This window comes from Akebia trifoliata, chromosome 6, assembly GCF_017979445.1.
Source record: "Akebia trifoliata isolate Shusen 1 chromosome 6, ASM1797944v1, whole genome shotgun sequence".
Lineage (NCBI taxonomy): Eukaryota > Viridiplantae > Streptophyta > Magnoliopsida > Ranunculales > Lardizabalaceae > Akebia > Akebia trifoliata.
Window position 1 is genome coordinate 3,673,215 of NC_141380.1, and position 70,265 is coordinate 3,743,479.

General features: G+C 34.7%; 4 protein-coding genes across 9 annotated transcripts; 2 read left to right on the plus strand and 2 right to left on the minus strand.

The window, feature by feature from the left end:
• The first annotated feature begins 14,186 nt into the window (after positions 1-14,186).
• On the plus strand, positions 14,187-17,447 carry LOC147399682 (small ribosomal subunit protein eS26x-like). Its single transcript, XM_086445139.1, has 5 exons — positions 14,187-14,345; positions 14,423-14,515; positions 14,748-14,832; positions 14,942-15,072; positions 17,223-17,447. Exons 1-5 carry the CDS (start codon positions 14,343-14,345, stop codon positions 17,286-17,288), a joined length of 378 nt encoding a protein of 125 aa, XP_086301265.1. The 5' UTR covers positions 14,187-14,342; the 3' UTR covers positions 17,289-17,447.
• A 2,132-nt stretch (positions 17,448-19,579) lies between these two features.
• On the minus strand, positions 19,580-27,018 carry LOC147399683 (uncharacterized). Of its 4 annotated transcripts, none has more exons than XM_086445141.1 (5): positions 26,822-26,993; positions 26,645-26,683; positions 24,676-24,814; positions 23,481-23,599; positions 19,580-19,939 (listed from the first exon to the last, which is right to left on the minus strand). In XM_086445141.1, the coding sequence occupies exons 3-5, from the start codon at positions 24,761-24,763 to the stop codon at positions 19,826-19,828; spliced, it is 321 nt and encodes a 106-aa protein (XP_086301267.1). In that variant the 5' UTR covers positions 24,764-24,814; positions 26,645-26,683; positions 26,822-26,993; the 3' UTR covers positions 19,580-19,825. The 4 variants fall into 4 exon arrangements, with proteins under 4 accessions (XP_086301267.1, XP_086301269.1, XP_086301268.1 ...); XM_086445143.1 differs by lacking the exon at positions 19,580-19,939 and adding an exon at positions 19,960-21,117 and having other exon boundaries at positions 26,822-27,016; XM_086445142.1 differs by lacking the exon at positions 19,580-19,939 and adding an exon at positions 21,124-21,325 and having other exon boundaries at positions 26,822-27,018.
• A 4,459-nt stretch (positions 27,019-31,477) lies between these two features.
• On the plus strand, positions 31,478-42,280 carry LOC147399684 (DDT domain-containing protein PTM-like). Of its 2 annotated transcripts, XM_086445145.1 has the most exons (10): positions 31,478-31,630; positions 31,817-32,814; positions 34,036-34,740; positions 34,888-36,166; positions 37,406-37,697; positions 37,791-37,915; positions 39,168-39,631; positions 39,738-39,766; positions 40,504-40,872; positions 40,975-42,280. In XM_086445145.1, exons 2-10 carry the CDS (start codon positions 31,994-31,996, stop codon positions 41,868-41,870), a joined length of 4,980 nt encoding a protein of 1,659 aa, XP_086301271.1. In that variant the 5' UTR covers positions 31,478-31,630; positions 31,817-31,993; the 3' UTR covers positions 41,871-42,280. The 2 variants fall into 2 exon arrangements, with proteins under 2 accessions (XP_086301271.1, XP_086301272.1); XM_086445146.1 differs by having other exon boundaries at positions 31,551-32,814.
• Positions 42,281-43,292: 1,012 nt separating this feature from the next.
• On the minus strand, positions 43,293-58,226 carry LOC147399685 (AP-2 complex subunit alpha-1-like). 2 transcript variants are annotated; one of them, XM_086445147.1, is made up of 27 exons: positions 57,841-58,226; positions 55,091-55,222; positions 54,755-54,880; positions 54,033-54,095; positions 53,854-53,951; positions 53,552-53,759; positions 52,665-52,736; positions 52,498-52,590; positions 51,714-51,815; positions 51,383-51,480; positions 50,585-50,666; positions 50,358-50,446; positions 49,504-49,609; positions 49,330-49,395; positions 48,243-48,349; positions 48,045-48,149; positions 47,795-47,915; positions 47,414-47,596; positions 47,090-47,338; positions 46,307-46,387; positions 45,962-46,126; positions 45,775-45,861; positions 45,562-45,687; positions 44,473-44,553; positions 44,320-44,391; positions 43,980-44,059; positions 43,293-43,890 (listed from the first exon to the last, which is right to left on the minus strand). In XM_086445147.1, exons 1-27 carry the CDS (start codon positions 57,970-57,972, stop codon positions 43,749-43,751), a joined length of 3,066 nt encoding a protein of 1,021 aa, XP_086301273.1. In that variant the 5' UTR covers positions 57,973-58,226; the 3' UTR covers positions 43,293-43,748. The 2 variants fall into 2 exon arrangements, with proteins under 2 accessions (XP_086301273.1, XP_086301274.1); XM_086445148.1 differs by having other exon boundaries at positions 47,090-47,332; positions 57,841-58,225.
• Between the last annotated feature and the right edge of the window lie 12,039 nt (positions 58,227-70,265).

The following is a 70,265-nucleotide window of genomic DNA, read 5'->3' on the forward strand; positions in this document are numbered from 1 at the left end:
AAGAAGGGGTTGCAAATAATAAAAAAAAAACAAAAACACAATTTTCTTCCCTTTTTTTTTTAACTTATTTTGATTGAATGTAATTTATGAGAAAAGGAGGACCTAATTGGAAACATTTCAAGGGTCATTTTGTAAATCCATTTCAAGGGTTTCTTTCATTCTTATTATTTTTTTATTTTTATTTTTTTATTCTTAGTTAAAAGTGGTTTTAGTAAGTCTAAAACCACCATTCCCTATGTGTAAACCGGTCAACTACTGCTGTGCTGTAAAAGCTAAAACGTCACATAAAATACTGTTTATTATATTAAGCAAAAGTTCAAATCCCGAAACCTTCGCTTCTGAAGTGAAGAGAAATCCACAAAAAACATAAATAAAAAGCAGAAAAATAAAAAAAAGAGCTAAAAAATATATCAAGCTTCCCTGCCAAAGCAAACAACGTTTTAAAAGCTGTCGGGAAGACCGTTGACGGCCCGGACCTAATTTTATTCCCAATTCTGCTTATGTCCTAAAGTTGCGTTTGGCAACATGAATCAATGAATTTTGCATTTTTGGTACTTAAAAGTACTTTTAGGTTTAAAATTCGGTACTTTTAGATATGCTCCTCAACATGTTGATCAATATTTGAGTACCCCTTGCGTTTCTTGACCCATGTCTTATGTTAGAGACTAAAAAAATTGACTTAAATGCCTCCACATCTTCAAAAATAAACCCTAATTTTTCTCCTAAAAAATATTTGGATCTTCAATCCATCATCTCCAACATCCTCTTCAACATTCCCAAAAATCCATCTTGTCATTTAGATTTGAAGGTTGAATGAGATAGAATCTTAAGATTGACGACAAGAATGAAAAGATTTAATCTACACTATAAAAAAAAAATGATTGATTTTGAGAAGAAAATCAAGGGTTTGGGATGTTAAAGATTGAAGAGAGGAGTCTTTCATTAAAGATATAGGTCAACGGATATTTCAAATATCGACCAAAACATGGAGGGGCATGTCAAACAGGTCAACAGGTATTTCAAATATTTGATGAAGACTTGAGAAAGTGAAAGGAAAATGGATATCCAACACTTGTAAAACCTAATAAAACCTAAAATGATTAAAGTATTCCTTGAAGAGTACTTGTATCCCGGACCAAAAGGCTTAAATGAGTTAACTTTGCATAACATAGAGCAAACATGTCAACAAGTATCTTGTTGTGATTTGTTAAGCCCAATGATACTAGTCAACAAGGACTATTGTTCATCATTCCAACAATTTTCACTCATGGAACTGGTATTATGCAAAGGTATTTCCATACTTTTACTAGTGTTATGTAAAACCCTAATTATAGGGATATATATGTATATATATCTTTTTTAAGAATGGCAATGGGGCAGATTTGAATAACATGGCCCTTTGATTAATATTTTTCACCCTAAACCTGTCTCGACCGTGACTCGAGTCAAAATATTTTAACCCATTCGTGCCCATAATAGTATTTAAAAAACCTGACCTCACCTGTACTTCAACACATTTTTTTTTTTGTCATTTTTCTTGATTAAATTGGAAAATCTCAATTTTTCTAATCAAAGTAAATCCTAATTAGATTTTAGAAGATGCACATCCACATCCCTAAAGTAAATTCAACTCAATTTTTCATTTTTTATATTGAAATTGTTAAAGGTGTGAAAACTTGGCCCTAAAAGGGTGGGGCAAAATTGCCATCCTGACTTTTTATTCAATGGAAGGGTGTAATTTGTTTGGAAGAGTTTTCTCTTCAGATATCTGTGAAACCTCAATTTTCAAAAAATCACATAAATCTCTAGTGTTTACTGTGTATAATAACATCTTTATTTATTTCTTTAATATTCTTCTTGGGTTCATTTCTATGCATGGTTAGCCCAAATACAGACATTGTTTAGAAGTGCTTGCTTCACGGCCACAAGGAAACAATGAATTTCAAAAGGATCAAATCTCGAGGGATTGGCTTAGTGGTAAGCCGAACCTTGATAAGCTCTTCAGGAAAGGTAGGTCAAGTGTTCAAAACTGCATGAAGCAATGAATTCTTTGAGGCCACCCTCCAGGTCCGATTGACCCTTGACTCAACCAATTGCACATCGGTCTTTCCAAGGAATGGTATGTGTGACCATGGGATTAGTCATAGCAATGAATTCTTTGAGGCCACCCTCCAAGTCCAATTGACCCTTGACTCAACCAATTGCACATAAGACTTTCCAAGTGGTGGTATGTGTGACCATGGGATTAGTCTTACGGTAAGAGTGGAGATACCCACGATAAGGAAAAAAAAATCAAAAGGAACAACTATTCCATTTTTATTGACCAAACAAGGCCTAACTAGTGCTTTTTTTCTTCTCAATTTTAAATAAAATGTAAGAAAGTCAGGAAAAAAAAATGATACAGTCACTCTCGAGGTAAAGTAATCCCAAGGTTCAAACAACTGCACAATATCATCATTATATACATCAGCAGTATCGAGGAAAATCCAATGGTTGTGACCTTGGAACAAAAAGACTGGACAGACTAAAGTATTTACATTGATTATTCAAATAATATGAATGGATAAGAAACCCGACTTAAAAAAAGTGAAGATTCCCTTAGTGATGGTCATGTGAGTTTTAGGGGTTTGATGGGCATTTATTAATATAATACAAAAAATTAAAACTGACAATTGGGTTCGCCAAAATATGTATAATTAAATAGGTAATTAATTAATAAATTAATTGCACACCCATTTATAGGGCCTACAAAGACATCAAGTTGGACCATTCAATTATGTACATAATTTGAAAAAAAAAATAAAAATTGGTCAAATAAGTAGATCCCATTTTAAGTAATCGTCGTCGTCGTACTACCCTTATCCCCAAATATTAAAGAGGACTGTTATTGACATCCCAATTTTTACTTATTACACTCCAATTTCTTAAATTATTTATTACACTATCATTAAAGATTAAAACAAACTCTTCAAATATTACAAAGTTTTGACTCAAATTATACTCTCAACATTACATCATGCACTCAAATTATTTTAATAGTTGTTTACAATTATGAATAGGCATATATAAAATCCTAAATCCAAAAAAAAAATAGAAATCTAAAAGAGAAAGGAGGGAGAGAGAGATGTAGGCAACCCGAACATTTACTTATTCTCAACCATTCACCTCAGCGATTTTGCTTAATTAGAGATCTCACTGGTAATTTATCAATGAATAATGAATTTGTTGATTATAAAAGTGACGAGATCATTAGAAAAGCATGTTTGGGGAATTAAATGAACAATGTTCTGAACCCAGAATTTTTACATACGTTGTGCACATTTGGGGAAAAATTCCTTCACTTATTTTCTTTTTTTTCGATTGGAGTGTAACATGTAAAAGTTGGAGTCCCAATAGCATCTTATTTTAGAATCACCAACTTACCACGTTCATGGAGGAAGCTAACCTATTGATAGAAAGTAGAGAGACTATAAAACAAGACCTCTTCAAAGGTCGATGCTTAGCTTTGTAAATCACGAGTTTAAAAACCCTTTATCCCACTAAAGGTGTACAAATGGGGATAATTATGAAGAAACTATATACATTAGCCTTTTTTTCTATTCTTTTGATTCTTGTAGACAATATGTTTATATTTAAAAACAAAGCAAAGATGCAACTCTAGATTTTATTTTATTTTTATTTTAATTCGCCTACTTTACTTCACCTCTCTTTGATTTTAATATCAGTTAGATGAAGTTAGAAGAAAGAAGGAAATAAATAAATAAATAAATAAAGCTGCAAAGTGATAATTAAAGTGATGGATGCAGAACCAAGACTCATTCCCTTTCACTTTGACTCACCTCCAAATGAGGTGATTGTGTGTTGACTTTCACCCCCACAAGCTTAACTTTGAGAAACTCACTTTGTGTTCGTTTACCCAGACCTCTAAATCTAAATCTAAATCTAACAAAAGGGTTTTTTTTATCCCACTTTTGTACACAGCTTCAGAGCTAATATAGCCAGAATCTTGAATGAGTTCAATGGAGATGGCCTAACCAATTATTTATATTTCAAATAAGGGTAGCGTTCAACAACCAATGTTAGAGAGTCAAAATTTGTCCATTTCAAAGTTTCGGATTGAGCTAATTTTTTGTGAAGATGATCTATATAGCGAGAAGATTATCTTCACAAAAAATCAGTCCAATCTTAAATTTCTAACCTCATCAAAAGTGGTTTTCAAATTAATGGTAATAAATGGATGATCCATAGTTTGAAACTAATTTTGAAGGGGTTAGAAGTTTCAGATTAGGCTGATTTTTTATTTTTTTTTTGTGAAGATGATCTTGACATTCGTTGAGAAATAAAAAGGAATATTGAAAATTTGAATGGCTGAAGCTGAAGCAGCTACTTTCAAAGTAACAAAAAGAAAAACAATGACCGGAGTACGAGAGCCAGAGTCAAAAAGAGGATTCCTCATTTCTTTCTCTCATTCAAAACCGTGTATGAGACTTTTATCTAGCACGGTTCCTAAGTGATAAAAGAACTCATCTTATTTCTTTTTTTATTACCTTCCTCATGTATGTATAAGATCAAATCTCCTCACCACAGAGACATCCTCACAAAAAAATCAGCACAATCCAAAACTTCCAACCCCAATAGGATAAAAGGGTTGACTCCTTAACATTGGCTGCCAACCGCTCTCCTTCAAATAAATGTCATGAATGAGACTTCATTTCTTCTGTAGCTTCCAGAATTCCTGAACTCAAAAGGCCTAAAACAAAGGACAAGAGTTATATTATAGTCAATAACAGAAGGGAACAATACAGCATAAGAGCTGCATAAAGAAGACAACATTAAGGGGAAAAACTAAAACAAAGGACAAAAGTGATATTATAGTCAATAATAGAAGCAAAAATATTGTAAATGATAAGACAAGAACAAAGGCCTAAGAGATCTTTCTTGGCTGGGCCCATAAGATCATGGATTCCAATTCTTCTATGTCGACCCATAAGTGTAAAAAATATATATATATATTGAAGAGGCAGAAAAGGGTAATCGAGATGACCTACAAGAACAAAAACAAGTTTGATACATGAAAAATGCAAACCAAAACCCATGGTTTTCTAGAAAAGAAGTTTAAAGGCTTAAAGACAATGGCGTTTAGGTCTTTCTAAATGCTATTTTATCATTAAGTATATGAAATACTTTTTTATACTAAAACTAATAATTTTATTTTTAATCTATCCTATGTTTTTCTGACTTAATCGATCTTTTGCCGACTTTATCCAAAATTTTCTCTTGCCGAATTATTTCCAAACTGCAACTTTGTCACTGATTAGAAACACAACCACGATTCTGCCTTTCTTCAAAAGAATTAGAACGATAACCCATTGTGAGGCTAGCATTTTCCTATTTTTTTGTACAAACTACAAAGCAATATCTAGGCTCAGCCCACGGGCGAGGCTCTCCATCAAACGGACAATTTTTGAAATGTGGAAAAACACAAGTATCACTAGTCTTCTTGAGATTGGCACATTTTTCCTAGGGATACATTTTTTTGGGAATCCCAAGCATTCCAACATCAGTTGATGGTGAGCCTCAACTTTGAGTTGAGCTATTTACTCATTTCCATGAGTTGACTCTAACGGACCACAAAGATGGGAGGACATTGAGAAGATCCTCATATCCCTAATTAGAATTATAAAAACTTTTTAATGTTACATTGGTTAATTCAATCTTACTTAATTGACTTAATGTTTGCGTTCGACTAGGTAAAGAAAGAAGAAAAAGAAGAAGAAATTCTTAAAACATCATGGTCGACACCTTAACTAAAATTTCAGCCAATTTATTGTCGACATCTTTACTAAAATTTCAGCCAATTTATTTCACGAGAAGTTTCAATATTGAAAAGGATAGTCTAACATTAATCTAAGACACCATTTTCATTGACTTTCACTACCTTAAGTCTAAATCAGATGTACTCATTCAACACTAATTTAAGTCTCTTTAAAGATTGGTGTCTCCCCCATTGCGTTCCATGGAATTAAAAGGGTCCAAAATTGAGGTACATAATTTTAATTGTGTTGAGATAAATTGGCATATATAATTTTCTTGTAATGATTTAGTTATGTTATAAGAAGATATAGGTATCATGGTTTTAAATCTGATCCGACGCTGACTACTCGTCAGATATGTCTCGGTATCGTCCACCAACAAGTCAGATAGACAAGTCAAATGTATCAAACAAGATTTAAAATCGTTGTTCATTTTCTCATTGTTGAACGAGACGACTCAAACATATCGGAAAACTCATAGGAGACAACTCGGTATTTTTCATGGACGACATGAGATGTCAAAAAGAGTTTTACAAACATGATAGGAATAACTTGCATTAATCTTCATCTTATGAATCCCATTAAAAATCACCATCCATTGATTATGGGGATGTTAGTTATGAATTGGTCTTGGAAAATGTGAAGTGACATGAAATTGTCATCTTTCACACATTGCTGGCATGGATGTGTACATAACCATAGATGCTTTTCATCGAGATACATGTTCGAAGCATCTATAATTATGTGTACATCAATGTGTGAAACGATGTCAATTTTAATGTCACTCGTAGGAGACTCAGCACGACTCATTGGTCTTTGTTCCTTTTACATAGGAGTATAAGCTAGTAAATTTATATAAGGTTAGGAATATTGAAAGAATTTTTGGGTGTAGCAAGTAAATAGATAGACTACACAACTAACTATGAGAAATGGGTAAAATACCATGATTTCTATTAGGTGGAAAGATTGTTTTAGTTTGGGTACCAAGGAAAATGGAAATTATATGTCAAGAACATTCATTCAGAATGACATGAACAACATACTTTCTTTATTGTGTTTAATAATCATTTTCATAGTAAGACCAAATGTTGTTTTGCATATAAATAAAAGAGTTTCATCACTGTTATTGAATAAAAAGAAAGTTCTTTTACAACTTCGTTACTAAAAATATACTTTCTTAATTATCATTTTAGGCACATGTAATGGCAAAGGTTTTCAACAATTTAACTTGCGTATGTAACATCAGGATATTGGTGGAAACCAAACCATATTGATAGAACATTCATTCAGAATGACATGAACAACATTCTTTATTGTGTTTAATAGTCATTTGCATACTAAGGACCAAATGTTATTTGTTCATCGCTGTTATTGAACAAAAAGAAAGTGTTTTTACAACTTCGTCACTAAAAAAAATATTTTCTTGGTTATCATTTTAGGCATATATAATGGCAAAGGTTTTCAACAATTTAACTTACTGATGCAACATCGAGATATTGGCGGAAACCAAACCATATTTGATAAGTTTTTATCTTGAATAGCCAGCATACAAGGAGAAGGAATTAATTGACTATGTAAAAAAAGGAGAACATAATAAAAAGAAGAAGAAAGAGGTGTTGCCATATCTTTATCAAGACATTATCTTCGATATCTTTACTAGAATTTCAGCCAAGTTATTTCATGATAAGTTTGATATATTCCTTAAGTCCAAATCAGGTGTATTCATTTCAACACTAATTTAAGTTTCTTTAAAGATTGATGTCTCCCCATTGTATTCCATTGAGTTCAAAGGGTCCAAAGTTGAGGTACATAATTTTAATTGGACTGAGATAAATTGGCAAATATCATTTTCTTGCAATGATTTAGTTATGTTAGAAAAAGGTAGGAATCATGTTTTAAATCTCGTCCAAGACCAAGACGACTCGTCCGAGATGTCTTGGTATTATCCACCAACGAAACAGATAGACAAGTCAAACGTATTGGACAAGATTTAATATCATGATTTATTTTTCTCACTTTTAAAAGTGAGAAAGTGAGAAACTAATAACATAAGTAAATATATGAGGAATCCCTGCAAGATCCACTACCCAGTGAGATTGGTGAATGAGTTTTAAGATAGGTGTTGTGAAACCAAACATAGGAGTAAGTATCAATGTTATCAATAGTGCATGTAATTATATAGGAGTGTTGGCTAGAGTGTTTCGTGCACTTTCCATGCCTAACTACACCAAAACAACCATGATTAAAAAATTAAGAAAAAAATATAAATCCTTGATCTTAAGCTCAACGAATTATATCAAACAATTCACCTAAGCTAATCTAATTCAACAGAAACAACAAACTCACTTGAAAATATTAAAAGTAAAATTCTACTAATCAAGAAAAGTTACAGACCAAGAGCATTTTTAGCCATGTCTTAATTTTTTTTTTACTTAGATTTGAATAAAAGCTTCATTTGATATAGAAAACTCTGATTTGTACTGAAATCTTTTTTTTTTTAAATCCCATATAATCCCAAAAAACATATTTCTTTCATTTTTCACCCAAAAAAAAAAAAAGATTGTCCATCCTATCTTCCTCTACTTCTTTCCCTCCAAAATTGTTTTCTCTTCCCTCTAAAAAGGATAGAATTTAAGTTTACAACAAACATAAAATAAAAAATAATTAAAATTTTAGAAAGAAAGGAAAAGAAAGAGTAAAGTGTATGAAGAATTGGTGTGTAAGGAGTAGATGAGAAATGTACCAAGAATAGTGTGTATGAAGCATGGGTGTATAAGGAGTAGATGAGAAATGTAAGAAGAATACTGTGTAAAGAGTAGATGAGGAGAACTGTGTAAACAGTAAATGAGGAGTTTTATAGAGGCAAAAATTGACTTTTGAAATTTGACTCTTGGAGTCAAAATATGAATCTTGAAAATTTTGAATAAAGGTTTGAGTCTACCTTGATGTGGGTAAAGTTTTGAGTCTCCTTTGATTTGGTATGAGTTTAGTAAATGATTGGAACTTTTTTTTTTTATTTTTTTTTTTATTTTTACTCAAATTTGAAATTGAGTACCAATTTGAGTAAGGGCTAGAAATTCTCCAAAGGATAATATACTAAAAAAATTTAACATTTTTTTTCTCATGTTAGGAAGCTAGAATTATCAGATAAAAAGAGAAAGGAAAAAAATAGTAAAAATTGATCTATTATATAACCAATAGAAACTGCCAAGTTCTAAAGCAAGATTATCACCTAAGTAGAATATTCATGCAAAAGGTCTTTAACTAAATGATTTTTAGAGTTCACTAAGAATGTGTGTTAGCATCCCTTTGCACAAGCTATGGCTTCTGGATCTAGAAAATTTTCATATTTCAACTTACAACTTGTCAACAATAGAGAGAAGAGGCAAAGTTAAACATTATTACAATGAATATTGTAGCACATTAAGTAGAAAGAGCGACAAATCAACTTACCTATTTGAATAGTAGTATTTACGAATAGAAGACCTTAGTAGTTGCTGCCAATGCCACAACGACAACATCCTCCAATGGATTTGTTGTTGCCCTAACCTTTCAAATTTTGAAATGTTACTCAACATTAGTACACTAGATACCAAAGAAAGAATAACAAGTAATACCAATGAACTATCATTACCTAGGAACCGCCTCAGACGCTTTCACTAAGACATGGACGAATAGAGGACCTAATTAGCTGCTACCAAACATCTCGATCACATTTTTTCCATCACTGCATTTCTACATATAACTTCGTCGCTTGGAACACGCAAAGCTACATGAGAGACAAACCTATTCTTGATATTGTTTATTTGAAGAAACCACCAAATTACTTTTTTTTCGAAAATTGGAACAAAGTTTCAAATTTTGGCACAATTTAATAACTACTTAAAATTTTCTGAAATGGGATTTCTCTTCTTATAAATTAAGATAATGCCAATTATTTGTGGTTTTAAGTAAAATTTGAATATCTGAAAAATCACAACATGCATGCTCTTGACTTTACATGATTTCTGTTTGAGACTTGTTATCTGCATTTTGTTTTATAAGTAAGTTATAAGTACTTGAACTCATAACACTTGTTACAAAATCATAGCAATGGGACATCGAGAAATTCATAAAGTAAAACAAATTTTTGTACAATATAAATAAGGAATCAATAATTCCTAATAATCCAACAGAAAGACAAACAATCATAAACTTGCACCATCCATAGTTACTCAATAGATCATGTAATTGTGCCTTTTAAAATGTTAATAATGGAAAACAAGTGTTGCGTCCCTAGAAAACTTGTACCAATGTCTAGGAAAAGACACAACACTACCAAAAAAAAAAGTTAATGTTTTTTCCCATATCTCAGAATTGCTTGCATGGGAGAATACCCCTTAGGATTCTTAAGAAAATGGATCTCTAGAAAATATCTCTCTCTCTCTCTCTCTTTCAAAAGCAAAATATATGAATATATAATAAAATATATTTTTATATAGTACACTTTGCATGCTTATTATTAACATTGAAATCTAATAAAAATTGAAGTTACCAACTTCCTAAGTTGTTTAAAATCTCTGAGTGTTGATACTACAACTTGGTTTTAAAACCCCCTCCACCTACTAATTATTGATTTTTGATCTTCCTTTCCTAGTAACCAAAAGAAAAAAAAGACTCAATAAAAATGAAACTTGACAAGGGTCCTCTCCACAACACTCAGTTTAGAGATGACACACCCAAGCACTTAAATATCTCGTAGGGCAATTAACAAGGATAAAAATTCAAAGTACATTTAAGATACCAAGAAAACAAACAAAACCCTTGTACAATGTTAAGATGATACATGCACACACACACACACACGCATACACACCATATGAAACTTTCTAAATTGATACAACGGGAACTCAATTTCCTATATTTGGTTCCTAACTTTCTAGAAATTTCTTTCCAGCTCATCTCTTGTTCAAGTTCGACAATGCTATTTTCCCAATGCTTTTTCAAATCTTGAACAAAAATATTCTTGATAAGAAAAATTCTAAACATCTTTAATTATTGATATTATGGGAGACCTTTGTTAGACTATACTACCCTCACTCTCTTTGCAAAATTCAAATAACATGTCTCCTCAACATCTTCTACGTTGTGCTCATGTGCACAAGCATTAAAGCCTTTGAAACATCATCTAAGGAAATCAATGTAAGAAATATTAGTTCAAATAATTGAGAAGTAGAATTCGAGAGTGCAATACTCTACAAAGGGAATCTTTGAGATATTGAGTCAGCTCGCTATTTCTATTATCAAAGAAGAAGATACGTTAAAGCATATGATGTTTTGAGATATGATTCAAGTTCTCATACAGGAAATGATAAGTTGTCGAGTTTGATTTTTTTAGAGTTATGTTGAGGTTTTTGCTAAGTTGTTTGTCATGGTTATTTGATCCAAGTTATGTTGAGCTTTGTGTTTTCTACAATTTATAGTGGTTCCTTGGCTCATAGTAAATAAAGTAATGGATATAAAGTGTGATGGCATTTTTTAAACTAAATTGGTCTCACCTAGATGTATGTTGATCATGAAGACAAAGTTTTTTTTTTTTTTTTTTTTTCTGTTCAGTCTTATTTAATAGTTTTTCATGCCAGAAATGTATATATAATAAAGCAGTGCAGCCAAGGAAGTAGACAGTATATTCTTTAGTTAGTTCAAATAAATAAACTTTCAAATCACAATGCTTAGTCCACACACACCACTCTGGAGTACCTCCTCAAATTGGTTTTGTGCCCTTGTCTTAATTGTGTGCATCTGCACATATGAACACTTATACACATTTTGGGCATTGTCATAGTTGACTTAGTTTTTCTTTTAGTTTAAATTTGATCATTATATATGCACCAAACTTATTTCTCCAACCATATAATACCACATGGAAGGAGATGAGGCATATAAAAATTTCTCATTAAAATATTCTTTTCTTATCAAAATATTTCTTCTGGAATTGAACCGTGGAATACGAAAAAAACACTACCATTTGTTGATCCATACATAGTTTCTTTTACTCTAACGGTACACCTTCAATGCCAACAAATGTGTAAACAAACCGAAGATGTGGGCATTTTGGATATCAGGCCGTATCATGCTAGATTTGTCCCATGTTTTGACTGAAGGTATTTAAGTTCATTTATAGCATGGTTATGCTCATCAAATTGTTTCAAAAGTGACATGTTCTGTGATTGGGCAATAAACAAATGCCTTTCTTATTGTTAGTTACTCAGAGAAGCAGGAACTGGGAGTAAGAGCAACAATGCCAAACATAAATGGTTACTTTATGACTCAAAACAATTTATATTGCGAAATTGGAAAGCTAAACATAACATGACTGCATAATTCCTCTTAAGAACCTTCCTTTTAGAATCACCATCTGACTTGAAATTCTAGTAAGTTAAAAATTATATTGGAACCAGTCTACATTGCACTTATCAATGTTCAGCCAAAGAAGTAGCCTTCTTCAAGCTTGACATGGGGCCAGCAAAGTATGTAAGGAGCTGCCCCTACCCCACACACACACACAAATGAAGATGAAATCTTTGTTTCCATAAGATATGATGGTACATATTCTTTAATATATTTTAATTTGATATGAGAAGTGAATTGACTATCAAACCGAAGGTCTAACAGATAAAAGAATTTCAAGTACCCAGTATACATGGAACACAAAGTATCCAGATGCCTTTATCATTATATCAATAACATCATTGATTTTGTACATAAAAGACCAAACGAACAAAATGAGAAGTTTTAATATTAAACTAAATCAATCAAAGTGGAACTAAATTATGAATAAAAAAACAATTAATATTGCCCTTAAAATGCAAAAAATATAAAACAAACTATTAAACATAAATATATATATATATAATATATATATATATATAGAAAAAAGAAAAGGATAAGTATAGAGCACAGAAAGAGAAGTAGATATAGAAAGAAATGGAAATTAGATCAATAGAGGTTGAACAAACTACAACACATTAAAAGTAAGAAAGAAAGAAGGAAAACGAAGAAGTTGATTAAACAGCAGATTACATTCAAGTCCCTCGATTAGGTTTCAGAGGAATGAAAGGGCATGACCAAAGGAGGTCACCCTAGTCTTCTTCCATTTCACTGCACTCATCTGCTTTCTACTAACAGCTACCAAGGTGCAACAGAGGGCAGAGATTCTTTAAAATCAAAAGAAATGCAAAACATGGTATAAAAGAAAGATTACCAGTAACATTCTATGGTCCAAAAGCTACTGCACCATATATGTTTACTTGAGAAAAAGATTATTAATTGAAAAACAGGGCATAAAATAAATATTATACTTAACATTCAGAAATTGTTTTAATAAAATAAAATAAAAAATAAAAAATACTAACTTTCTGCAAGTGCTCAAGGTTGAACAAGAAAAAAAATGGTAGGAAATCAAAATTTTATAGGGAAAAATAATAGAAAATCGCTCATGAGAATTGAAAATTTGAAAGAAACACGAGAAAATCAAGAATAACTGAAATTCTTAAATGTAGAACAAAATGAGAGATATCAAGTGAAACAACTCGAAATCCTAATTAATTCAACAAAATCATTAAAGAAAAAAAAAACATAAAAGAGGAAAATCTTACCTGACATTAAAATATGAACATTATCATAATGGATTTGAGAGACTTCGGCCCTAGAACCTGAAGTGTCAAATAATAAAGTCAATTTTATTATCTGAAAGCGATTAAGAAAAGTCAAACTTGACGACTGGATAACCACTTATCTCCCTCTATAAATACATGACTCCTTTTCTTCTGAGATTATCGTAGTCTTGTGTTAGAATCCCATCCTAACTAAGAGATAGGAAATAAAGTTTAGAGAGAAAAAATTATGAGGTTTCTCTTAATCTTCATAATCTTTCCTTTGTTAGAGAGAGAGTGTGTATTTTTCTCATATGATAAGAGAGAGGGTATTGTCAATTGTGTTTTCCTTATTTATATAGAGAAAGAGTTGTATTTCTTTTGCAATAGTGAAATCCTTGTATAGTTTGCCCGTGATTTTTACTCCAATTTTTGGAGGTTTTTCACGTTAAATTTTGGTGTTCATCATTTTCATTTTATTTTTTCTTCTATACTTCAGTTGTAATTGTGTACCCCGTACCACACCTTCCTAACATGAAGAAACCAGCATTGTGTGCTGTGAAAAGGAAAATTTGAGAATTTTACATGTAGACGAAGGATCGATTTCTCAAGGTACAAATAATAGATAGATGATATATTGTTTTAAACACAATTTACAGGGAGACTGTAGAGACGAAAGACGTTGATCTTTTTTATGATAGAAAAGAAATTTACATAATGGTGTTATGGTCAAGTGAAAAAGTCGTACCAAATATGGGTAATATAATAGATAATAGATAGAAAAAAACATCTTTCAGCTTTGCCACTCGTGCAGATGAAAACCCAAGAAGTAGAATAGCCGACGGAGCGGAAAGCTTCACATCTAGGGTTTTGAGGGTTTCAGAAACCAGTGAAGATGGTGAGCTTGAAATCAAACCCTTATCTCACTCTATTTGTTCTGATCTATCAATTTTGTTTCTATGTGGCTTTTTGTAGACATTCAAGCGCAGGAATGGGGGCCGCAACAAGCATGGCCGTGGTCACGTTCACTTCATTCGATGTTCCAACTGTGGGAAGTGCTGCCCTAAGGTACATTTTCTATTTCCCTTCCTTTCAATCCTGTTTTTCTTTCGCGCTTTTAAATTTAAAGGGATTTATGGTGTCTGGAGGCAATTGGTGTTTTAATCCATTAGATATCAAATGTAAATCAAGATCCTATTTTTAATTGTTCTCTTTATTTTCAGAAATCAGTGATTGAAAACCCTAAGTTTGTTTGTTTGTTTGTTTTTTTTTTTTTTTGGGTTTAATTTGTTTTTAAAAGGATAAAGCTATCAAGAGGTTTCTTGTGAGGAACATCGTCGAGCAAGCTGCGGTTAGGGATGTTCAAGAAGCCTGCGTTTATGACGGTAACCATACCTCGATGTCCCCATCTTCTATTTTTTGCGCCCTTTTTAGTAGGGGCTTTTTTTTCCATTATTTATGATCCAGAATGAACTAAGTAATGGTTTTCTTAAGGTTATACTCTCCCCAAGCTGTACGCGAAGATGGAGTACTGTGTTTCGTGTGCAATTCACTCTCATGTGGTTAGGGTTCGCTCTCGCACTAATCGAAGGAACCGTGAGCCTCCTCAGCGCTTTAGGCGCAGGGTATGTATCAAATGCATAATTTATTCATAGAACGATCCAAAAGTTGTTTTTGTTTCCTGCCGCATTATATATCTTTAACTTCTTTCAAAAATTTAAGATGGTATGGTTAAATTTTTTATATAGATATTCATGCATATATCCGTAGTTGAGTGAATAAGTGTATCTAAGAATATGTATGAGCTTCAATTCTTCCGTGTGGGATTAGGTGTGAAATAAAAAAACTTCAGATTGAGAAAACTTGGCTTATACAAGTTGTTACCTACTTAGCCTAGCTGATGTTTGATAAAGTTTCTTTTGTGTTGGTCTTCTCAAACAAATTAACTCATTAGTGCCCTTTATTTCTAGGTGACTTGAGGTGCTTAATAGCTTAATGTTCTTTTGAAGTCCATAATATATTTTGCCTATTTATTGTTTTTGCACGTTTGTTGACTTATACATTGGAAGAGAGAACATGAGATTCATTGCGGTGTAATTCATAATATTTAAGAAAAGATTTTGTGAATTATTACCAGAGTGACTGGTAAGTGGCATCCTTTGGAAACTAAGATTTAATGCATGTGTGGCCAAATCAAAACATGAGTAGTGCAAAATTTAACTTGGACATTTTTAGAGATGAAGCACTTGTTAGGATTGATTGGTACTTGTATATCTCAAAGAAAACGTTTATTATTTAGGTCAAATCATACATAAAAACGAAAAAGTTTGTGGATGATGTGATTCATATAATAAATGTTGGGTGGATAAGGTGGAGTGCTTATGGACGTTAAGTGATCTTAACTGAAGGGAAATTTTTTACAAGAAAATAATAAAATCATTTTTTATGAATGTTGGGCAATTAAGAAACATGTTTATAGAATGGACATCACAGAGATGAGGATTTTGAGATATGTACGAGTGGATTAGGAATAAGAACACAAGAAACGTGTATATTTGTGGAAGTTTAGGCATTTTCCAGTAGGAGATAAAATAAGGGCATGTTTGATTGCACATGGAAAATAGGGTGGAAAATCAATTTTCATGAAACATGACATTTTTCAAGTGTTTGATTGCACATGGAAATGGAAATTCATTTTCCACCCCAATCAAAAAGTCCACCAAAACATGGATTTCACTTTCCCACCCATATTTTCCATCCCCAATTCTTTCCCCACTCATATCTTCTTCTTTCCTACCACTACCATGACCATTACACTAACCTCGTCGTCATCGTCATAACCGTCGCCGTCGTCACCGTTGCCGTCTCCGTCTCTATTATCACCATCTCCGGCCACCTTCTTTATCTTTCTCTCTTCTTCTCCTTCTTCTTCATCCCTCACCTCCTCCACCACCACGTTTTCCACCCATCTTCCTCACTTACCTCCGCCGTCGTCACCATCACCATCACATTCTCCCTTCTTCTTCCTCACTTACTTCCACCACCACCATCGCCACAGGCGCTGCCACCATCTCCGTCGTTGTCGTCGCTGCCACATCCTCCTCCCTCCCTCTTCCTCCTCAACTTCTCTTCTTCTTTTTTCTCATATTTTTTCCATGATTTTATCCAAATAAAATCAAACAATGAAATTTGATTTTCCAACCCCACCTATTTTCCACCACTATTTTTCCATGGATTTCAAATTCCATGGAAAGTCACTTTCCATGCAATCAAACATACCCTAAGTGTAAATCATTTTAAATGGTCTGGATTTCGGACACATGACAAAGAACGCCAATAAGAGCAACGATGAGGTCTAAGTAGCAATTTGGTGCAAATTGAGAGCTTTAAGAAAAGATGAAGGTTGAGAATGGCATGGAGGTAGTAAGAAATGATATTAAGGAACATGCTTTGATTGAAAATACATGGTTGAGTTAATGCAAAATAGAATTTCTTGTTGCCTAGCCCTGTAACTAGGATAAGGTGTAGATTGATGATGGTGGTAATGTTGAAAATATTTGTTTGCATTCTTGTTCTTTTTTTGAATTTCAGATTTGAATGGTTAAATAGGATTCTTGTTTGGCTATCCAATATTTGTATCAAGGCAAAAAACAATGACGATACTATAATATCTTTATCCGTGTGCTACACTGTTTGCCTATATGGTACTGTGATATGAAATGCTAGACCAACTGTGCAACAAGAATTTGATTACTGTGTATATTTGATTGTGCAGGATGATGCAGCGAAGCCCGGACAAGCACCACGCCCAGCTGGGGCTGCAAATCCTGTTCGGCCTTGAGATTTCATTGAGCCCAATGTGCTTAAAATATTTTGCGTCATTTTGAAACGTGGGTGGTGCCTAGGTTTTGACTACTTTGTTTTGAAGTTTATTTTTATCTAAAACCAGTGAAATTATGAAGATTTCTTTTGTTTTTAGATGGCATGAAGTTTTTTTTTTTTATAAATAATATAGTTCTCTCCATATATATCATCCGAGAATATTACATGGGAAAGCATTTATTTGTGGGTTGAACTGCTTACTGGTCCATGCCATTTGAATTCATGGTATTGGAGATGATTTGTTAGCTTACAAATTCTCCCTCTCCCTCGTGGTTACTTGTCATTGATGTACAGATTTGTATGGTCAGCAAAGTTTGCACCCATAATTCTCGAAGTAGATAAAGTTTTTATTGGAGTGTAAATGATTGGTATGAATTTATATTCGCTCCTTCCACACGGAATGAAGTAATGTACAAAACTGGTTTGAAGAAAAATAATGCGGTACCATATCTCCTCCTTCTCCCTCTCTTTTACTTACATTTATACTCTACTCAACCCTTTTACTTATAGTCTACTCAACTGACAATAAACTCAATTTTTTTTTATATTTTTTGTGTTAGGCATCTTCCATCTATACAAATAAAATAGATAATAAAAAAAAATACGAAACTTAATTTTTGTATATTACAAATATATCTTGGCAGTAAAAATAGATATTTATAATTAAAAAGAATTAAAACAATACGATTTGAAGTTTAATTTCTAAAATACCCTTCCATATTCTAAAATTACCCTATTTAATTTTTATTAATTAGAACCAATAAAATGATAAAAACTAGAGCTTATTTTTTTTATATTTAACTTTAAGTAAGAAATGGAAATATTGTTTGAATCAAATCAACCGAATGTATAAAATATATAAAATTATATTATAATTATTTTTTATGTGAGAATTCAACTCTACCAACCATGCACAGATTGCATGTGAATCTCAGAATACGTGGTATCGATAAACATGGATAAATCCACACTATCTCTACTAAAGGGAAAATCTTACAAGATTTCATATCCAAATACAATGAATTGGAAGAAAAAAATAAATGGCATCTAAATGCATCATATTTTTCAGATTTTCATATTTGAATTTTGGTGAAATATATATATATATATATGGTCCCATCGGCTGTCAATGTTAAGGAATCGACAAAGAATCAACGATTTTGTCCCATATGGGTTAAAAGCATTGGATTGGGTTGATTTTTTATGAGGATGATTTCTATGATGAGAAGATCATCCTCACAAAAAATTCGGCCCAATTCACATAGGACAAATTTTAGCTCTCAACGTTGGCTGTCAAACACTACCTATATATATTAATTTTTTTTTCTAGTTAAAAAATTTTTAGGGAGTCAAAAATATTTTATTAAGAAGGACTTAAATGGTCCATATTCTTTTCTAGAGGACTAATTGATACATATCCTCAATAAAGAATCCTTCAGAGTCATTCTCCCAAAAATAAACACCTCACATAAAAAGGGATTTTGTTAAAAACAGAAAAACACTTTCCTTACTGATTAAGATTTGAAATGTTACTGAGAGTCGTTGAACCCAAATAGAAGCAATTGGAAATCCAACCCAACAGCCCACTATCTTTCATGCAAACTCAGATCCAAAATGTATAATTCAAAAAAATAATGTTTTTTATTCTTGATCCAAGATTTTCAAATTGGACGGCTACAAAACTCCCACAGAACTTCCAAATTTTTAAATGCTAAAAGATTGCCTTTTAAAGGTTCATAGAATTTTGTCCTCTACATCCCTATGTCATCTGACCTTTTTTTTTTTTTTTTTTTTTATGCCACAAATGAACTCAACTGCCCAAATCTTACTAAGTTCGTAAGGATAGCCTTACTCTTTCTATTACTGAAATGCAATAAAAAACGACGTTGGACAGTCCAGCTATTCCAACGCTTTACAGTTGGACGTGTTAAATTATTTTTGGTAATTTTTTAACAATTTTTTAATAATTAATTAATAATCTAATCCTCTTTTAATGATTCCCCTATTTGAAAAACAAGTGAATGACTGAGAATAAGAAAAAGTTGAGCCGCCAATAAAAACTGTATCTCTTTTCTATTCTTTTGATTTTTCTACAGAAATGCTTATATTTAAAAATAAAACAAAAGCAAAGACGCAACTCTGACTTTTTTTCTTTTTTTTTTTTTTATATATTTTTTTAACTTTTTAATTTTAATTTGTTAACTTTGATTTTCTAATAAAGCTGCAAAGTGATAATTAAAGTGATGGATGAAAAAAAAACCACAAGACCCCCTTTCACTTTAACTGACCTCCAATGGGGTGATTGTGTCGACAAGACTCACTTTGTGTTAGTTTTACCCTTTACCCAAACACCTAAATCTAACAAAGGGTTATCTTGTAGCCCCATTTTTGTGTATAACTTTGGAGCCAATATTGCCAGAATCTTGAATGAGTTCAATGGAGATGGACAAACCAATCATCCACATTTCAAAGAGAACAGGAAAGCTGAGACGGCATTCATTCCATGTCATTTACATGACCAAATAGCTCTTCCCAATGAGCTGAAGCTTCTTCAGACGTCCGAAAAGACCAGATATGAGGCTTCATTTTCTCTCTAGCTTCTAGAATTTCCTGCATTAGAAGACCTAAAATTGTTACTACTTAAGACAATGTCAAGAAAACACATCAAACTTGAAGGGAACAACCTAGCATAGGAGCTGCATAAAGAAAACAAAATGAATGGGAAAAATAAAATAACGGATAAATGTGATATTATAGTCGATAACAGAAGCAGAAATGCCCAAGAGATCATCTTGACTGTGGGCCCATAAGATGATGGATTCCCATTCTTCTATGTCAGTGTAAGTGGCAGATATGGCAAGTGATTCCCATCCTGATGAGAGTATTGTTCAAGAGAGTACATTCTTGCAGATCCCTTTGCCTTTTACATCTTTTAGAATCTTTTAGTGAAGTTTTTCATTACCAACCAAAACTATTTGAGTATCAGTAATAATATCTTCCAATTATCATTTAAGTGAAAGATGTAGCTTTGCTAGGTCCAACTAGAGAGAGGGGCAAGAGAAAGGAAAATACTTATTTCTTTATCTAAGGCATGTCTTTATTGAAAAAATAAACGTTCAGGTCGTGTAAGTTTTTATTTAACATCTAGTAAGAAATTGCAACAAAAGAATGGGATGACAATAGTCAGTATCTGAGACACTCATTGATGCTAAAAACAAATGACAGCTCTAATAAACAGAAATGTTAATTTGTCCATGCAATTGTACTTTTATTCTTTTAACAAGTGTTAAAAGGGACAACCAAAGCCAAGTCGAGATGACCTACAAGAACGAAAACAAGTTGATACAAGGAAAATACAAACCAAAGCCCATGGGAGATATTACCCACCTCGATCACAATAAAGTCCCACCAAAAGAGAAAATCTTCAAAGAAAAAGACATCTAAATTCCCTGAAGATCGATGAGCACTTGTGCAACAATCTTTGCAAAGAAAGAACAATGTCCTGAAGCCCTCTTCATTGCCATCAAACGACTCAATTACATCGATCCTCATATTACATTGACCCTTTCTGTTGGAATAGTTTCAAGTCTGATTCTTTGGGGATTTTCTTTTTTCTTAAGATTCATAGAGTTGGAACTTTGCCGTGTAAGTTGCGAGTGGACCAGTGTAAAGCTTTTGCTGAGTTTTTTCTACCGCTCAGCTGACCCCTTCTTGCTTGATTCAGTTTTGTCCCTATTGGAGATAGATTCATCAATGTTTGATCCCTGGTTCCTCCTGTTCCTTTCTTTCTATGTGCACCAAAGAATGGGAAAATAAGAAGAAGAATGCAAAGGAAAAGCCATCTAGGAGAAAAGGTTGAGGTGGTTCAACTGCCCAACACATTCCTCGTTAAGGTCAGCATAGCCCAGCAAATGCCAAACTGAGAAAAGAGGAGTCCCCATACATGTCTGGCAAGGTTGCAATGCAACAACAAATGATACATGTATATGCCTCTTGCTATACACATAGATTAGAAATCAGCAATGATTAACTTCCAGATAATTAACTGATCACAACAAGACTTATATCCAAAGATACAATCCAAACAAAAAAGGCTATCTAGGATGAAGCACGAAACTATGATATGTTAGTTGACTCTCAGTTCATTTCTTGATTTGTGAGTTTTTATGGTCATATGGTCATTTTCCGCCATGAGCAGAACTAAGAGGCAACTATTGACCAAGAGCCGCTGTGCCGCCACCAACCCTCCTCCAAGAAGAATTGTGCTCTGCTATCAAAGGAACTTTTGAGTCCCAAATGACATAGGGCAGGAAACACAATCTAGAGGAAACAAGCAAGGTGGAACAAAAGGATCTCACTGAAAGTTGACCACCCTTGCTCTAGATCCATGATTTTTCCTCCTCGTTAAGAGGGAAAGAAAGCAAACTATCAATGCGTGAGATTAGGTTCGAGATTGCACCAATATCCCAATCATTTAAATTTCTCCTAAAGCCAAAGCTCCAGGATAATCTCTCCATCCTAGATCATAAAGTCCTTAATTATGCCTTCCTTGAAGAAACACAGAAATTTATCTTAATGTCCTTTTTTAAGAATAAAATCCTTGCACTAAATTTTCTCCCATAAATATGTTCCTATCATCTTGTCCAACACTAAAATAAATGACGTTTTTGAGAATTCTACGTGAACCAACATACGCCTTTCCACATGCTACACCCATAAGATAGAGAGGGATACTAGCATATTTCGATTAGATGACCTCTCTCCCATATTTTTGAGTCTCTTGCCTCTACCTGCATAACCATTTTCACAGAATGATCATATTCATATCCTTAAGATTCCTAATACCCAACCTTTTCCATTTCTTGGGATTGCTACTATTTTCCAGTCAACAAAAAAAAAATTAAGAGAATCATACTAAGCATGACAAAAGCAAACTTTAATTTATTTTTTGATCAATAGGCCTTCATTAAATTTCAAAAGCAAACGGGTGGTCGAGCAGAGCACCCAAACGGAAGAGGAACAAACACGAAGTTGCCTAAAACACTGAGAGAAGGACCTTGATCCCACATCCAAGAATGTCAACAAAACGATCAAAGATTAGACTCCAATCCCTAGAACCTTATTTTTCCAAATTAATTTTGAGACCCGAAGTAGCCTAAAGCAACATAAGGTGCGCCTCAAGTATTTTAACTGGTAATGGGAATCCCCCAAAAGCACGTCATCGACAAACTGGAGAAAGGAAAACCTCACCCCTACTAGTTGCAAGACACAACAAGATGAGCAATTCAAGGATAAACAAAACCTGAGAGTTTTGGGGGGGCAAGGAGGGGGAAAGGAACAAGGTCAACAAAATCCCTCAATCAGAAACACTGTCAGAAGGAAAAAAATACTATACAAATGAAGAACAATTTTACATTCATAAGGAAACTATAAAACTTACTAAGAAGGGCTCAATTTTCTAAACCAACATTGCCTTTGTTGTATATAAGAGGGAATGTTTTCCTAGATATAATGACTTCAACCTTCATAACTAGTATTATTTTTTTTATATGTAAGCAGGGGAAGAGAGAGAGAGAGAGAGGGAGGGGGGGGGGGGGGGGGGGGGGCGGTGATGATCCCAAGTCCATGTATTACCACATACAAGCTTTACCACCTAATCAAGCTAAGTTGTATGTATGCATCAATCATATATTAACTTTTGTTACTATTATGGTAAGCGAGACCAAACCTTTTTCCTAAGGGTGCATTAGTTTGCAATAAAACGTTCCCTTGTCAAATTCTATTTCTTGAGAAAAACAATTCCCAAGAAAATAAAATGCATTGGAAAACATGATATTGGTGTTTAATTGCATGTCTGGATATGATTTTTGTAGGGTTTCCACAAATAGAAGAGCTCTCTCTATCTTTTTCTTTCTCTTTTTTTTGGGCGGGGGAGTATGTGGAAAGTGAATCTCTGAAAATTTTTAAACAAAAACACAGAAATTTGATATTTTCCCAGCGACATTCCACACAAGCAAACTGGACCATACAATAAATATCCTCACTCCTTGAAAGTTGTCTAAAGATGGCGTTTGTTATAGTATGACGCCATATTACCAGTGTAAGAGTATAGGTTGTGATTGCAAAAGTAAAATCAGATAAGAAGATTGACCTGCACATCTGAAGATCGTTTTGTTTTCAGATTGAAACAATCAAAAAGAGCATTCCACTTATTAGAGCAGTTGTCAAGAACTCCAAGCCTGTAATATTGCTGCAACTGATGAACTGGAGCTGCCAAAGTATATTTGCCCATTAGTTTGACAACATGATATTAAATTATATATACATGTAAACAAGCCTCATTCCAACTATATGGGGTCGGCCGCATGAATCCTACTCCTCCATTCAATCCTATCCAAATCCATCTTCTGGTTTGGGTGAGACTCCTCAAAGAACCCATGTGTCATATTGCAAGCATTGCAAATGTTTGTTTAAGAACCCGTAAAAACAGGAACATATACTGTCAAGAAATTTAAGTGAATGTGATGCCAAATTACAAATTGAAAGCTTTAAGGGATATGTTAAATTTGCTACCAAACAACCAGTGAAGACGAAATAATTCAATTCAACTCAACTCGACATTTAGTAACTTTAGCCTATAAAGTGTACTTATATGGGTGCTTTTAGTTTGCAACTTTAAAGATTAAGAAAAAGAATGTTTAGTAATGAAGATTGGATTTAATGCTCAATGCAAACAGTGAGATGCTCTGCATATATGCATAGTAAGTTAGTAACCAAGTTTGGATTCAGCGATTATTCGTCGGGTAATCAGTCTGGTTAATTTGGATAAATTAACTAAATTTTCATAAGAAAATATGGAAATTTCTGGGGACTATAACTATACAAATTATATTTTTGGGTTTCTTCCCAGAACCCATCATCTTCAACCTCCCTAAAAATCCTATCTTGTTCTTGAGATTTGAAGCTTGAAGTAGATAAAAATTTGAGGTCGAAGGATAAAAATGTTGTCCTAATCGGCGATTAATTCCTCGATTTAAACGTTTGGTCACTTATTCGGGAAATTTTCCCTAAAAAAGATTAATATTTTTCAATTAAAAATCTCTTGATCGTGATGAAAGGAGTTGAAGAATCAAAGTTTCTCTAACATTGATCAACAATTACCAGTAACAATAACAGGTCACGTAACCATTAATTATCAACTACAACTGAATAACAAGAAACCTATCTCGACTAATATTAAAGCGTAAAATTTAACAAAGAAATTGAAATTTTCCGTAAAATTGAAGATAAATTGGGAATCGAGAAGCAATTTTAAATAAGGACAACAAAGGATGGATGGTGCGTACAGTAGCAAAACCAAAGAGCGTCGAAGCACTTGGTGCAGGATAACTGCTTGCGAAGATTGTTGGAGGGTTCTTCTTCCTTTGAAGCCATGGATCTTTCAGCTACGCTTGGATTGAGAGAAGAGAAAGAACCAAGTTTCTCCTGTTTGATTAGCATTCATAAGAGAAGAGAAGATAAATTATTTTTATCAAATGACTATTATACCCTTCATAGTCTAAAGAACAAAGTTCTACTTGTACAATGATACAAAATATAAACACTTAAACTCATTTATAAAGAACATGATAAATATTCATCTTCCAACCAAATATCATACCAAATTTTTTTTTTTATATAGTCAAATGACCATTATACCCTTCATAATATACAAATAACTATTGCACTCTACTAAAGAGTTGATAAATGAGTTGAGCTATAAGAAATTATTTTTAATCAAATGACTATTATTCCCCTCACCTAACACAGTCGTGTCAAAATCCATGTCAACATATGGCTCAAAATAATCAACAACCAAGTCCTATTCGGATCGATGGAAGTATAACAACACCCTTCATAAAGATTTCCTAAAATAACAGATTGTTCAAGGCAGTTGAAAACAAGCTTTTATATCAATTTCACAACCTTGTACTGTGGCTTGTGGCTGCTATGACACAGAAATCATGGATTCACCATCTCGACATTCTCCCAATGTCATAAAAAAAACATTAACATTAATATACAAAATAAACGAAAACTAACACATATATTAACTTCCAACTAATTCAAAAAGTAGTCTATATGTCCAAAAAAGTATCCCCAAAGTATTAATCAAGTCACATCACAAAAAATATTAACAAACTGAATCAAGAATCTCCAGCACCATTCAACATCTCCATCAAGTATCGCACACACCTCTCAACTGGGTTATTTGCATCATAAGGTTGTAATAAGAAAATCATGCATTTGCGATATCAGAGGTGATATGCAAAGTTAGGGGGTTTCACCACAACTACAATGTACAAAATAAAAAATCCAAAAATATCTACAGAAACATCCACATACTCACATGAGCACACTCACACAAAGGAATTACCTTACATTGAAGCTATTCCAATTTCATATTTTCTCATGACAGGGGTTGAAACATTTAAAAGAAGGTTTTGTAAGCATTTGAGAGGAAGTTGAGTCTAACCCACTCTATGTCCATGTCATCGATGCGTGTAGATCAATGCAAGGAGTCCACACAACTAAATGTTGAAATGGGTTGATGGGTGGCGCTGGAATCTCCACACCTCCTTCACCACAAGACTCATCCATGGGTCTGGCCCCTTGTCAATACTGAACACACCCAGCTTGGGAACCACTCTGAGAGCTTAATAAAAAGGTTCTTCACTCTCCCAATCATCTCAAACAAAAGTATCCCAAAGCTATAAATATTGTATCAAATCAAAAACTGGTTCTAGTTCTCTTTGGTATAAATACCTAAAGGTTTTTAATTCAGCTTTCCAACACTTCGATACAATACAAGTATACAAACACAAAATCAAAACATTTTTTATTTCGGAGATCATGCCATTGGCTTTGAGTTTTGGGTTTTGGTTTGACATGAGAGATTAAAGTTGAAACACATCATAGATATAAATATGGAAGATCCCATCCTCATGTTGTTAAGGACTTCTCTATTCGATTACCCGCAATTTATCAGGAATTAGCTGAACCAGATATAATTTTTTTTTTTTTTTTGGGACTGAACCCACAACCTCAAAGTTGGTTTGTAATCTGTCAAACCAACTTAGTTGTGGGTCTAAGCCTGAATTAGCCAAATAATTTCACAGTGCCAATGCATGTTGAATCCATCTTCATGAATCCAAATCCATGAACAATTCACACTCTAGCTGTTCTAATGGAGGATCCAATTGCAGAAAAAGATAGCAATCCAGAAAAGTATAAGACCAAACTTCCTTGATTAATCTGGGTTTTCAAAAGAAATACCTTCTTGATGACCTTGAGATCGAAGATGATGACTTCCCACTGTTACAAAAAAAAAAAGTGTGTGAAGGTTTTTGAAAAAACGAAGAAGAAGAGAAAAGTGTGTGCGGTTGTAGAGGGTTTCCTGAAAAAAAAAACAGAAGAATGAGGGAGAGGGAGAGAGAGAGAGAGAGAGGATACCTCAGGTCTCCTAATCGAGCTCGCCTCCTTCGTTCCACATCTCCAGTTTCTGAAATAAGATTAAACTTGTTTGATTACTTGGGGTGTAAGTAGCAATAATGAGGGACAAACTTGAAAGGTGAACTTCTTTCGCTTCTCTTCTCTCTTCGTCTCTCCACTTTTGGAGAGAATCAAATTTCACATTTTTTTCCTCCTCTTCTCTCCATTTCTCTTCTCTTCTCTCTCCATTTAACAATCCAAACAAGAGAAATGGAGAGAAAATAATTTTCTCTTCTCTTCTCTCAATCCAGTCATGGCCTTCGAGTCGAGAATAATAATAAATAAAATAATCGATCAGAAACAACAAACACTTCGTCTTAAGGCTGCAACTTGGGTGGGTAAAACTCGAATCCGTTGGGTTAAACTTGACCTTGGGTCAGGTCTCGATATAGTTAGCATGGATTTGGCCTCGGGTTTAGTTAATAAAAAAAATGTCTGACTCAAATCGGGTTGGACATGGGCATAGGTATTGGCCGATTCGATTTACCCGAATCCAAACTTAATATGATTATTGTAGAGGTGGAATCTGGTGATGCCTCGATCGACTCTCCTCTACTGAACTGAAGTAGCTACCCTGTCTCTCCTATAAGTACCGGTGTGCTACCTACCAATAATCCTTCAACACTCAAGTTAGAGTTGCAGAGAAAATAATATTCTAGAAGCAGAAAGTTCAAACCATTTTTTTTTCATTAATTCCTTTATTTATAGATTCTTCCTTCGAATTAGGATTTCCCCCTTAATTAAAATTTGATTTTAGGGAATCCCCTAATTCTAAGGATCCTAAACGGAATATGAATCTCTAAAATTGAGTCCAAGATCTTTAGGAGATATCTTTCGAGATCTTAGGCCTCAATATGGTGCATTATGAAATTATGCAAATCTTCGAATCATGCCTACCCTCCCAAGCAGACCAGGTTTTCATCTGCGTTGTCCTGCCTTACCAGTCAGGTTAGACACCACTACCATGATCTAACCTGTTGATGGACAGAATGGGATTTACTAGCTCACTCAAGATACCACTTAATTGGCTTGGACACATGTACAGTCTATATAACATACCATTATTATCCTCTACAATTGTAATTTTAAAATATTTGTTATCATGGTTTCTTTCACACTCAAATTTTATATTTTAATATGTAGATTTTTGTTTATCTATATATCAAAATTAATGTGTAATTATTTTCATTAGATAATTGCTCTGTTGTAAGTGCATTGTTTTAAGTGTAATTTTATGTCAGCATATAATAATTGTATTACAAACTTTAAATATTTTTCTTTTCTTAAAATTTACTATTACTGATAAAAACTAATTATTTTAGTTAATCTTATTGTTTTTTGTCTCCCTTTAAATTTTCTTATAATTTTATGTATATAAACTTTTAAAACACATTTTTAAGAAAAATAATTGTAAATTTGTAGTTTTTTTACACGCTACTTATCTTTATATAAACCCTTACTGATACTAAATTGCCTAGTATTAATAAGGAATGAATTAACCTGACTTGGCTGGGTTTTGGGTTGAGAATTTCTTGGTCAGGTTCAGGTTGGACAAGGGCGCAGGTTGGTGGTTTGTCAAGTTTGGGTTGGGCGCAGGCTGATCCCCAACTCGGCCAAGTTGGAACCTTACTTCGTCCCTACAATTTGTCTCTTAAATTTATGGCCAAAATGCCCACTATGATCTTGTGTTTTTACAAAATGACACTAAAAGTGTTGTTGTCATCCTAAGGAGTAGCACATCCACTTTAGGGTCCAAAATCTAAACCATTTTACCATAATTAGGTTTTTTAGATTATGATTATGAAGTATGGTCAAACAAGTTCAACTCGATTTGGACAAGTCAGACCCTCTCAAGCACGTTTTCTGGCATTATGATTGTACCCATGAGAGGGCTTGGATTGAGGTTCAAATGAGGATTTGATTTGATAACTGTGGGGGAAGATGGGGTATAATACATTCAATTAAGTGGACCAATAAGACACCTATGCGTCATTGCGTGGCCTTTAAAACAAAGTAAAGCTGGGTTGGAAGGGGCATGGTTCTTATCCTTGAAATAATTAGGACCAATCGATGGATGAATAGGCTGGCCAAGACATATAGTCGTCGGTGCAAATCAATTCCTTGAGAGGACTCAATCTGAGTGACATGCGTAAGAATTTGAAGCACTTCGAGAACTTGATTCGTTGGGGAAAGATTACAAAATTAGCAAGAAAATAAAAATGAACCTAAATGGAAGATTTCCTATGACCTACATGATCCTAATTAAAGTGAAATTGTTATACCAAATTAGAAATATATTAATATAAGAAATAATTGTGATTCATCACATAATTAACACGATAAAGATAAAAAAGATCCTAATTAAGATAGGATTTTAGGATATGTGCTAGATTTTCAAATAAGGAAATTACCAATGTGACAAGAACCATGGGAATCTATACATATAATTATCAACACACAAGTAAGGGGCTTTTTTATTCGTGTTCTAACTCAATCTTTGTGGTTCTCTTGTTAAATTGATTATTGAAAGGTCTTAATATGGGAAACCCTCCCATATTTAAAAGTTTTTTTAGGGAACATGAGAGAGATCATTCTTGGGATACTAGTATGAGGGGTAAGATAATTTCATTTTACGTACAATAACCTATTGTATTGGTACTAAATCAACCATGCCCCAACTGATAGGACCTTGGTTCGATAGAATGCAGGAATGTACGTAAATGATATTATACTAGAGTTTACTCATACTTACTCCCTTGTCTCAATCTTCATAAAATACTTCCATTACATTTGTATTATGGAGCAAACAATTATAAAAAAGACATAATTACTTCAACCATAATGATTTATAAATAACCCCCAAGAACATTGGATAGGGATTGTTTTGTACAACTAATTTGAAAGCCACAAGATTGAATGGATAGCAACAATGGTGATACTAGTCAAACTATATAGAAAGGGTAGGAAATAATGCAACCAAGTCATGGCATGGGCGTCGAAAGAAACGTATTTGAGTTATAGTCACGCAAAGTTATGGTTATCTCATGCAAGTGTAATTAGTTAAATAAAATCATTGAACTTTCTTGGAAATATTATCTATATAGGGCAAAAAGTGGAATAGATCCTTTTTTTTTTTTTTTTTGAGAGTAATGGGGGTTGAGGCAAACCCCATAATCAGAACACATAAAAAAGAGAAAAAAAAAAAAAAAAAAGAGTTACAATCTCACATAGGGGGTCCTAGAGGCATCCTCCCTTACGATGGACTTCAACTTGAAAGAAAGATCAGAAGCGAAAATGATTATAGTGTATTGAGTAGTTAAGTTAACAATGAAGCAAGTTTGTCCACAAGCATGTTTGTTTCTCTGAATGTGAACTTGAAGTGAAGATTGCCATATGTAGATCATAGGCCCAGGTTTTGTTAGCTAAGAGCTTGACTCTCCATGGGCAATGAATCTAATAAGAGATCAGGGACTAAACAGAACAAGGATTAGATCAGTTACTCTCATGGGATGTCTTGATTAAAGCATCTCACCATTAAAGCTATAGTTTGAGGTGCTAAAAGTTTGCTTGGACAAATATGTTTAGAATCACGAAATTACCATTGAAGCTATAATTTGAGGTGTTAGGAGTATGCCAGGACAAAAACCTCTACAATATCCATATTAACTATAGACATGCGAAGTTGTGGTTATCTCATACAAGGTGTAATTATATAAATAAAATCATTTAACTTTCTTAGAGATATTATTCATTTTAAGTTGTGTGAAGATGATATTTTGTTGGTTTAACAAGAGAGAGTTAATGATATTGGAATAGGCAAAATAACAAAATACAATATCAAGTAAGCTCAAGGGCTCATAAAAAGTGATTGTATGATATGCACATTGAGCCGATATTAATATATAATATTCGAAATATGCTCCACACCCTAGGATATTTTTGAACCCAATGATCGATATCTATTTTATTCTCTGGTCATTAAACTTAATTACCAATGAATCGTTAGGAGTATCCCCACACTCAACATAGACCATTTACCTTGCAAAAAAGCAAAAAATAAAAAATAAAAAAACTAAATTAAAGTATTTAGAAAATAAAAAATAAAAAATAAAATATAAACAAACAAACATGCCCAAAAACCAATAAAAAGAAAAAAGTTAGTTAGGTTCCATTCCCTTTGAACTTGAAACATGGGCGGGTGATGACAAAGATCAAGCCCTTTCCCGCCAATTTCTCATAGTAACATTACATAAATGCATATTAAAAGTAAAACAAAAAAAAACGTTAAATGTGTCGTTACAACAGGGTTTACGACGCAAGGTCGGACCTCGGAGAAGGGTACGAGTTATATCGGTTTTCGACTCATTAATGAATCAACTCAACCCGTGTATCCATAACTCCATATGGCTTTTAATTTTTTTTTTTTTTAAAGAATACTATATATCTAGCCCGTACTGCGACCGTACTTGATCCCAAGTTTCATAATTATAGATTATAATAATTGCTAATTACATATATTACGAGTTAAAAGATTGAGTCTTGGGCGAGTTGAACATGTTAAACAGGGGTTAAAGCGTCCGTTTCGTACCAACCACGTAGTAATTGTACGTGTAGCGGTAACTTCTATTGGGATGGAACAGTGTGGAAACTGGAAAGGTCGCTAGTCTCTCCCCAAATAGGGCAGAGTAGTGAACTCTCCTTCTCTTATCTCACTTTTTGCCCTAGAAGCTCAAAGGGTGTCGTCAATGGCGCTTATCAAACCCTAACAAGGTACAGATATACGCGTGTTTCTAATCGAATTTATCATGTTTATCGGTTTCTCCATCGATTTATGTTCTAGATTCGTGTATCATGTCGAGAAAAACTCATTATAGATCGAGGAATTTTCGTTTGTTTCTTGAAACTTAAATCTGTTTGTTTTTAATTCTTTGACGAAGTTTCGATTTATTTCATCAGGATTTGTTTTTTTGCTGAGTTCGATCTGCCAAAACCTCCATTTTGTCTGGAAAGATTGGAAGAGATTTTATTCTAGGGTTTCTTGGCTTGACTTTAGTATAGATTCCGAAGTACTCGGACATATAGAGAGTTTTTTCACGAAGAGGATTTGTTTGGAAACCTAGTTTTTGGTTGTTTATGGAGGAGGCTCGTAAGAGGAAGAGGAGAAAGAGGAATGTTAAAGAAGAGAGTGTCGATCGACTGGAGGAGTGTGTGGCGGGTAGGGGAAAGGGCGTCGAGACAAGATCAAAGGTTTTCGTGGGAAGATATGTAAGGAAGGAGTTTGAGGGGTACGGTGTTTTCTTGGGGAAGGTTGTTTCGTATACAGATGGATTGTACAGAGTTGGTTATGAGGATGGGGATTCCGAGGATCTGGAATGCAACGAAATCCCTGAAATTCTCGTAAAAGAGGTTGATTTTGATGCAGAGCTTAGTACAAGGAAGAAGAAATTGGATGAGTTGATTTCAAAGTGTAAGTCGAAGACTCCAAGTGGGGTTACGAGTTCTGATTTGGTCGTAATAGAAGCGTCTTCTGCGAGTAAGTCAAGTTCTGATTTAGAAAATGGTGGTGATAAAGAGATTGATCAAGACCAGAAACCTATTCTTGATGGTGATGCCGACTCTTCAAGTGATTCATGTGAGTTTGTCCAAGCTCAAGTTTCCTGTTCGGATAACGTGGTGCCCCTTATTCCATCTCCATCATTGCCTCCGTCATCAGGTAATATAGGCATTCCGGAGGAATCCGTTATCCATCTATTTTCAGTGTATGGTTTCTTGCGGTCTTTTAGTATTCAGCTATTCTTAAGCCCTTTTGGATTGGATGATTTTGTGGGGTCTCTCAATTGTGCTGCCCCCAATACTTTAATGGATGGTATTCATCTCGCTGTCATGCGCGCATTGAGACGTCATCTCGAGATGCTTTCTTCTGATGGTGCTCTGCTTGCATCAAAATGCTTGGGGTATGCCTCTCTCTCTCTCTCTCACACACACACACACCATATCAAGGATAATTATGGTCTATCATGCGCATATAAGCATAAACATAGCTTGAGAGCACTTGTCGTTCACTGTTTTACCACATAGGAGATATCTTAGGCGGAAAAAAAAATATTTACCCATTCTTAGTATCCTGGACACCCAAGAGCATAGTCACCGAATCAAGATTCGGGAATAAGTCGGAAAGGGAAATTTTCGGTAAATTGGGAAAAAATTGAGCTAGGCTTAAGTCTGCAATTTTTCATACTAGGTGGTGTCCTCATATTATATCACCAAATCTCATATTAAACCACAATAATAAATCATCAAACAGCCATATATATATATATCATCTTTGCATCCAAAACATGTAACCTCAAGTCCACAATTCACTCAAGGGTTATATTATTCAAATATAAAAATAAATATTCAATGTCATCCTTATTTGCATCTTCATTATCCAATGCTTCATCAATAAAATGGCCACCATCATCTTCATCAAGGTCATCTTCTCTTATATAATACAATTTAGTCGCAAAGTTTGCTATTTAATCGTGATTTTTGTGATTTAATCGCAAAGTTTGTAAAAGTCATGGCTTATTGAAAAAGTGTGATTAAATTGGAGACGGAAAAAATCTTGATTTAATCGCGAATTTTTCAATAAGTCAGAGAATTTGGTGACCATGCCCAAGAGTTATTAATTTCCTCGAGCAAACTAAATACACGGAGAGGATCGGAGGGAGAATCAAAATGCTAGTGAGCCCATGAGGTTATCATTGATGTTTTGGGGCTTTTAGTCCGTTGGAGTTCAGTTTTTATTGAAGTAAAAGGCATCTTTTTTGAGGATTTCTTGGGGAGGTGGGATTGGGTTTGTAATCATATGGGTAGCTCTTGAGTTTTGCTTCTCTTGTTTTTTCTTTTCTTCTACTCTTTTCCTTGGGTTGGGTCATCTCGATCTTTTCCATTGCTTTTAATAAAGCTTCTTCATTCATAAAAATAAAAATAAAAAAAATTGTTAGTGAGCCCAATTATCTATTTTTGTCAGAGGTGATCTTCTTTACATGAAACCCTTGCATGTAAACCCGAAGTACTACACCCCACAGTTGTCGCTCTGTTATTTTTCACTATACATGTTATTTTATGATGCATTAGTTTCCTTCTTCATCGGATAGTAATTAGAACCAACGTGCTTTTATCATCCTCAGGCGCCTTGATTGGAGCTTACTCGACACATTGACTTGGCCAGTTTACATAGTCGAGTATCTTCTGGTAATGGGGTACACAAAGGGGTCAGACTGGAAAGGATTTTATACCGATGTTTTAGACGTGGAATATTATAGTTTATCTGTGACTAGGAAGCTGTTGATCTTACAAATCTTGTGTGATGATGTCATAGAATCAGCAGAACTAAGAGCAGAAATAGACCTACGGGAAAGTTTGGAAGAGAGGACTGATTCCGATGGGACTGCAACCCTCCCTCTTGAAAATGGGCCAAAAAGGGTACATCCCAGATATTCCAAGACGTCAGCTTGCAAGGATCCAGAATCAATGGAGATAATCACAGAATCTAATGGGTCGAAACCAACTCATTGCATGAATCTGGGTTCAAAAGTTACTGAACTGGTCACAGATGCTACTGATGTTGATCAGGATGAGAATAGTGATGAATGCCGGCTTTGCGGCATGGATGGGACCTTGCTTTGTTGTGACGGATGCCCTTCAGTTTATCATTCGAGATGTATTGGTCTATGTAAAATGCAAATACCAGACGGGCCATGGTTTTGTCCTGAGTGTACCGTTAATAAGATGGAACCAACTCTCAGAATTGGAACGGGGCTTAGAGGAGCAGAAACCTTTGGCATCGATCCATATAAGCAGGTTTTTTTGGGTACTTGCGACCACTTACTTGTGTAAGTCTCTGAACTTAGCTGCTTTTTATTTGTAGGTTTCTCACGAGCAACATACTTACTTTCTTAGGATTGCAGTTTTTCACATTTCAGTTACTCTTAGAGATTTTGTGCAATTTCTTTATGATCCATTGAAATGGATGAGTGCAGGCTCAAGGTATCGATCAGTGCAGGACCATCTTCTAGGTATTACAATCATAATGACATTCCAAAGGTCCTGCAAGTACTTACTTCATCGGGACAACATACGACCTTGTACTCAGGGATATGCAAGCACATTTTACAGTACTGGAAAATTCCCGAGGATTCAATTTTCTCTATTCCTGAAAGAATCGAAGCTATTACAAATCCAGCAGACGAAAAGGAATATCCAATGGTTACTATTCCAGTGCACACCCTTTCTGTTAAGGAAACCCACAAAGTCCTAGATGCAGTTAGGGAGGAGAACTATGCAACTGCTGTAACCGAAAGTAATTTAGAGAATGGAGTGCCGTCATGTCAGGAGAATGATTGCCAAGAAGATGGGTTGAATGGTAACTCCTTGGATACAGTTAATCAAGCCATCCTTCCATGTTTACAAAGAGATGATCAACAAGTCTCTCCACTCACAAATACAAAGTCCCTCAAGCAGTTTGCAACAGAATCTATGGCGTCTACTGGGTCAATAAACCTCTTTCCCGACCATTCTGATCTGACACACCAAGTCCTCTCTGAGAGACCTACTATATCGGAGTTTGCTACCTGTGCCTCGGGAAACAGGTCTGGTGCAGATGGTATGACTTTGCCTATAAAGAATGGTGCTTTGAGCATGTCTTGTGAAAGGGGAGAAGGTATACTAAGTTGTGGTGGGACTAGTAAGGGAGACAAGGATGATGATTGTTTATACACGGGTGCCCATTTCAAGCCCCAGGCTTACACAAATCAGTATATTCTTGGTGACGTTGCTGCATCCGCGGCTGCTAACCTGGCTGTTCTTGCATCAGAAGAAGATCGACTTACTGAGACTCGCACTTCATCAAACCCCAGAAAAGTTGTCTCGGCAAACAACACATTTCAATTAGAAGCATTCAAATCAGCATCTATTCGCTTCTCCTGGCCAATTTCAGAAAAGAAGCTAATGGAGGTCCCAAGGGAAAGATGTGGTTGGTGTCTTTCATGCAAGGCTCCTTCTACAAGCAGAAGGGGATGTTTGTTGAATTTGGCTGCTTCAATTGCCATTAAAAAATCAGCAAGGATCCTTGGTGGCCTTCGTCCCATAAAGAATGGAGAGGGAAATCTTCCTGGTATTGCAACATATATTTTATTCATGGAGGAGAGTTTACATGGTCTTGTAGTTGGACCCTTTCTGTTGTCAAATTATAGAAAACAATGGCGTAAACAACTTGAAAATGCTTCAACCTGCCATGCAATAAAGTCTCTTTTGCTCGAGGTATTATTTATTTATTTTTGTTAAACTATCGTTTTCTCGGTTTTCAGGAGTGCCATCATTGTTTATATCATGTCAACCTATTTGACTTCTAGTAATGACTAATAGAAGCATCTGTTTCGTTGCATAATGTAGACCACCCACAACTGAAAGTATGTACATTTTAGTCGTTATCAACTATAATTTTTTTTTGTCAATATTTAGTTGAGGCATCCTTTTTTTATTTATCATTTTTAAGAGTGTGAACAATAACATGATGCATGTCCCGCATTTCATTTGCTTTTGGGTTTTTGTCATATATGATTTCAGGAGTCAGTGGCTTCCGAGTTTAGCTTGACAACATTGGACACAAAAGATCAATGTTAGTTCAATATCCAAACAAAGTTACGAGTTTGTTTAAAACCAGAGTCCAACCAAAGAAGGCTACACTGTCCTTTTTTTTGTTTTTTTTTTTTTTTTTTTTTTTGGGGGGGGGGGGTTTGTTTGGAGTTTGGACCACTGGGTGTGTGCCTTGAAGCTAAAGCACATTTAGTTTCATTCATGATTTATTATCGTCCATAACGATGTTTTTACTTTGTTTTAAACTAAGCATTGCCTTGGTTTCTCTTAATTTTTCACAACTTTTGAATATGAGAATACTTTTTTAACACAACTTGTGGAGATCGTTTTTTTTTTTTTTCAATAGATATTCAGAGGTGAAGGCAGGTTTTTTTATCCTAGGTATGTCGTATTAACTCGACACCTTTTATTTGTGGAGATATTTTTGTTTTTTACCTTCCAAGTTAGTCATTTTTTCTACTTCTCTTGACTAAAAGTTGCACTCCCCTCTCTAGTTTCATCGAGTAACACTACCTCATTTGCAAATAACATACACCAAGCTACTCTTTATCGTGGCCTATCTCTAATGTGAGCGAATGTTAGTTGGGAACTTATTTGGTTCCTTCCCATTTGTTCTCACTATTTAACATGACGATGATGTTGATGAAGATTGTAGTCCTTGGAGCTGATCTGCTTATTAAAAAAAAAATGAAAAATGTCGAGCAATCCTAATTCCTTATTAGAGGTGGATTGAGAAGTACTTATACACCTTTGCAACTTTGTATACTTCTCTGGAGAATGAAAGGGTTCTCCTTTTTTTCCCCAAATGAGTGACAAGCTGTTCATTCATTTATACTATGCATTCATCATGATGCATACATGTTCAATCTTTGGGTTCTAATTGTTTTTATGTGTTGTTTGCAGCTTGAGGAGCACATTCGTGTAGTTGCTTTCTCTGGTGACTGGCTAAAGCTGGTGGATGATTGGTCGGTTGAGTCTTCTGCAGTCCAGAGAGGTGCATCCTCCGTTGGATCAGCTCCTAGGAGACCAGGTATGAGGCGGAGTAGGAGACAATCTGCAGTATCTGAAATTGCAACGGACCCTTGCGATGATGATTTGAAGAAAGTTAGCTGGTGGCGTGGAGGGAAACTTTCGAAGCTGGTCTTTCAGAAAGGGATTTTGCCACGCTCTATGGTTAAAAAGGCAGCTCGTCAAGGTAATTTGGCAGGTTCACTCATCTTTTTTCCCACTTCAGATTCGTGAGATAAAAAAAAGAAAAAAAAAGGCTAATGTATCGGTAGCACTTCAGGTGGTTCTAGAAAAATCTCTGGTATTAATTATGCTGAAGGTTCTGAGATTCCCAAAAGAAGTAGACGGTTTGCTTGGAGAGCTGCAGTGGAAATGAGTATGAGTGCATCGAATCTTGCACTTCAGGTTTGTTCATATCTTATCTGTACGCTAAAGGCCATACTCCCTTCTTTCGACTTTCATTTTTTTACATCTTTGGTTAAGCAATTGTTGCTTTGCTTGAGAACATATCGATGTAGACAGAGTAGTGAGGAAGTATCTAGGGTCAACAATGTTTCCACCTATGCTCAAGTAGTAGGATTTCTTGATATGGGTTTAGGGTGGGGGAATGAATTAGGGTTGGCATGAACTGGTGGGGTTGGTTTCAGATGGGTTTTGGATGGTTACTGAGCCTGATCTCAAGTAAAGTGTGTTGAATTTCTGGGTAGCAGATCTTCTGTTGGTTTGAACCGGTTGCAAATGGGCATTTAGAGGGGTTTAATGGGCTTATCTAAATGCTTATTGCCTGTATGACAGAAATAACGATGATGAAATTCAGAAATATAAAACAGATAAAGAAGAGAATGATCATTGTAATCATCTATGCCTTGTCCCAATGATTTGGGTTAGAAACATGAATCTATCCTTTTTTCAAGGGCATGGGTTACTGCACTCTGGTTATGATACAACCTGCTTTGTTTCTGGAGAAGACACGAATCTTTGAAAGATACAATCAGTGCTACCCAGCATGCACAGATCACACCTCTCATAGTAGCCATCTTAGCATTTTTAAACATAAAATAAAACTCATTATTCACTTTTTCAATCGGAGATCATGGGTTGGACAACATCCTGTAATTTCTTATTTCTATTGTAATTTTACCTAGAACAGGAAATAGAAATTTTCTTAAACTATTTTAAGACTAGATTCACATTCCTAAAACCAGTCTATATGCTCTTTCTTAATAATGAACCTAATACAGCAGAGAAACAAAGGGGAAAATAGAGCAACTATCCTAGATCTGTTAAAATTTATGGAACTTCTCCATTTGTTTTCTGGAACATATTTCACCTATCCAATTATGGTAAGATATGTTTTGCCAAGAATAGTAACCTCAAATTACTAAAATAGTGTAAACACAAGCTTAGATAGAAAAACATAACCCACAAGTAGTACAAATCCTTAAACCTTTTATAAAGTTTTCTTTTTGATGGCTGAGTTGGACTTGAACCCACAACCCCAAAGTTGTTTTGCAATGTGTCAAACCAACTGAGCTATGGGTCTATGCCCCTTTTATAAGGTTTCACTCTTTTTGGTGCTCTTTTGATGTGCTGTAATGTGTTTGTCTACCTTATTTGGTGAGATTCTAATTTCCAGTCAATTTACAATGTGCCTCAGGTTAGATACCTTGACCTTCATGTAAGGTGGAGTGATCTTGTTCGGCCAGAGCAGAACTTTCATGATGGTAAAGGACCAGAGAATGATATTTCTGCCTTCAGGAATGCATATATTTGTGATAAAAAGATTCAGGATAGCAAGATTACATATGGATTAGATTTCGGTAATCAGAAACACCGCCCTTTCCGTATCTTGAAGAATATTATTGAAGTGGAGCAGAATGAGGATGGGAAGGAAAAGTGTTGGTTTTCTGAAACTCACATCCCTTTGTACTTGATTAAAGAATATGAAGAGAAGATAGAGAAGGTCTCTTTGCCACCTTCTAAGGCCTCTCATGTTTTATCCAAGTTACAAATAAGACAGCTAAAAGCTTCCCGGAAGGATATCTTCTCATATCTTATGTGCAAGGAGGAGAAAGTATATAAGTGCTATTGTGCCTCGTGTCGAGAAGATGTTTTACTTCGGTACATTTTTATTAATTTATTTATACCACTTTCTCAATTTAGTACATATTGTTGTTCACTAATTTCTTGTCAGCTCAGTAATGGAGTTATTTGATTTGGTTTTCAGGGATGCGGTTAAGTGCAATGAATGTGAAGGTATATAAACCACTGACACCTACACCCCTTCTCTCCTGTCTTATAATTTAGACCTATTTTCCTGAACTGTGTTACCGGGTTTGCTAATATAGTACTGTAGCACGAACTGATACAAAATCAAACCACTTCAAGTTTCAGTTCATAGTGGGTTCGTCAACATGAGCGAATCTGACGAACCCCATGTTTTGGTGGATTTTAGAGATGCCCCCACAGTTTTCAAATTGATGACATGCCCCTTGACCTGAATCTTCTAATATGAGATTAACATAAATGACTTCAATATTTTCTATGAACTACCTCTACGAACCGGGTTCATTCAAGAGTAGCAAATCACGAACCCGAATTTGAACTAAGCGTACTAACATACCGGGTAACATGGTTCCTGAATATTATCACCAGTCCATAAACCTGAATGTCAGGATACATTTCTTCCTATACCATTGCCTGAAACTCTTTCTACGACTTATTAAAAAAAATAGAAACTCTTTCCAGTGCTCTGTGCCCTGTGGAGTCTGAAGTGCGGAAGGTTACATGGTCTTCCAGAGCTTGGTTCTTGCTCTACAAGAACCATCCGTGGGTCCCATCTTTATGTTCAAATAATGACCGCCATTAATATTTGGACATTAGGCTTGCCCAGCAGATGATAATTTTGCTATCTAGTTATTTGGTTGTCTACAACTTTTTGTGTTATAGAAGTCCTGTACTGATGAGTTCATTTGGTTCTGTTTTCGGATCAGGTTATTGTCACAAAGAGTGTATCGTACCTCTGACAGTTGATGCAAAAGGTGAGTTGGATTTGGGGGTCACATGTAACCAGTGTTACCATGCCAAAGCTGTATCCGTTGTGAAAATGGAAACCCATTCAGTGATGAAATCACCTATTCCTGGTCCTAATTTGGCAACTAAAGGTAAAAGTGGAACAGTTGCTTCTTATGGTCTTATATGGAAGAAAAAGAATAGTGAGGAAACTGGATCAGATTTCCGGCTCAAGAACATTCTTCCGAGAGGCAATGCTGATTTGGACCCATCAATGAGACCCATTTGCAGCCTTTGCTCTATGCCATACAATTCTGATTTGATGTACATCTGCTGTGAACATTGCAAATGTAAGACCACATAAGAAAAATTCTGTTCTCTATTGTCTCTGGACATTATCCACTACTTTCCTGTTTACATTTTGCTCATGTTTTGTTTGTGTTCGTGTACAGGTTGGTTCCATGCTGATGCAGTCCAACTCAAGGAATCACAGATTTTTGATGTGGTCGGATTCAGGTGCTGCAAGTGCCGCAGGAAAGCTTCGCCTGTGTGCCCTTACACAAGCCGAGAGTATCGGAAACCACGCGCAAGGGCTTCAAGGCAAAGTGGAATAGAACGTGAAGAATGGGGAAATACTCCAACATTACACACGGAGATGGATGAGGTGATCTTAGAAGAGGACGACCCCCTTCTTTTCTCACTTGAAAGAGTCGAGCCAATCACAGATGCCACATCAGATTTCGGATCTATATGGGACATTCCCGAAACATCATTCCAAGGACCACAGAAACTACCTGTCAGAAGACTTGTAAAGTGTGAAACGGATGTAGATGGTTCTTTTGTGAATCCTTCTCAAGTAGAATCCATTCCTCTTGAAGGAAACACACTCCTGAGCTTTGAAAATGCATCACCTCCTCAAGTGGAATGGGACTTTCCTATTGATGGTCCTAAAGATGAGATGTTCGACTATGGTGGTGTGAACTATGAGGATATGGAGTATGAGCCTCAGACCTACTTTTCTTTTACTGAATTGCTGGCAACCGATGATAACAACAACCAATTTGATATATTTGATGCACCCGTGGATATGTCGGGTGATTGGGAAAATTCTCAACCCTACAACCTGCCTGAAGAATGTGAACTCGGTACAACAAGAGATCATCAAAAACTCACCATCACTTCAAATCCTGCTATTAACAAAGTGCCATGTCAGATGTGTTCAAACACAGAGCCAGCCCCAGATCTTTCTTGTGATAAATGTGGGATGTCTATACACAGCCATTGTTCGAGGTGGGTTGAACCATCTTGTGATAGGTGGAGGTGTGATCGTTGCAGGGACTGGCAGTAGCTGTCCTCTCATGCTTTATGGAGGAAAAGATTGCAATTTCACAGGTTAAATTTTGGACCAATAGTCTCATCTGAGCTCCACTATTATTTGATTTCAGATGCATACCATCATTTACTCCCAATACAGTTCTGCCAACACCCCTGCCCTGGTTGTGCATTTCGAGAACACATAGGGTTCCTGCCCCCTCCCAAGAGTCACCATTGTTTACAAAGCCAAGTTTTCATCTTTGGGGACTAAGTTTTTCAACTACTGTCAGTTTGGTATTTCAGGTGAGAAAAAATAGAAACTAGTCTGATTTTCACATTGAAGGATCAATAGATTTTTTTTTTTAAATCCGTTCAGCTGCGTTGTATAAATCAAAATTCAATTGAAGTTTTTGGAAATTACTAAAAGATGAAATTTCCCTTGAAGTGTGCTGACTTGTGCTCTTAATCTAAGCATGGTTTTAAATCTCATCTGAGACCAAGACAACTTGTCCAATACGTCTCGGTATCGTCCACCAACGAGATGGATAGACAAGTCAAACGTATCGGACGAGAATTAAAACCAAGGTCCATTGTTGAATAGGGTTTAAAATGGGGTGGATTCATGCCGGATATGAGTACGCCCATATTCATATCTGGTTTTTTTCAGATTCATATCCGATGTGAATCTTACTAGTTAAAATCATATCTGAATCATTTTACTTTAATTCAGTCAAAGTATACAGATTTGATGAAATTAATTGATTTGGGTCGATAATTTCAAATCAATCCAGGTTATTTCAAATAAAATTATTAAAATATGGTCAAATGAGAACTTGGAACTTAAAACCTTTTCATTTTGAAAAGTGGCTTTAACCACTACATCCAGCCATTGATGAAAAATGATTTGAAAATTTTAAAAATAATACTTGCAAAGTAATATATCATTAAAATCATGACACATAGGGGTGGATTTATATTTGACTTGAGTTGATGTCCAAATCATATTTTAATTCAGATATGCTTGATGGAATCAAATTCACTAAATTCATCAATCGAATTTTGAATAAAATCTGACCCATTTTAAACCCTATTGATGAATGATATGACTACATATCGGACAAGAAGTCTGAGATTACTCGGTCTCACTCGTGGACGAGATGTCAATGAGTTCTAAAACCGTGAATCTAAGAGAAACATTCCTTGTATTAAGGATAAATCATCCGGTGCCTGAACAAATCTCAGATAGCAGATACCTACGATGGAATAGTGGCTCCAAATGCAGCCCTCACAAGAAGTTTTCAGATATGTAGTTTTCTCAGCAAAAATGAGACATTGCACCACTACGCGTCTTTCTCTCTGTTTAAAAACATATATATCTGCCATACACCCACAAAAAAAAAAAAAAAAAGAGAGAACTATAAATTTCCATCCATGCCCTCAAAGGAGATTCTTAGAATAACAAGAACCTATCGTAACTTTTCATTTGTTTTTTCTTCTTATTCAATGTATAAATATGGACCAACCACAAATGCAAATTGCTACAATGACCCTACTTGTATAGCCTTACACATTCTCAAATACCAGAGATACAGAAACTGGTCAAGCGGAAAAAAAAAAAAAAAAGACTCGTCACCTCACAACACACACCACCTCACCAAGGCATTGGTACATGCCCTGAAAGAATCCAAAAGTCCCGAACCAACCCCCGAAAAAAGAAAAATAAATCCACTCAAATTATGCCGAACACAATGATCTCATTCATCCTTAATTCCGCCAGCCCTAGCATTGTACCGCCATCCACTTATCCTTAACCCCCCACCACTGCAATTCAATAAACACTAACAGGGGTAGGATTGTAAATCAGGTGCAACCATAGTAAACAAATCTGCACAGTATAATTTCATCGGAATTTTCAAAGCAAACCAGCAAGCATGGCACCAGGATCCGTCATTCCTGCAGCTGGACTGGTTGGTTGTGCTTGCCATGGTACTGATGGAGGCGCGGGTGAACCCGTTGGAATGCTAATCAATTGTTCCTTGATGAACTCCTTCAACCTGAGAAGCAATTGTCAGAGTGAGTATCTCCATGACTACAAGAATAATAGTTACTTAACTGAATGACCTACAAGTGGAAATAGACTTACTCCAATGTTAGTGTTGGGTCCCCAGAGGCAACTGTCATTCGGAGCTGGGTTCGATCCGATGGATCTGTTTCAATTCTAACCTGAATGCATAAAACAAAGTTGTAAGATGGCAAACTCACACCAACTCCACAGGACAACATTTCCAGAAAACTAATGTTTTCTTGAGACCAAATAAAACTGAATGATAGGATGAATATGAATCAGGTTTCTTAAACATTCCTATCTTGAAATTTATCACCAAAAAATAGCAGATATTTTATATGGAAAAACAGATACAGTTATATAAAATATGGTTTAAGTAACACTAGAAAAAAAAAAAAGGCAGCGATTACTCCCTTACCAAGCAAAGCATAGCTTGAGTACTCTGAGAGTAAAAAGTGGTGCTTGCAACCAAATTATTTGGATTTGGATCCTGAAACAAAACATCAAACTTTGAACTACTTAAATGGAGGATATAGTAAGACGGTAGACTGCAAAGAAAACTGCAACTTACAAGTCCTGGAGAAACAATCAACCGAAAGCTGTTGAATAAGTTTGCCATTTCAGGAAGAGATAATGGTTTCACACCCCTAACCTGCTCATGGTAAACAAGGGAATACAGGCAGAAAGGATATGTGTCAAAATAAATGTAAGAGAAAGTCAAATATAGGGTGGCAATAGGTTGACAATTTTTTACCCTAAATTACATCATGGCGTAAATCAAGGGAATTTTATTTTTGAAATTATCAAGGGCTGACTTTTGTTAAGGATGATCTCAACATTGAGATCCTCTTAACAGAAAAATAGCTCATTCTAACATTTCTAGCCTAGTGGAAGTAGGGGTGTCAATGGATAGTCGAAAATTCAAATCCAATTCGAATTCGAATTTGAAAATTTGGATATTATCCGAAATTTTCGGATATCGGATTTGAATTCAGATAGTTTTATATATTTGAATCCTTATCGGATACGGATTTGGATATTAACATTTCGAATCTGATAATATCCAATTCGAAATAATATATAATATATTTTATTTTATTTCATTTATAATATATAATAGGTTTTTTTAATAATGAAAAATCAATTGGATAAGGAAAAATTATGTTTTTTTTTTAATATGCAAATTATTCGAATTCTAATCGGATTCAAATTCAGATAGAGTTTTAGAACATCTGTTGGATTCGAATTCGAATTCGGATATTGTTATATCCACAACTGATAAGCATCCGTTGACAGCCCTAAGTCAAAGGTGGACTGCATATCTAGTATTTTGGACAGAGTCCCATTTCCCATTAATTTGAAGTCATTCAGCACCATAGAAGTTTCAGAAAAGGGATACATTTAGTGAGGTGTATGCACTTTAGTGCCAACTTGATTGTGTGCCTGTGCATGTGCATGTCTCAAGGTTCACTAGGCCTAGAAAATAAATTTTAATTAGACCTAGAAAAAATATCACTATCAAGCAGGCCAAAGAAAAAAAGAAATGGTGAAACCAAACAATTACATGAAAATTTTACATAAGAAGCTTGTCTTCTAATCTGGCCAAGGAAAATAATGCAAAACATAAAATTTACAACTTGAACTAAAGTGGGGAAATTACCACTTCTTGAAGCTTCAGGGGTGGTCCAGAAAGTGATCTCCATTGGGGGAAAAATTCTTCAGTAGACAACGATATAGGCTGCATAAACTTATTCAAGACAGCCGGAAGTCTAAGCTTCACATTGACCTATACAAAGGGGGAAACAATGATATCTCAAGCCATGGCACTACGCAATTCTTAATAGATCAGCTGTAGAGCACACATGTACAGTACCATTGTAGTTCCAAACTTGTACGAGAAATCAAGAACAGCTACATCCCTGCTCGGACGAAGATTCATAACTTCAAGTGGGCATTGCACCTAGGTAACAGAGGATAAAGAAAACCTCAGATCTGAAGTGATGATAGGATTAGCACGCAATCAAACAATAGTAGCACAAAAAACAAGAAACAGTCCTGACCTGTGCCCTTGGAGGAATTGTTTCAGGTACTAATGAGAGCTCCATCTTTAAATGGGAGGGAGGCAATATCACGGCTTGAACCGAAACAAGAGGGGATGTATTCTTGTTTCCCAAGAAAAGCACCAGACGCCCAAGAGGGACTCGCCACTCTGCTTTTACACCAATCTGGGAAAGTAGATGACAAACAAATCACCAGATGCACCATGAAAGATGACAGAAGTAGAAAATGCTACTTTTTGTAGTTTAAAAATACAATCTACTGTGGTGTCAGATGCCTTTTTCTAAATAAGCACAATGTAGAACATCAGAAATAGTTATAGAACATTGCAATTTAATGAAGCGAACCTGAACATAAGGGTCCTCGTATAGAACTCCGCTATCTTTCAGGCACAAGGCATGAAACCTTTCAGCAATATTTCCTATTGGCTGCAAATACAAGAGGAATAATTGGATGGCCCACCACATATATCAGCAAGAAAGTATGGATCATTGTTTTCCAGCACATGGCGGACCTACTAATTACAGAGGATCTAAAAAACAGATCATAATTGAAAACCAAAAGTATAGAGTAATTTGAACCATACAATAACTTTTCTATAACACTAATTTCAGGTAGCGGTCTAAAAAACCTACATGTACCGCCCTAAAAAAGAAACTTGAACAGGGAAAGGACATATGACAGTAGTCAACGGAAGCATCAAGCAACAGGTGAGTGATAGGGGTTCCCTATATACCGCATGCTTAAGCACCCCACCAAATAAGTGGAAACCATAGACCGATCAGATGTCAGACGAAAGCAGGATTCTAAGAATTTGACGGGACATTGAATGGTCAATAAGTCTATGAACACATCTGTCCAATTCATGGCCTGGTATTATAATCCTCACATGCTTAATGTTGAAACAGAATTAGTGAATTGATTTGCAGATTGCACGTAAATTGAGAAATCCTTGAATATAGGGTATTCTAAACCCTAATTACTTTATCCCAAATTTTCTTTAAGCGTAAATTTGTTTTAACTATCCAAAATGCAAAATCACCACAGTTCTTGCTCAAGTAACCTGGATTTGTTTAAAAGAAAATAAAGCTTCATTATAGACATAGAAATGATGAATACATCTGTAGTACCTGGACTGCATTTGCTTGCTCTCCAAGAGGAGCGAGTGCTAAGGCATCTACCGCATTTGAAATACCTTCCAATCCAGAGATTGAATTTTTCTCACCTAGGACAGGAACACCAGGAGTACCTTCAATGGGCAGTGGACCCAAAAGATCACCAAGCAGATCTGCTGAAGCTGTAGCTGGTTGAGGATCTACTATGCTCAAAGCCCCATTTGTCGGGGTCAACCCTTGGTCTGCCAAGTTAGCTTCCTGTATCTTTTGCCAAGTTCATTAGTCCCTATTTCAACTAGTGACTGCATCATCCGACTACTAGGGGGAATAAGTTCTCACCGCATTACTGCTGATGCTGGGCATCTTGACAAGACTAAGCTGACCAACAGGTAGAGACCCATTAGTAGGGGGCTGGTCTGTTACGGTCAATGCATTTGAAGGCTGCTGCTGGGCCCGCAACTTGATGGCACTTTGTTCTGCAGTATCGACTTCTGTATCTTCTGCTCTTTTGAGCAATGCAGACTGTTTTGAGTCAAAGGGCAATACAGTTAAGTGTCAGTAGTCTTCACATATTACCAAATAACTGTGGTATTTCCCCCTAGTTGGTTGTCCATTAAAAGAGGTGGTCTTTTCCATGTTTAAGTTACTGATGAATCAATCCAACATTACTGTAAGAAAATGAATGTTCTACGTAACAGTTCAATAAATGCAAATAAGTACCTGGCGCTCAGGGAACTTGGGCATTTCAGCCAATATATCCATTAAAGCTGCACCTTTCCTGCTTAATGCAAAATACTCAACAGCTCGCTGTTGAATCTCAACATCAATGCAACTCTCATACCTGAAAGAACATGCAAGAGTGCAGGGTTCAAACGATATCATTGAGAACAAAGACGATAAATACTGACTTACAACAAATAAATGAAATATACTAATAATGTTTTTTATTAGAAAAGGGGGTCAGACTCACTTGTTGAAAATTGCCCATATGTGATCCTGTAACTCTGGATCAGGGGGCTGAGTGTGCATCAAGATCTTAGCATACGTTGAAAGAAGAAGGGGAATGGTAGAAGTCCTGAAAAAGCATGCCATTTTTAGGATATTGGAATGGGTGAGCAACCAGGTTAAATGAGCAAAAGCAAAAGATAGAAAGGTTAAGGCATCTTACGATACAGTAGGAAGCTTCTCATGTATGATGCTAAAGATTTCCTTGGGACTACAGCCAGGCCTTCTTACCAAAAGATGGCTGTACTCTCCAAGAATATAAGCACTGACCTGTTGCAAAAACTCCCAGATGATCAAAGCAACATAGTTGTATTTTTCTTGTTAATTGTTAATTCACTAATAAAGTTCTTAAAATGGATATATTATTATAAACAAAATACTAAACTTGGCCAGTAACAATATATATATATATAGGGTCAGGATCTGTAAACAACGTTTTGTCTTATATGGCAAAACAGTTTCGAATTGGGCTGATTTTTTGTGAGGATGATCTCTAGGGTGAGTAGATCATCCACACAAAAAATCAGCTGATTCTAAAACTTCTAACCCTATGAAAAGTGGTTACAAACTAGTGATTAAAATGAACGGTCCACGATTCTTTAACTTGTAACAATTTCAGAATGGACTGATTTTTTGAAAGGATGATCCCCTCACCATAGAGATCATCCTCACAAAAAATCAGCTCATTCTGAACCTTTTTGCCCATATAAGACAAAACATGTTGTCTAGAATGTTGTCTACAGATCCTGACCCATATATATATATATATATACGAAACTTGACAATTCACAGTCAACTACGAACTGCAGGAGATCATCATTAGCATTCATGGTTTTTTATTTATTAGTGCAAAGGTTTCAAGATGTCTAACAGGATCTTTGAAGATTCCTTGTTTAGATGGGATATGATGACAAGGCCAGAGAGTAGTGCAATCAGTGGTCTTCGTCTCTTTTTTGGGTTTTTTTCCCTTTTCTCTTTTCATTTCTTTCTTCTTTCCGGTTGTTGCATTTTTGGCAGTCGCCTTGACCTCCTCTCTTTCTCAAGTGAAATTTACACTTAAAAAACAAATACATCGATTTCATATGCTATTATTGATGACAAAATTGTATTGCAGGTACATAGATTTGGGGTTATTATGCCATCACATACTTTTCCAATGGTAAAAAATTTGACCAAATGGAGCATTATATACTTTTTAAATCTATCTTATAACCTAAACCGCAGAAGATAAAGGAACCATGTGCACACACCTTGACCATTGTCTCGTGTAAAGCCGGCTTGTCAAGATAATCTCTGACCTTCGCTGCTGCGTAAGGCTGATGAAGATATAAAAGCATCAGGCAAACATATATAGACGTAAATCTACAAAAAGATAACGAAAAAAAAAAAATCACAATGCAGAATGTAATAAGAAAACATAACACCTGTAAATCTTCATTGTTCATAACAAACTGCACAACACGGTACCAAATGTCATCACTGACAAAATCTCCTGCCTTGTCAATCAACTGAAGAATCACATCTACATACCTGCAATGGAAAAAAAAACTTAAGAATGCAGCATGGATTCTTCCAAACAGGTGAAGTACACATTTATAGAAGCCAGATTGCAATATTCCACTACACTCAGTTGTGAGTTGTGACAACGGCGACCTAGCTGAGTTGTATATGAATCTGGTAAACACACGAAAATTCAAAACCTTCCCCTATCTGAATAGATCTAATACAGTAGTCATACACCAACTTTTTGACAAAACATCAATAGGATGGGTTCCAAGTTCCAAAATGTGTGAGATCACAACCAGAGGGGATTAACTCTGGAAGAATATCCACACGAATGAGAATACAATTGGTATAAGAACAACTTTGCTATCAGGACGCTTTTGCCTCAAAACACATAATAACTTGTTAAACGCCAGGTCCTACACATTGGCCGATAAAGGACCCAACTTTATTAGGATTATTTTACTTAGAACTGCAAGCCCAAATCAGCAGCTAAATATTGGCATGCCTACTCTCTGTTAGAGTGAGAACTATTCAAAATAGCAGCTCTAGTTTGAAACAAAGTGTCGTGAAGGTAATTATTGAAAAGAATTCCTGGTTAATCTGCTTTTGCAAGACTGTTGTATCCTTCAACAGAAATGGACAAGTACATTATGGAAATGATAAAAATACATAATATCTGGACGTATCTGAATTGGCAGGTTGCAGGCATCAGTATCACTAGCCATCTCATGCATAAGATTACCATCTCTATGCATAAAGAACCTTCCCTTACCATGAAAGATCAGGAGCAAACTTCTCAGCAAGAATAGCAGCTTTTAGTGCCAACTCCTCACGCATTGCAAAATCTGCTGAGCTGAGATACTGAAAGAAATTAAGAGAATAAGTAACATGTCTGATCCTGGCAACTTCTACAAAATGTAAAGGCCAAGGGTTCAGCCGGGTCCTCTCAAATGCTAGTATCAGAAACAAGTAATGGTATTCCTTGGTACTTGTTTATACCTGCAATAACTCTTCAACAATGTCCTTTGCATTTGTAACATCACACATGCCATAGAGCAAATCAAGAGCACGCCTTCTAATACTGTAGAAAAAACATTATGAATATGTGAGAGAGTGTATTATTTACCATCATGTCTTCAGCATAAAAATTTGAGTGCTCATCTTTAAGCTAAAAATAAATTTAGATAACATATTTACATTGCAAAAGGGCAGCTAATTTTGCTTCCGATAAATGCCAGTTAGATAACATGTTAGGCTTGTTTTTTTCAGTGTAAGGTTTTTAGGGAGTTCAAAGGGATCTTCTTTGAAGGTTTTCTGGTTAAGTGGGATCGGATTTATTGTATTCCTTTGTCTTAGTGAGGTTGTTGGGTCTGTAAAATTTCTTTTGGATGGTAATCTCAACTGCTTTAAAGAATTGATTTATTTACTTATCCTTTTTTTTCACCCCAATATACTTTTGTGTTTTCCCGTTGGCATCAGTCTTTTCTTTCATTGGTAGATTTTTCCTTATCCCCAACAACAAATAATGATAAGGTAACAACCAAAATATCAACAACTCAGACCCCCAATATGTGTTACAGAATCATAATTAAGAATAAAAGGTTTTGTAATGATAAGTAACAAAAGAATGCCCTATATTGACAAGTAATAAAAGATTTTGTTTAATTTAATAAATACATTTTCACCTGTTAAAGAAAAAGAATTTAAGGAAGACAGTTCCCACCATACGAAAAAAGTTTCTATACACAACATTTAAGAATTCAGGATATTGAACAGCATTGATCCCTCAAGCTTTACCTGATATCAGGATCCTTCAATGAGGTGATGATCTGGGCTTGGTGTCTCTTAATAACATCCTGAACATCTGTCACCATCAACATCCTAGTCATATTCTCCTGCACAAGATCAAATTCATGTTAGATTATGATGACTCTTTTGGAGTTCTCCAATCGCAATATTGCATAAGAGAAGCTTGCTATGCTGAAGAGATAAGACCAGCGCTTTCTATTACACTCCAGCTTCAGCTTGTCCACCTAAATCATAGGTTTCCTTGCCTCTTTTAACTAAAGCTAACAAGGATAATAGATTGAAGATTTCCCTATCACTTTTGCAATCCAAATAAACTTACCAGACCAAGATACCGGATATTTGGCTCACGCACAGCAATAAATTTCCCAAGCAAGGCAACACACTGAGACATCATTTCCTTTTCAGCATCAAGATGCATGACCTATGATAGACAATACGAGAGAGTTGGTTAAGTGTAGCCCACTATCTTTTCCCATGTCCCAAGGATGCAAATGATGTAGTGTAAATAGAGCTTTCTGCATATTGGGAATTTCCCTAATCTCACTTTCATACATCATCATAATCTTAACCATACTGTCACTTATCAAAAGAAGAAAGAAAGATGACCTGTGATGGGATAATTAGACCATATATTGCAAAAAACAAATAATCCGCTTCAATGTATCAGTCAAATAAATAAGGACCTAAAATAACCACCAAAAGAGATCACAATAAGCGCATTCACTTGTTCCTTCTTTTTTTAGATGGCTGGGGATGATTCTTTAGGAAACAAATTGCAGGTAGAAATAGTGAAACTGGCAACAATTCATAAGGGTTAAGAGAACATGATACACGTAGAAATATATGAAAAGATATTTGTGAAAAAAGGGAGTAACCACCACAACAATAGATTTGTTTTAATTAGATTTGATTTCATATTTTTTGGGGGGCACGGGGTTGGGGTGGGAGGATGAGGTTGCAGGGAAAATTACAGTACTCTTTTCTATAGGTACCATTACAAATTAATGGTTAACTACAGACATTTTAAATGCTTATATCCATCTCCTACAGATCTCAGATGGCAACTTCTATAAATCAAAGAAGTGGCCAGGCTACAAACTTACCAATGCAAGGGCTTCAAAAAGAACAGCATGGGATGCATTATTTTTGTTCACATTTTTCACAACATCAGTCCCCATTAAAATGCGCTGTAAAACCTGCAATAACCAATGATAAATATGTCAGAACCAACTTGCGTAAGATTCAATACTTCCATGACTAAAAGACCAACCTCAAACAATGATCTTCTAGTATTTGGATCTTCAACAGTAGGAAAATACTGAAGAGCCCTCATTATCTTAACCTGCACAAAGTAAATCTTTTTTAAGACCAATCAAACAGATAGTTACTATTAACTACAGAGCACCTTCCAAAAATTAGCTTGAACCAATACACGTAACAAGAAACCACGAATTAGAGAACAACCACAGTTAATGGGTTCAAAAAGACTTTCGTGAACCAAAAAAGTAAGTCATCTCATTTTATGAAGTTCAGTTTGTACGGCTTAACAATGTGTAATGATACGCAACTTGAACCAAAACAGAAACCAAAAAGATCCACTATACGATTGCCATTATTTCCAAACTAAGTTCAACTAAAAGTAACAAGTCAGAAATAATGATAATAATGCTGCTAATGGTAATAGTTGTAGTAGTCCCAATATCAATGGAATTGGAAGGAAAAAAAAAACTAGGGAAGCAACTTAATCCGGGTATCAAGACTTGATAGTAGAGTCATCAATCGATCTAAATGCAATTAATGAAATAAATTGTACAGCAGTGTCAAGGGGGTTTGCAAGGGTCGGCATCTCCATGTGTCACAATTGACACTAATACATCCAAGTTGAACATGGTGGCTGAGATACATGATGCTATAGACTTTGGCTTTGGACAAAATTGAATTCACAAAAAGGACTTTTTCAGCAGACCCCATATTTTAGGGATAAGCCTTTGATGATGATGATAAACACTCACTCTACCATGTTCTCTAGCAAGGTCGCAAACTCTCCATCGAAAAGACCGGAATATCTTCTCTTAGTGATAAAGGTTTGATTCCCTTCACAGTCCTTTGTAGTCTTTGGAGAGACAAAGATTAAAGTATAGAGGAAAAAAAAAGTACCTGAAGCCAGGGAGATGGGATACCATAGTAGGTGTACTCTTGTGGAACATCTTGGTTCCTAGCAAGCCTCTCCAATATCTTAACACATTTTGGAAGACAATTCCAATATGCATCATAATTATTTGATACCAAAGCAACAAGAAGGCTCATAACAGATGTCAAAACCCCCAGATCACGTTCATCTAGAAGCTGTGTCATGCGATCTGACCTGAAGAAATATTGGGGAAGCAGAATCAACAGGAGCAGATAACTAAAATTGGAACTGGAAACATATATCAGTGACCTTTATAACCCACACTTACCAACCATCTACATTGACAACATCAGGGTTTTTCCTATACAGGCGTAGAAGGCATAGTGCAGCCTTCTTCCTAACAAGTGGCCTACAGCTGCTGGAAATCTGATGCAGAAAATTCAGCTCCCATCATTTATATTTTATTTAAAACCAACTGAACATAGAAAAGTTGTGTTTTTCTCTTACAAGTAACTTCTGCACATCGGGTGCCAATGATTCGGAGAACTCTCTACCACCAATATTACCAACCTGTGAAGACCAAACGAGAGATGAAAAAACCATCAGTAAATAAGAGTGGGGAGAACTAGAGTAAATAGCATATGCATGGTATTCGGAGCATTAGGAGGGGGGAAACCCTACACTGCCATCACTTGCTTCTATAAGCCATTTTGAAATGTTTCTTTGTTTAATGCGCATATCACACAAGAAAATTGAGCTAAAAGTAAAACCAAGGTTACTTAACCATGGAACTTGCTTATTGATTATTCCACACCAAGTACCGCAAGTATGCTCTAACTGTCTAACATCAAGCAATGGGATATAACACTATCGTAAGTTGTGTTAAATCATGGAGAAAAGAACATGAGTAATGTATAGATAAGGAATACTTCATCTTAATCACAAACCAAAAGCAGTGCACGGAAACTAGCAATCCACAATAGTTAGAACCTAAATTTGCTTTAAAAAAATGCATGGGCGATGAAAGTAAAAAATGGCAAGTGTTTGTATACACAGCGCAAACTTAAATTAGCTTTTAACACTATTTTTATTTTATTTTTTGTACAACAAAAAAATATTGCTCTACTTCAACACAATGTGTAGATATAGAATTTCATTTAAAAGAAATGCCGCAATAGAAAGGACTAATACTTAAATATTTCAATTAAATAAAAATAGCCAGTGCATACCATGGTCAATGCCAAGCATTGGAATGTCTCATTGCGCCCAATAATATCATTGCGCACAGTGTTTATGGCCAATCTAAGAAAGTCATGGTTCTCATTGAGCAAACATGACGTAACTATGTACCCAACCTGCAGTCATATTAAAACAATCAGCTACTACATCACTGTCTTCCAGCAAAATGAACAAACAGATAAGATGGCTATGCATAAGCATTAACCAGATGATACCACAATGATTGGTCTTGATCTCATTTCTAAGAAAAGAAAAGGCCGTTGCATTGTCTTAAAAGTGTGAACAAATCAAAGTAAAGTGTAACGCAAGAGGGAATGATATTTTACCTGCTTTTCTGGATACTTTGGTGCAGATATCAATGAAACGGCCTCCATGTGACCAAAATCTACATCATAACCCAGCATATAGATGTAAAGCATTTTCCAAACATACTTCTTTTTCTCATAAGGTGACAGACCCTGTCAAAAAGAACACAAGATCACATTCACTAACAGGCTATAGCTTCTTCACAACCCAATTGAGATCTTGTAAAGCTTTGTACAGTCAACATGAAGAACAATAATAGATCAAATATAGCAAAAACATTTACCTTTAAAAAAAGGTAAAAAGGGACAACAAAAAGATACTTTTGAGTGCAAAGATTGGTGAATAACGAAAGCTAGCTTCTTAGTCTTCTTCAGAATTGAAGTTTAAGCAAGCTAAAACATTAACAGCTACTGCTAAAAATTCACGAATGGTTCCAAAATTCCAAGTATATAGAACCAAAAATATAAACCCCAATTTGAAGTCTTTGAGCACCAGAATAAATAGGTGAAAACAGACCAGGCGGGAGGGACATCTTTCTAAATTAAACGGGAGTTTTGGGATGGTATCTTAACAACCCAGTTAGTTAAAAATCTTTGTTTCTTAATGCCCCCTCGCCCCGATAAAACAGCGAACTCAAATCGTCAAGATCAACAAATCAAATTGTTGATCTCAACTATCTGAATTGTTGATCTCGACAATTCAAGTTTAAATGTTTAGATGAACTATTTTAACGAGGTTGAGCTCGGTAATTTGAATGCTGATCTCGATGATTCATATTCAATCGTTGAGATCAACGATTTACAATTTTTTATCTTGACGACTATAAAATATTGATCTTGACGATTTGGTCAATCTCAATGGTTTGAATTGTCCATCTCGACAATTTGAATCATTGATCACACCCTTTTTTTCTTTTTTGCAATGTTGACTCAAATTTATTATTTTATCCCCATAGATTTATCATTTACAGGAATGGGATGCGATTTGTATTTTAGGTTTTAATTTAACGACTTGATGGTGTTTTTATGATGTATAATCTTAATGGTTGCTAGTTGCTTACATCTTTAGAACCATAATTGTTACTTGAGTATTGGTTGGGGTGGTACCGTTGGGTATGGGTCAGTCGCTGGGACAAAATTTTCTTGGTCAAATCCTTTTACCTCGCCTTACATCTTGTTTCACCTTCAAGTTTCCATTTAATTATTGTCCAGGGTCCAAAGCTTCCGTCTAAGGTTGCTTTCTTCATTTGGTCAATTGTCTTAAGGAGAATTCTTACTTTGGAACATCTCATTGCTATGAACAAATTTCTGTGGAATTTTTTTTTCCTTTAAGTGTAAAGTCAACGACATCGATCAATTTTTATCCTTTGTGCTTTCACTCATTGATTTCATTTCATTCTCCTTTCCAATCTCCATTGGTGCTTCCCTGAATTATCATTGGATTTTTTCAAGCTTTAAGTGTAAAGTCAATGACATCGATAATTTTTTTATCATTTGTGCTTTCACTCATGTTGTTTGATTTGATATCATTCTCCTTTCCAATATCCATTGGTGCTTCCCGGAATCTATCATTGAATTTTTTCATGGCTAGCAGTATGGCATATAGATCTAGCATGATCTTTAGAACTTGACCACATTTGTTTATGCAATATGGAGTTTTGGAAAGAACAGAACGGTCGAGTTTTTTTATGGAAAGGAGCATTCTCTTCAGGAAATCATCGTTTCCATTTTAGGTTTCATATTTTTTTGGAGAAACTTTTTAAGGAGTTCAAGAGTACCTTTTTGAAGATTTCTTGTTTATATGGAAACTCATTTGTAAGCAGCCTGATTGAGTTGTGTTTGGGCTCCTCTTTAGATTTTTTCCCCTTTGTTTTCTTCTTTCTCTTTTTTTAGGTAGGCATATACAAACTCCTCTCCTTGTTCTACCATTTTTCATTTCCAATCAAATTACATGATATATATATATCAAACAAAGAAATCACCATCGTACCTACGCTTTTACTCTACTTTGAACCATGTTTTTCTCAACTTTCCCCTCCATCTTTAGGAATCAAGTGAAAGGATATTTCCAAGAATTTACTCTAGCTACCAACTTGGTGTAATGACTAAATATTAGTATGACAAGAAGATCAGATAAAGGGAATATATTTCCAATTGAAAGTCAAGTGTTGGAAGAAAAAAAACAGGTCAACGAATTAGGACCAAAATCTCTATTGTTAACCAAATTCCCCCAACTCTACCAAATACCAACTTTAGTCGGATAGCCCAATCTTTAGGAGGATAGTTCAAACCCACTTAACAAGGATTCTTATATGTGTTCTAATGGATTTCTAGTGGCTTCTTCTATGGATCTCTTCAAAGTGCTAGTGCGACAATGTATGTACGTGTTGGAGGAGTTCTCTAGCTACCCATCTAAAAAGTTAAAGATTCAAAATTTACTTTACATGTGGCCTACAAGGGGCTTATGACTAAAATGATAAATTAATCCTAGAGAAACAAAGGACATATTAGGTATTTTTCAAATTAGGGTTAAATAATTAAAGGAAACTCTGGAAATGATAGAATTCCAATACAAATCTGAAAGTGATGGGATAAATTGCATTTCCGTAAATAACTTCTATCGTAAATTAACAATGTATAGATTAAAAAATTGGTCTAATCGTGAAAAAATGAACAAAACAAGAGAGATTCCATAATCCAAAGACTCCATAAGGAAAATCAAAGCTTTATACATATGAGATTGAGAGATTAGGGGAATCAAAAACCCTAACCTTCTCGTTTTTGAAGCGAGTCCTGATGTTGCCTAGCTCCTTGTCCACTCTGAGCCTCTCCTGCTCTTTGTTCTGGCAATTTCGAACATCGCTTATGAAGACGGAGAGACCTCTCATACCAGACAAGGCCATCTCCTCCCAGATCCAACGAAGGATCAAACACCAGACTCTTTTGCAGATATAAATCCAAGATTTATCTATCAGTTTTGCGAGTTTCTTCTCAGATCCAAATGAAGGAAACCTAAGTCTTGCGAAGGATCTCCTTGAATTTCAGGCAAGATGCCCTAGAAACAACTACGCACCGGAGAGAGAGAGAGAGAGAGAAAGAGAGAGTTGGACTGAGCCGTCTGTCGCTGGAGGGTGGAAGGGACGACTTATACCGTTTACATCATTCCACCTACGCTCATTTTCTCCTTTGTATAGTTTTTTCTTATGGAAATTTAGAGTTGCCCCTCCAGGTTTTCGTGAATATTTGAGATACCCATGTATTTTCAATCTGATGACATACTCCTTGATCGTGGTCTTCTATGAGAGGCCGAGGTGAAATAGCCAATGTATTGTTGTGTTCAATGGTATTTGTAGACATGACATTTTCATTTTCAAAGATCTCTCCTACTACTCCCTCCATCATTAGTGATAATCTCGGATTTGATCTATTTTAAAAAATGAATAAAAAACGAAAAAATCGATTTTGTGCTCTCAAATACGAAGGACTTTGATTTCAATTTAAACAAAAAATGACTTCCTTATTGAGGAATAGGCTCTTCTACAGTCAATACATTTGAGCAAGTTTGAAAAATGTAGATTTTTTTAATTGAAGGTCTAAGGCCTCAGTCTCAAATTTTTTATGATATGTGCATCAGTGTAGGGATTTTAGAAACGTTTTCTTTTGAATAGATTTTCAATCCTTACCCTTTCGACCGAGCCGGAGCCCAATCTATCGGAGGTTAATGAGGGTTTTTATCTCATCTTAAGATTAAAAATGTAATAATAAAAATAAAAATGGGGAAAAAATATGTCTTTCTCTTTATCCACACTCTACCTTGTTGTTCTTTTTCTTTAAACTTTCTTCTTGACCTTCAAGAGATGAGTCATCTTTGAATTTGATGTGTTGGTTATGTGGAATTTTTGTTGGTTGGTAGGTGTAAATGTAGAGGTTATGAGATAAAGAGAGAGAGTTGTGAGTTGGGAGAGGGTTGAGAGTTGAGAGTTGATAGAGAATGAGACTTTATAGAAAGTTCAAGTCTTGGGGGAGTTCAAGTATTTTTTTTCTTGTGAGGGATTGTGTTAAGAAATATAAGGGTTTTATAGGATTTTGAAGGTAATTTTTAAATGTAAAGTGGGATAAAAAAAGTGAAAAAATGTAGAATGGTATGAGATTTATGAATAAGATGTGTGTAATTTAAAGGTGATGAAAGGGTATTTGTGAAAAGAAGTATAAATGAATTATTTATGATCCAAATGGGTTGGATCTTTCAATTTATTTTGATTGAGTATTAGGTAAGTTGAAACGAGTGAGTTTTAATTATAAAAATGGGGGTATAAAATAGTGATTATAGATTAAGTGTTAGGTGGGTTAAAGTGAGTGAGTTTTGATTAGAACAATAAAAATATAAGGAAATGATTGTAGATTCAGTGTTAGATGAGTTGAATGGAATGAATTTAATTAGAAGAATGAGGGAGTGGTTGTAGATTTTTTGGGAATGTTGAGGATGTGGTGATATGTGTCTCACAATATTTATTAGCTCGTGGGTCAAATAATGAACTTTTGGCATTTCTTTAAAATAAGATCATTATTTTAAAGGTTTTGGGCCCTTAGGCTATTTAGATAAAATACATATTTTTTAGCCTTTTTTAAGTAGAGCCCGTTCAAATTCGGGTGTCTACGATACTTTATGAGGAATATGGTATCTTAATAACTATTAAGTCCAACTAAGGTATTCAATAATGTTTTCAATGTAAGGGCTAAGCCTTTGAGGTCATCAGCCTAACTCACTCATAAAAAAAAGTGTTTTAAAGCTATTGGATGAATTGAGGACAAAAAAAATGTAGTACTCATATATAATACACTATGAAACCACTTATGAGCTACATTATTAAGCCATGGGAAATTGGGAATAAGTGTTGAACAAAGGTGCAAATATATATATATGAGAATGCTAACATCCTAGACCTCGGTAGGCGTTAGCATTCTCCACACAATTTTTTCAATAATACCCCTCTCCATTTTATCTCTAAGTTAAAAAAGACAAGGGTGTATTAATCTTTTACACAATAAATTATTTATTATGCCTATAATTAATGCATTTATAATGGGTTAAATTCCTAAATAATAATTAAAGTTTTCAAATATACTGAAAGTGATACATGTGTTGACATAATTATAACGTAATGTTATCAAAAATATCGAAAGTTTTTGTAATTATTAAGGAATTTACCCTTTATAATGCTCATAATAAATGTATTTATTATGTTGGCATTGATTACAAAATAATTTATTTAAAAAAAAAAAAAACATTTAAATCAAAAGATTAAATTGTCCTTAGTATCTATAGGTAAATAGACATTTATTATGTCGAAGGGGAGGTTAGTATTGTCCACAAAATTCACTTTTCAATAATACCCCTCATCATTTTTATCTTTTACGAAAAAAAGGTAAGGGTATGTATCGTAGAAGGGTAAATTCCCAAATAATTACAAAAGTTCTCGTTGTTTTTGAAGTGTTGGTAATGTCGACAATTTAATTACATTTTGTCAACATTACATGGTAGTTATGTCACCACACGTAACACTTTCAGTATTTTTGAAAACTTCGATAATTATTTGAGAATTTACCCCTCATAGAATCGATTTGATTTTATTCGAGATAGATTGACCATTACAACAATTTTTCTAATTAGATAAATTATAAAGAAATACAAAGGAAAAAAAAATCTTTGTCATTTTTACTTACTAAGATAATACGTATGACAAAGTACTAAGAGATAAACTTTGATGAGTATCAAAGAAGAAAACGAGACATAAATGGATATATTAACATAATCATGAGCATGTATGAGATGATAGTGGCTAATGTGAGAGCAAATATAGAGCTGATGAATGAGTTTCCAATTACAATTGATTTATAATAAGGATTTGAGTATTATATACTTCTTCTTGTTATAGATGAAGCAATTGTTCATATTTAAGAACAAGTACTTCGAGTATAATGACCAGTGAATTTTGGGTCAACCTCGCATGGACCAACATAACGCAAATCAATCTTGTTCATCATATATAGCAATAGGATGCAAGCAATTTTTTATTTTATTTCATGATTAAATTTAGTTGACATAAATTTTTTTTATTTCTTATTTTGTTAATGTACTCATATATCATCGAATATAGTAAATTTTAATACACCATGATTAAAGGGTGGCTCAAATCTTAATAAGTCAATTGTGAAAAGGGTAACATTTCCACAAGGACAAAAAAGAAGAATCCATGTCCAAAATATCTTCACGAGCTAGGGGGTTTCTATACATATGGTAGCTATGAAGGTATGAAATAGAAAACGAGGTGAGACATAAAAACTCGTAGATCATCATCTCTTTTAGAATTAAAGTATTGTAAATCTATAACAAAACTTATAGATCTAAATCCTGTATGTGTATATTTATTTTAACTACAGAACTTGTGGATCTTCAGACTCCATTGATGTTAAAACTGCCTACAAGACTACTGGGTGTTGAAATAAAGTAAATCTTGAAAAGAAACATCACTATACTAAAAGAGTTATATTTTTATCCATATACTTAAACATAACATATGTATATTATTTTATAAAAAGATGTTAAAAGGGCATTTTTGTTATTAAAAAAATGTTCACTTTAAAACTTATTGTTTTGCTAAAATATTTAATTTAAAAAATTACCATTTTTTAAAATGAAAATGAGCAATGTGTTGTTTTGATAATTTTTCAATTTTACTGGGCCTTTTTTACTATTTTCTCTTAATTTTATCTCAAAAGATTAACTTCAATATGATTGACTTTAGAATTCACAGGGTCAAAATATGGACTGTACAAGTTGATTTATATAAGTATATGAAAGTGATGAATGTACCGCAACACTATAACTTATATGTAAATAAAAAAGGCTTGAGCTTAATCCATGGTGGTATATCCAACAAGAATTTTATTTGCCATCATTTTGTCTCATCGTTTTTAAGTGGAACACAGGGAAAGCACATTCAATTAGTGAAATTCAGTACATCATATCTTCATTTAAGGGTGAAACTTTTTTTATTGTATATTTTAACTCGTTTAAATATAAATACAATATTATGTAATAAATCTATACTTCGAGTTCAACAAAAACCTCATAAAATGGAAATATCAAAATTCCTTGTATTCAAGGGATGTCAAGATCCTAATCAAGTTTTGGGGTATAAGGCATATATGTTACTTTAAATTGGTTTTTTTTTTTTTTTTCCCCTTCTGCATTTTATTACATTAGTTAAATTATAATCTAATATCTAGATGAGATCTAAATTTTTCAATATATATATATACTAACTTGGCAACTTTGAGAAAAAATAAATCTACATGATTTTTATAGTTGTACACATAGTTTCAAGAACATGCACAATCCCAAGTATTTGAGACAACCATCGATAGTCTTTTTTTTACATTTAATTGTTTTTGTAGCAAGGAATCTTATTTTAATTGGGGTTAAAGGGGTAAAAGTGAAAAAATAATAAAATTAGAGGGATATTATTGAAAAAAGAAGGAGGAGTAGAAAGATAATAAAGTTGAAGGGGAGAAGAGTAAATATAATAAAGTTAAATGCGGAGAAGAGGAAAAGCAATTGTAGCTAATGAGATATTTATTCCCCACAAGTGGATCTATATAGACTAGAGTTCGCCCGTGTCTATGCATCGACATCCTTGTTGGGGGTTAAGGGGGTAAAAAAGGAAAAGTAATAAAATTAGAGGGGTACTATTAAAAATATTTGAGATTGAATGACGTGAAAGAGGAAAGTTAATAAAATTAAAAGGGTTATTATTGAAAAAAGAAATGGATTGGGGAAGAGGAGAGTAAATACTATAAAATTAAAAGGGTCACTATAGTTCGATAGGACGTTTATCCATCACAAGTGGATCTCACCATTGTGTTTTATTATATAGGCCCTGCTTGTTTGCCGCAAATACAAATGTTTCGGCGGTTTCACGCTTTGTTGTTGCTTGGTTGTAGTAAACACAAGCGGGCCCACCTTTTTTTTCTATGAATCCTGAAAAAATAAAAAACGTTTATCCCACATTTGGCCAAAAAAACTCCACATTCATTGGTGGATCTAAAAAATGCGATCAAGTCATTGTACTCTCTCTCTCTCTCTTTCTCTTTCGCTCTCGGGCTCAAGTATCTTTCTTATTCACTTTTTCTATTTACATAAATCAAAAGGTGCTTTCTTGACTTTGAACTTCAATCTTCTATCTTTTTTTCTCTTGATATAGGTAGGATTTCAATTATTCGTGTTTTTGAGAAGTTATCAATTAGGTTTCGATCAAAGGGTTTAGGGGGAAATACAGATTATTGTTGTTTTACACATATCGATCATGTTTGTTAAGAGTAGAACCCACTTGATCTGCTTGGGGTTTTATCTTTAGTTGAAAATGTGAGTTGAATTTTATTAGATCTGTTTTGAATATTTTTGTTGAATATCATTCGATCCTCATCCATTTCATTGTTTATTTGAATATTTTTGTTGAATCTCATTCAATCCCGATCCATTTGATTGTTCATTCAATCTTTTAATTTAAAATTAAAATTTAATAGTGAAAAACAATCTTTTGTTTATTTATTATTTTTTGAAAAAAAAAGTTCATAGAATTTTGTCTTCTACATCTTTGTGGCAGATCATCTTTTTGATGCCAAGGTGAGCTCAATGACCCCTAGTAAGATTTAAAATCCTACTAAGTTTGTAAGGCTATACTCACTCTTTTTCTTAAAATATTTTTTAAATTAAAAGAAAAAAAAAACGGGATCAATGCTTTCTTCTCTCAAATTTACTGATAGCCAGTGAACAAGGGAATCACACAATCTCTAGAAAGATTACTAAAAGCATATCTGTAGCCCCTACATCCATGATTGCCTTGGTAAGAACGACAGAAAGAGGGAGAGAAAATTAAAGACAGAAAATGACTGGAGAGAGAGAGAGAGAGAGAGAGGGAGAGAAACGTGATTGAGAAGACAATATACTTGGTTCGACAATGAGAGAGACGAAGGGCAATCCACGCTCCCCACAAAGTTTTGTGGAGGATTTTCCTCAATAATAATATACGTCAATTTTACCTTTTTTTTAATTATTTTACGAGAGTTAACGATCTTTTACGGATGGGCCCACATAAGTTTAACCATCCAAACAGCCGCAACTCTGATTATACGGTAAAGGTTTCTGTTTGCAGCTATTTGCGGAGCAAACAAATAGTGCTAAATAAAATATTTTAGAAAATATTCTTTCAATGGGACAAAAGCCTTATAAATAGGATTACCAACCCCTCCTAGCACAATCTTTCAAGCCCCTATCTATTTTGTTGTGCTACAGGGTTTTCAATTAAAAAAATGACAACGGACCAGGCCCATATATGGGCTTTTTACTATACTCGATTGTTTATCTTCATCAAACGGGTATGTGCGATCTAAACCCTAATCATTTAATTGTTGTTTCTTGATTTTATTTTATTTTTTTACTATCCCCACCCTTCTAGTGAGACTAATTCCATAGTCACACACACCGCCCCCTCAGAAAGTTTTACATGCAATTGGTCGAGTCGAAGGTCAACTAGACCCTAGAGGGTGGCCCCAAGGAATTCATAGTTTTGTGGAGTTTCGAACACTTGGCCTACCCTTCTTGGGGAACTTATCAGGGGATCGGCTTGCCGGTAGGCCAAACCTTTAGGGTGGTGGTTTCTTGATTTGATTGAATGTTTGATTCCTAGATCCATATACAATGGATTGTTGAATCCAACATTTATAAGTATTCAATTTGGCTTCTTACAGTGTTAATGGTTGCTAGGAAAATTTGCTTGACTTAGAATCATAAGTATAGTTTGGTCCAACTCAACCCACTAGTTGGCACAAATGCAATCAGACTGGATTTGGATTGTTAGGCTAATACGAGATTGTCCTAATCAAGGTCCGGATCATTCCATTGACACCACTAGCTATCAATAGAAGCCCATCTCTCAATATAGATTTCATTTTATTTTCATAAAAGAGTCATCAATTTTGGTTGTAATTGAAGATTCCATTATACGTGGATTGTTGGATAAATAAAAGTAGAGTCGTTATAATCTGGCTATCCCACGTGGCAAATTCAATCGACTACCTGTCGTGACAAGTTTGAAAATCATAGATCTACACTCCTTGGGATACATGATTCCATCGAGATACACTTTTTTATGGGAAAGCACAGCCGTGTATTCCAAAGAAAGCAGATCTATGATTTCCGAACTTGTCATGTCAGGATAGTCAATTGAGTTTGTCACTTGGAGTAGTCAGATTATCACAATTCATAAAAATATGATATTGAGTAATTAATTTCTATGTGTAACAATAAATGGCACTTTACCTTCTTTTTTGTGACGGGGATTGAAGAGTTCATCAAAGCAGGGTAAGAAGAGGAAAAACCTTTGAAACTCGCACGCTGCTTCAAAATTTTGAAGAAACCCTCTCCATTAGAGTACACGTGGCATTTTAAAGGAGGTATTTCAAAATTTGACAGAAATGTGGGGCTGTGAAATAAATTCAAAAAGTCGAGGGTTCCTTCAAAATTTTGAAGCGGCTTGCCCGCTTCAAAGTCGGACTCGTAAGAAGAAATGACAAATGCCCATTCATCATTAAGATACAAGTCAAAGGTACGATTTCATTGAAGCACAGTGAAATGACAAATACCCATTCACCATTAAGATACAAGTCAAAGATAAGATTTTGTAAAACATCATACTTAACACAGGTCATGGTCATTGAAATATGTATTTTTTGCATGGAACATCGAGGGGTTTTGACATGATTCGTGGTGGAGTGACCTCAGTGGGGGACACCTTGATGTGATTGTGCATGCATGTTCATAGATGCATTTTATTTGTATCTCAGATAAATTAATCTACGGGCATGCACGCGCCACCATGTCAAGATGTCCCTGTGTGTCCCCCACTAAGGTCACTCCAGCATTAATTTGACACATATCACCTAATTGGAAAAGAAAGTGGAAGATTCTCAATGGATAATTGAGCCTAAATAAATATGGACATTATTATCATTTCTGAGTATTTTTATTTTTTTAATGTGTCATCGACTTTATGACCATGAAGATCTTTCAACGTCAATATGTAGGTTATTGACAATTTTTTTTTCCATTACTAAAAGTGGATTTTCGTACAACGAGTTAAGTAGCTCCCATAGTTTTACATCAAGATGCATAGGAACTAATTCATGAAAAACCTTTAAGGCATGCGGGTGCTCATAATCTTATATATAGATCTTGATTTGTGGGTAATTAACAAGAAAAAGTGGGAATAGTGGTAGACAAAAGGGTGCAACTCGGGAAACTCAATTTGCATATCGAACAAGACCTTAAGCTAGCGATGCGAATGGGTCAATTGGTTCATGATGATTGATCAATGAATCAATTGAACTTGACAGTGTATGGGATGCACAAGAGTGAATACAGGGCAATGCAATATGAAACATCATTTGGGGCAGGCAACAATTTGAAATACACTCGATGTCCGAACTGGTCCGATCCAATCCGAAAAGACATGAAAAATTGGATTGAGATTGAAATCTTAGATTCGATATAATTTCAGATCGGGTTCATATATACCCCAATCCTTCCTGAAAAAAATCCAATCCAAACATATTTTTATTTTTTATTTATTCTTAATTTCATATAAATACATATAAATAAAATATTTTAGTTTTTTTGGTTTCCCTCTATATTCGTAGTTAAAAAAATGAGTTTTTAAAATTCTATATTTAATTTTTTTTTGAATGTTGATAATTTGTAAATAATGCATGTGTTCTGATTGAATCTGTTTCGAATTAAAGATGAAATGAAATGGATCGGATTCGGTTCGTATATTCACTAATCTAATCTGATTGGGTTCATATTCAAAACATTTTGGATCGGTATTGGAGTGGTACTGATCGGTTGCCAGCCCTAATTTGGGGAGCATGCTAAAGTAGCCATTTTTAAAAGCAACATCCAACCAATCACTAGCTAATCAATCCAAGTGCAAGGAGCCTAGAAGAGCCTCTATAAGAGCAACTCCAAGACTTGATCTATCTCATTACCCATTCCCTCTCAACTGCCATTTTGGATAGTGAAAGTCAACACATGACCCACCCTACTACTCATTTTGGGTCATAGGATTGTAACGACCCAAAATGGGTAGCTCCACTAAATTTCTCCATTTCAAGGAAATAATTCAGACAGTTGGCTGAAAAATATCACAATTTCAGACCTTTTGAAATCTAAGTCAAAGTTTGAAGGCTTGGCTTTGAGGATGAGTCCAAGACTAGCTGTCTCGGATTGATTGTGGGACCATGGGGCAGTGCCAATGGTACCCAGCTCATACATAGAAGCCCCTGGGCCCTTTTCTGGGACCTTGTGAGATTTTGATTGGGCCCTTTATTTTGGGCCTTGCTCTGCCATGTTCGTCTTTGATTGGGTCCCACATCTGAGTTGGCTAAAGTTCTAAGTCAGGTATGACTGTTTTGATCTTTTTTTTGGAGATGTTGACCAAGGAGCTGCCGCCATGGAAAATATTCTCCTTAAATAATGACCCACAACGTCATGGATTTGCTTCAAATCTTAAATCATAAAGATCGTAAACTACATCATAATAGTTATGATAGCAAAGCATCAACGGTTATGAATTAATTATGCAAAATTATCAAATCTAATATCTTTAAATTGCCATTAAAATTGAATGTTTATATATATATATACACATCAAAACCCCTATAAGTTAGTGGGTCCATTTCGTTCCGATTCAATAATTTCTGGCCTAGATTGATGATTTAGATTTTGATAAGGATTCAATCCGATAAGGTTTGAATCTGATACATTATTGGATCGGATATGGATTGATCATGTCCTGATCCAATAAGGATACGTCCAATGAAATATTATAAATTATATTATATATTTAATATATATACGTCGTTAGATCAGGCTTGGATGAGATCCGATAATAAAGACAATCCTTTAAAAGCCCGATCTAATACTTATTGGATCAGTTTTGGATCTTATCAGATCCTTATCAAATTGGTACCAAATTGACCCTGATCTGATCTAATGACAATCCTAGTATTTGGTGGGTTAAAAAACCGTTGAACTTCTACTAACCACTCGCCTTTCTTGCCTACTCCAAAAATAAATAAAATCTCCCACAACGTGTAAGCCTTCGCAAACTAGGGGTGTTACTTAGAAACATAATCATTTTATTTTTTCAATTTCAATTCTAATATAAATGAAACCAGAAACACCAAGAAACACAGATACCCATCGATTCCGAGTCCAAAGAATTGAATGTGAAAAAATATTTTAAATTATATAAAAAAATTCCCTTAAAAAATAAAGATGCTATCTACAAAATTATCAACTTAATTATAATTTGTTTTACTAAAGATCAGTTAATGATTTTTTTTTTCTTCAAAAATTAAAAGTTATCTTCTTTACAAGTAATAAATTTTTATAAGAGATGGCCTATATTAAACTCCAATACATAATTTATATGGAAAATTGGAGAGCCTTATGTAATAGTTATTAATTTTAAAATGAAAGAAAACCTAAAATCATCTATATAATTAAAAAAATGACAAAATAAATTGGTTTTATGTACTCACGGGTACTCATAACCTAATGATTTTAGTTCTTATCAATTCTTAAGCCCGACTCTAATAAATTCCAATAAAAAGAGAACTAGAATTTGGGTTTTTGGTTTTAGTTAGGGGGTGTCAAACTGTCAATGGGTCAGTTCCACATGTACCCAGAATCGGACCTTAAATAAAATCCCGATCTTGATTCTTATTGATTTCGGTTCTGGGTACCCACTAGGATGGATTGTGTGTTTTTCTAAATGAGAAAAAAAAAAAAAAAAAAAAACCCAAAGATCCAATAAAATAGACCATTATTTATAAATATAACAATTTATCTTGTAATTCCTCGATTGAAAATTAAGATCAACAGCAAATTCTTAAAGCAAATCAAACTTTTGAAAATAAAATCATAGAAAATGATAGTTGAATCATTTATTTGTCATTGAAATTATATAAATGTATGAAAAATGAATGGGAGTACATCTGTACATGCAAAGAAAATGTAAACATCAAAGACTTCACAATTTTTTTTTTTTTTTTATATTTTAATTTTACTTGAACTATATTTACTTTAAGACATCTCCCATTGTAAGCATTTGATTAGGCTAGTAATTTTATTAAAATATAATAAATTTACTATTCGAGTATCCATCGAATACTCGATTCTTATCAGGTCCTTGAGATACTACCCAAAATCGAACCCAAAAATGATCGGACCTATATTGGTAGACCCAAAATTGACTAATCTGTTTTGGGTACATCGAGTAAATAGATACCCCATTGGCACCCGTACCTCGGACTTTGCATCATTTTCGGGTGAGTTTAATTATCAAACTTGAACACATTTTTCTACGATGGAATTCATTTTTCCATGAAAATCAGTTTTGAAGAAAATTTCCTCAGAAATTTATTTTCCCTTGAAAAAAATGTGCATGACAAAGAAGGTGAGAATCCACAATCATTGATAACCACGTGGCCTCCAAGAATTTGGATTTGGTTAGTGGGACCCACATGTGGATCTGACATACTCTTGTCTGTTAAAGTCTTAGTAAAGCCGTGTCGTGTGGATCAGATTGTTTGATAAACAACATCAGATTGGTGCAAGTTTTGGAGAGTGATCTATGATTCTAATGGTCAAAGTATTTTTATTTGTTTGTTTTTGAAATTCAATTGTAATCACTTTAATACTTTAATGATTCACTTTCGTTTAGAAAACCCAGACCAGCGAAAAAGAAACAGAATAATCTCTCTCTGTGTATTTATTTTGTTATTATACTCTTTGTTGGTCTGGGATGCTGTTACAAGTCGCAAAAGCTGCATTGGGCCATTGGGGTCTAGATTCTAGAAAGAAACACATCTTTAGAAAGAGATAGGTCCCCCTCTCCTCTCTTATTTTAAAAATATATTTGTCTTCAATCTCTTAAACAAAAAGTTTTTTTTCTTAAAAAAATAAATATAAAAATAAGAATATTGTATCTAATAACCCCCAAGGGTTGGCTCAATGGCAATTTCAGACCGATTAATGCTCATAAGTCTTGAGCTGTGAGGGCGCACCCTCACT

Bases quoted from the DNA above. Each gene is read 5' to 3' on its own strand.
- LOC147399682 (XM_086445139.1), top strand. The intron at 14,516-14,747 runs GTACATTTTCTA...TGTTTTTAAAAG, and splicing joins GTGGGAAGTGCTGCCCTAAG to GATAAAGCTATCAAGAGGTT. The intron at 15,073-17,222 runs GTATGTATCAAA...TTGATTGTGCAG, and splicing joins CTCAGCGCTTTAGGCGCAGG to GATGATGCAGCGAAGCCCGG.
- LOC147399683 (XM_086445141.1), bottom strand. From the start codon at position 24,763: ATGGCTTCAAAGGAAGAAGAACCCTCCAACAATCTTCGCAAGCAGTTA. The intron at 23,600-24,675 runs GTACGCACCATC...ATACTTTGGCAG, and splicing joins CGCTCTTTGGTTTTGCTACT to CTCCAGTTCATCAGTTGCAG. The intron at 19,940-23,480 runs GTCAATCTTCTT...CTTCTAATGCAG, and splicing joins AACGATCTTCAGATGTGCAG to GAAATTCTAGAAGCTAGAGA.
- LOC147399684 (XM_086445145.1), top strand. From the start codon at position 31,994: ATGGAGGAGGCTCGTAAGAGGAAGAGGAGAAAGAGGAATGTTAAAGAA. The intron at 36,167-37,405 runs GTATTATTTATT...TGTTGTTTGCAG, and splicing joins TAAAGTCTCTTTTGCTCGAG to CTTGAGGAGCACATTCGTGT. The intron at 37,698-37,790 runs GTAATTTGGCAG...GTAGCACTTCAG, and splicing joins TAAAAAGGCAGCTCGTCAAG to GTGGTTCTAGAAAAATCTCT.
- LOC147399685 (XM_086445147.1), bottom strand. From the start codon at position 57,972: ATGGCCTTGTCTGGTATGAGAGGTCTCTCCGTCTTCATAAGCGATGTT. The intron at 52,591-52,664 runs GTTGGTCTTTTA...TGGTTATTGCAG, and splicing joins CTAGAAGATCATTGTTTGAG to GTTTTACAGCGCATTTTAAT. The intron at 44,554-45,561 runs GTAATTTCCCCA...TACCATGAGCAG, and splicing joins CCCTGAAGCTTCAAGAAGTG to GTTAGGGGTGTGAAACCATT.